This window comes from Euphorbia lathyris, chromosome 3 (genome assembly GCF_963576675.1).
Source record: "Euphorbia lathyris chromosome 3, ddEupLath1.1, whole genome shotgun sequence".
Taxonomy (NCBI): domain Eukaryota; kingdom Viridiplantae; phylum Streptophyta; class Magnoliopsida; order Malpighiales; family Euphorbiaceae; genus Euphorbia; species Euphorbia lathyris.
Genome location: NC_088912.1, coordinates 48,811,253 through 48,883,341, shown reverse-complemented (window position 1 = coordinate 48,883,341; position 72,089 = coordinate 48,811,253). Strand labels below are relative to the sequence as shown.

The following is a 72,089-nucleotide window of genomic DNA, read 5'->3' as shown; positions in this document are numbered from 1 at the left end:
CAAGGGATCGGTGTTCATTTTCCCATTCGTGGGTGGCGACTCTTCCATATCTCCGAGCTCCGGTCCTGCCGAGCAGCTTGATTCCACGATTGGTTGCTTTCGGCGCCAATCACCGCTTACATCGCCATGAGGTGTCCACCCCCTGGTCCGCCCGGGAGATTAGGCCGCGGCACCTCGTCTAACAAGTGGCGACTCTACTGGGGAAGCGAGAAATTTGATTCCGGAAGGCGTGTATTAAGCCCTTAATGGGGACGGATCGTATTATTTCTTTTCGTATGCATTCATGTGCATTATTGCAAACCTTTTGGGTAATTTCCGCGAAACCTCTAGCGAGAGTCCATTCGTCGCTCGAAAGAGGCTAGTGTAAGTTCCCCCTTACAGTAAGGCGCCAAAGGGTCCCCATCCATTCGTTAGGGGCGAATTTGTGCGGTCCTGTGAGGTCCCGCGATCAGCCGTATCAGCATATAGTAGCCTTAGAAGTTGCCATACGATTACCCGTTACTATTTTTGGCGTGATAAATGAATCAGTTCGTGTTTTTAAATCGCCATGATACGTGTCTAAATCCTAAAGTATGTAAAGAAAATGAAATGATGCGTTAATATATACTCTTGAGTCGACATACTAATTACCCTAAAACATCGAAACGATTTAAACTAAAGACGACTTAGTCATCTCGTATGAATGAACATGTGCGGCCAGCCTTGTCCCTTTCTGTGTCTCGACGAAGGCACATGTTCGGGAAATGCGTTACGACGTAAGCACGTATTAGTATGCATCGGTTTGGTGTTAAGGATAGTTACATTTCGATACAAAAGACTATATTAACAGTAGCCGTTATTCACATTCTTTAAATAAATTGGGATAAAACGAGATCATAACGAAACGAAAACGAAGAACATTTCTATTTTGAACGACCCTGTCGTAACGTGAAAAGTTTCGCACAAGTAGCTCGTCCCCTCCGAATAAAAGACGAGCTTTTACGTTATGCCCCGTGTCGTTCTTAAGAGAAATGGACGTGTCCACAGAAGCGACTAAGAAAAGAAAAGCGAAAAATGAACTAAACGACCAAAATCATTCCGAATTTACGATATATGTCAATCCCGAGCGTAGTTAAAGAAAATAAACCAATGCCGTTGAATACGTGCCTCGAACGAGTGTATACCCCGTTTAAAATCTCGAAGCCGAATTAAGCCAAACCATATAATTGCGCCATATGAACGAGACTACGGGTTTTGACTAACGACTCGATCATTTCGACCATTACCAAAACTGCAAGAAATATGGCCCGATGTACGTGTTTGCTTAAGTCGTGCCTAAAGGAAAGAGAACGGTGATATCCTCGCTTTGAATAAGCATGTGATTCAACGAAACGTTGATTTTCTATAACCACACTAAGATGATATATCTCGTGGATTGGGAAGAACAACGAACTGTTGCTAGTCGAAAGGTTACCGTGCGCTCAAAATAAGACTCGCCGTCTTTTCACATAGCTAAAATGAGCAAACGGATCCTCGACGCTAAGAACAAACGCGTTACACGATGAGTCCGTTCCCTAAAATAAAATCCAAAAGTGATTTCATCACTAAATAAACACGTGGCTGCGTCTCTCGATAGATCCAAAAGATCCCGTTGTAATCCAAAAATCGAGACACGAACTCACGCAAATAAAAGGGAACGGGTCATCGTCAATAACGAACGATTGGACTAGAAGAATAACTCGTACCACGTCTAAAAACCGAGATGCGCTCAAAGGGAGTCAAAACCCGAACTAATGCGTCTCGTGAAAGGATAAAAAACGAGTTATTCCGAAAAGACAATCCAACTTGGTCGAGTTCTTAGTCACTGAACGCTGATGCGTCAAAACGAACTGTGTTGTATGATGAATGTTCTACTTTTCCGCAATAATCGACGGCATCACGCGTCCCCTGGACTGCAATGTGAGCCCCAAACCAAAATCCTAGGAAAAAGACTTGGACCATCGAGTGCGTGGAGGAATAAGGGTGGAAGAGAAATGTTGTGATACGTGTAACTAGACTGACGTTTGTTCTTCTTATCTTATATATCCATAAATAAATGAACACACACACCACAAATCATGCATATAAAATCATGCATACATACTAATGGACACCGTTCACGCAGACTTCATCATTAAGCGGTTGTGGTTCCGCAAGAGTAATCGGCTAGTCGGGCAGTTGGATCAGTTACGGATCGTCAGTTCCAAATCAGCAGTTGTGACGTCCGAATCATCGTTGTCCAAATCAGCTCAGTATTCGGTCAGTATGTCTATGCCAGATGAGAGAATATCAAGGTTAGAAAGAGTGGTAAACAACCTCAACGATCAGTTAACCGCAATTTTAGTCCAGCTGGACGAGCTTGCAATTAAGAGTAACAAGAGTAGCAGTAAACCAGCTGAGAACATTGTGAGCACGGGTCCCCGTTTTAGAGATAACTATCAGGATTGCGTAACAAGCAGTTTGGGGAAGAGAAAGCAAAGGGAAGAGGAATGAAAGCAGCACATCACTCAGGAAGTGCACGATCTACGTGGGGTAAGCTCTGGAGGTCAAGAATTTTATAATCTGAAAAACTATTCGTCGGCAACGGCTTTGCCTTTGAAGTTCCGGCTTCCTGACATGAAGAAGTTTGATGGAACTGGGGATCCTACCGCCCATGTGAACTAATATGTGGCAGCAATGAAGCACACAATTCTGACTGAGGAACAGATCTTGGGGCTGTTCAGTGCTTATCTGGAGGGGGGTGCCCTCGTGTGGTTTCATGCGTTGCCGCTGGTGACAAAGAGGGATTGGAAGGAGTTAGTGAAGTCATTCATCGCCCAATATAGCTTCAACACTATGTTTGAGGTCACTTTGAGGGAGCTAGAGAGCACCAAGCAGTAGGCTGGGGAGTCTTTGTCCGACTTTGTGAGTAGGTGGAGAGCTAAGGCGACAATTATGGAACAGAAGTCGTCGGAGCAGGACCAGATCCGAGCGGTAATCGGTAATACTTTGTCGTATATTAGGAATGAGCTGCGGTGTATGCCTTTCACCGATTTTAATCAGATGTATGGCTATGCTTTGACAGTTGAAGGGGATGGAGAGCCGAAAAGAGCCTATGCTAAACGGACGAAGTCGGGGTATAGTGCTGGAGGGCCAAGTTCTAATGTAGAACCTGCCGCGGTAAAGGTGATTGAACTCAACGCTATCGGGAAAAGGCAGTTCGCCCAATTTGATCTGACCTACGTAAAAGTTTTCGAACGGTTGCAGAAAAAGAGGTTGTTGAAAGCCCTCACTCATTATAACAAGGCACCGCCCGCTCCGCAGATACAAGCTAGGGGATACTGCGAGTTCCACAGTATTTATGGGCATACTATTGAGAACTGCGAGAGACTGAAACTCGAGATTCAGGATTTGATTGAGGAAAAGAAGATAGCTGATCATTCGTCAGCGAACCCTTCCACTAGGCGTAATCCATTGCCTAACCATAGGGTGAGCATGATCGGGTCTGGGCTCGGAGCAAGTTTAGTCATGGAATCCTTCAAGGAAAATAAGGAGGAGTTGTTGGACTCCGATGAGAAAAGGAATGTGGGAAATGGTTTATACGTGTCTGTTTTGGAGGAAGGGCCAACGGAAGAAGTGATGGACGATAGAACTAAAACTGAGGAAACCGAGGAAGCATCATCTCGGAGGATCATGCCTATGTTGAAATTGTTTAGTGGGGTAGAAGACCCCGAAGCTCATTTACATGGATACGTGTGTGCTATGTTTGGGGAGCCATACAAAGTGGAAAAAGTCGCTCCATGGTTCTATCTTTCGCTGGTGGGCGAACCTTTGAAGTGGTTTCAATCATTACCTGACTCGACTAAGCATGATTGGTCACTGATGTCGAGCTTGTTTTTGATGAAGTATCGAAGAGACAAAACACAGGTAGGGGAACATAGCGCGATGCAAATCAGGCCTATCAAACGTCCGTTTCCCACTGTCAGCAAGTATAATGAAGGGAAGGACCCCATCGAGCACCTGCACTTTTATCTGTCGGCTATGGGTCCTCTAGGTTTCAAAGAGGAGGAGATTACGAGCTTGTTTTGCAACTCATTGGCAGGAGAGTCACTGGTGTGGTACATGTCTCTTCCAATGCACGTTAAAGCAGATTGGGCAAAAATGGCTAAGAGATTCATCAAGAAATACGTCGCATGGGAATGTCCAGAGGAAATGCCTGCATTACCCGAAGAGGAGACACCCGAGGCAGTAACAGCCATGTCTAAGTATAAGGGAGATGAGAACCCCATTGATCACATAAACCGTTTCCGTGCCCACATGCTTGACGCGGGACTCTACCGAAGTGAGTTAGTCCAGCATTTTCCAAAGACACTCATAGGAGGAGCTTTGATGTGGCACCGAATGCTCTCGGCAAAGACAAAAGGGGACTGGGGATCCCTCATGGAGGCCTTTGTGCAGAGGTATGAGATGTACATTCCGTGGACAGGGTCGTTGGAAGATTTAGAAAGGATCAAGCAATTCCCCGAAGAAGCATTCGTGGACTATGCTAGAAGATGGAGGTTCAAGTATGCCTCATGTCGGATCACCTTGAGCGATCAGGAGTAACTCATGTGCATCCGGAAGGGTGCCATTCCACTCGTGGCTAGAAGAATGAACGGAGTGTTCCTCAAGGACTATGAAGAACTGATAGGCTGGGCTCGGTATGGATCGTCGGACCCTTCCTACGTAAATCTGAATGTCCCTCACATAATGGATCTGATGGTCGTGGACATTTGGGGAAGTTCTTCCGACGAGGAAGGTATCAATCAGAGGGTTCCGATCAACATCTAGGATGAGCCTAATGATGTGTCGGAAATGGCTGTTAGCATCGAAGGAAAGATTCTGTCGGGCTTTGAGATCTTCAATGACGTCGCTAGCTGGGGCAAAGGAGAGGCAAGCTGCTTCGTCGAGGATCATGATGTTAGACCTGAATGCCGAGGAGCAGGTCATCACCATTGAGGCAACTGTGGGAGCGGTGGACGAGCCCAACACCTCCAAGGCTTATGAGAAACCCGAGAACCCCGATGATGAAAATTGTATTACTGCTTTATTTGAATCCGATGATGTACTCGCCAACACTATCAATGAAATGAATTCTGATTTTTCTTACTTGCTTGATGTTGATTCTGATCATTCCATGCATTCTCATTCATATAACATGTCTACATTTGAAATCAATACAATAGAAATGTCAACTTTCAATCTTGGCATGGATGAAAATCCTAAACTTATACAAATTGCTCAAGAATTAACTATTGAAGAGAGGAAAGAATTTGAGAGAATAATTAAAAAAAATACGAAATAGTGTTTGCTTGGACATACGAAGACATGCCCGGAATCGATCAATCAATCGTGACTCACCGTATTCCAACATACCCCGATACTAAGCCCGTGAAACAGAAACTCCGACGCATGAGGCCGGAATGGGCGGATAAGATCAGAGAGGAAGTGAAGAAATAGTTAGAAGCAGGGTTCATCGAAGTAATTGACTATCCCCCTTGGGTCGCAAATGTAGTGCCAATCGTGAAGAAGGACGGTAAAGTAAGAATGTGCGTCGATTATAGGGATCTCAACAAGGCGTGCCCCAAAGATGAATTCACGTTGCCTCATATTGACGTGTTGATCGACAGTGCAGCATCAAGTGTCTTACACACGAATGTAGACGGTTTCATGGGCTACATGCAAGTTCAGATGGCCGAGAAGCACAAAGCAAAAACCTCATTCACAACTGAGGGGGGAACCTACTGCTATAGGATAATGCCGTTTGGTTTAAAGAATGCCGGGGCAACTTATCAACGAATGGTCAAGGCACTGTTCCAGGATATGATACGCAAGGAGGTGGAAGTTTAGACGGACGACATGATGGTCAAGTCGGAGAAGAGAGAGGGGCATTTCGCTACACTTGAGAAGTTTTTGGCCCGAATTGCAGAGTTCAAGCTAAGGTTGAACCGAAAGAACTGAAGGCCATACGAGAAATGCCAGCACCGAAGAATGAGAAAGAAGTGAGAGGATTTCTGGGGCAGGTTCAGTATATCAGTCGGTTCATAGCGAGACTCACCGCAATCTACGAGCCAATCTTTAAGTTGTTAAGGAAAGACCAACCCACAATCTGGAATGATAAGTGTCAGCAAGCTTTGGAGAGCGTCCGAAACTACTTGTCTAATCCGCTAGTGCTGAGACCGCCTAAACTGGGAAAACCGCTTCTCCTCTATGTGGCGATCGAAGAGCGATCTATTGGGGCAATGTTGGCCCAAGAAGGAGACACCGGTGTGGAGCACGCGGTGTGTTACCTGAGTAAGAAGTTCCTGGAGTATGAGCTTAAGTATAACATGATCGAAAAGACGTGCGTAGCAGTAGTATGGCTAACAAAGAAACTACGGCACTATTTTCAATCTTACAAAGTGATCATTATTTCCCGGATGGACCCCGTGAAGTATCTGTACCGAACTCCGTCTCTAACAGGGAAGCTAGCCCAATGGTTGTTGCTTTTGTCCGAGTTTGATATCGAATATGTAACAAAGAAGGTTAGTAAGGGGAGAGCCGTAGCAGAATTTCTGGCCAATCAGCCTCTGAACGCAGAAGAAGAGGAGACGAACTATGATTTCCCCGACGAGCATTTGAGCGCCATAGAAGTTATACGGTGGAAAGTGTTCTTTGATGGAGTGGTTACCTCGAATGGAACCGGGGTAGGAGCGCTACTTATCTCACCGAAAGGGGAAAGGATCCCAATGGCAAAGAAGTTATCCTTCCTTCTCATCAATAATATGGCCGAATAGGAAGCGTGCATCTATGGGTTGGAGTCATTAGCAGCGCTGGGAGCATCATGTGTTGAAATTTGGGGCGACTCAAAACTGATTATCGAACAAGCGCAGGGAAGCTGGGAAGTAAGGGAAGAAAGGTGGCGTCCGTACCTAGAACAGTTGGAGGGATTGGCACAGAGATTCAGCGAGTGTCGTTTTTATCACTTTCCTCGAGCACAGAACCAAGCAGCGGATGCTTTGGCCACTTTGGTGTCAGTATGGGATAATCCTCGGAACCTTGCCTCGAAGCCTTTGGTGCTGAGAAGGTCCCACAAACCGTGCTATGAAGACGTAATGCTGTTGGGAGCAGATGAAAAGCCTTGGTATTTCGATATCGTAAACTTCATGAAAAGTGAGACGTACCCGGCAGAATCAGAACTTAGGGATCAGGCTGTGATCAGAAGGTTAGCTCAGCAATTTGTCATCCATAATGACTTGCTTTACAAAAGGCACGCCAATGGTTTACAACTGAAGTGCTTGGATGAGGGAGAAGCCCGGGAGGCAATGGAGTCAGTACACTCGGGAATTTGTGGAGCCCATATGGAAGGAGCAGTGTTAGCAAAGAAAATCGTAAGACAAGGCTTCTATTGGCTCACCATGGAAAGAGATTGTAACGAATATGCGAAGAAATGCCATGATTGTCAAATCCACGGAGATTATAATCACTCGCCAGCTATGGAACTGCACGTGTTGGCACCAGTTTGGCCATCCGCAGCTTGGGGCATTGATATCATCGGAGAAGTGAGGCCTAATGCATCCAATGGGCACAAATTCATCGCGGTCGCCATTGATTACTTCACCAAGTGGGTGGAGGCAGAATCGTTTAGCAAGTTGGGATCTAAGCAGATGAGGAAGTTCATGGAAAAGCACCTAATCACCAGGTTCGGAGTGCCTCACCACGTGATTACGGATAATGGGGTCCAGTTTCAGGGGGAAGTGAGAAGTCTCCTCCAAGAATACGGGATCGAGCATCATAGGCCTTCTCCATATCGCCCGCAAGCTAACAGTGCGGTGGAGACCTCCAATAAGAACCTTAAGAGGATTCTCGTAAAGATAGTAGCATCGAATCGGAATTGGCACAAGCAGCTTCCGCTCGCCTTATGGGCTTATCGCACGACGATTAGAACGTCAACTGGGGCAACGCCATTCTCCTTAGTGTATGGGGAAGAAGCAGTCCTGCCGATTGAGATCGAAAAGCGATCGTTGAGAATCGCAGTGGAAGCAGAAATCCCCGAGACGGAATGGGTGAAGAGGCGATGTGAGCAGTTGGCTTTAGTTGACGAGAAAAGGATGGAAGCCCTTTACCATGTACAGTTATATCAAAGAAGGATGGCTCGAGCTTTCAATAAAAAGGTCAAGACCAGTCCTATCAAAGAAGGAGATTTGGTGCTGAAACAGATCCGTGTGACGCACACTGACCCGAGGGGCAAGTTTAGGCCAAACTGGGAAGGGTCGTTCTTCGTGAAGAAGATACTAAGCAAAGGAGCGGTGAATTTAACTACTATGGACGGCATGGAGTTCACCGAACCTACCAATCTGGATAGGCTTAAGAAATACTTTTCGTAAAAAAAAAAAAAAAAAAAAAAAGAAAGAAAAATTCCCGATAGGTTGAAAACCCGCAAAGGGCGACCTATGCAACAATAAGGGACATCCCAATGGGTGAAAACCCGAAAGGGCGCTCATTTGAAAATTCCGGGATAATAAAAGGAGAGTTGAAAAATCGCTGGGATCTGAAAACCGAAAAAAGGCGGGTCCTGGTAACAGTAGTTGTATCTTGAGCAATTATAAAAATAATGTATAAGCGGCTAAGTATTTCTGTTGTTTGTAAATAAATAAAGGCATGAATATATTTGAAGAGAATGATTGGAATTATTATGATCGACTGAATGCATGGTATTGTAAGTCATGAGTTATACATTTCTTTTCCCCACCACCAAATAAAAAGCCTGCCCAAATATCTTTGTCACATATACCCGCCGTACATCACGGTAGTACTAATAAAGTTGTAAACCGAAATAATGACGGGACTATCAATAAGAAGGAATCCCAAAGTCCCAAAAGCCCTCAAACGAATCAAAGCCTCCGGAGTAAGGTTCCTGCTCCCCGGCAACTCGGCGGCTCTCCACCGCAATCCGCAAACTCCCCTCAGCAGCTCGCTGGGCTTCTATATCCACACGGCTCCTCTCCTCGGCTGCTCGGCCTCGCTCCTCCCAGTTGGAGCGCTCATCCTCCCTATCCCGACAACGACGTCCGATCTGAGCATCAGCATCCAGTAGCCACTCCCCTTGCCCAACTGCCACGTTCTCCTGTAATCTTCGGTCAATAGAATGGAGGTCTCCCTGTAAAGAAAATAGGAGGGAAGCAATGTATTAAAAAAAAAAAAAAAAAGAAAAAGAGAGAAAAATATTCATTCATAATCATGTGCATACACATCACTACACTAGGGCATACCATAAAAATATTCACCAGGTGAGGGGCGTGACTCAAGTCAAGCCGTATGTAGGAATACGCGGATAGCTCCAAGAAATCCGTGCGAGTTTAGGCAGGCTCCGATAGGTAAATTAAAATTCGATCAAGGGGCACAGGCCCCGCTACGGACTACGGTCTACGGCATCATCAATGGGCACAGGCCCCGCTACGGACTGCGGTCCACGACATCATCAATAGGCACATGCCTTGCTACGGACTTCGGTCTAGGCATCATCGACTCCGGTCAAACGCAGACGATTCTGGTAAAAAGAAACGACTGCGGTGACAAACTCTCGGACGAGTGATAAAGCCCAAATATCAAAGCGACTGCGGTCAAAAACTCTCGGACGAGTGATAAAGCCCGAATATCAAAGCGACTGCGGTCAAAAACTCTCGGACCAGTGATAAAGCCCAGCTATCATCAACAAAGGACGCCTGCAATCGATGTAGAGATTAGGGTCGAACGGTTGGTTTGGAGATGTGCAAACGAAAGGACGCCTGCGATCGATGTATAGATTAGGGTCGAATGTTCGATTTGGAGATCTACGATACAGGAAAACGCCCGCGATCGATGTAGAGATTAGGGTAGAACGATGGATTTTGAGGTATGCAAAACGAGAGGACGCCCGTGATCGATGTATAGATTAGGGTTGAACGGTTGATTTAAAGATACGCTAAACGAAAGGACACCCGCGATCGATGTATAGATTAGGGTTGAACGGTTGATTTAAAGATACGCTAAACGAAAGGACACTCGCGATCGATGTATAGGTTAGGGTTGAACGGTTGATTTAGAGATATGCAAAACGAGAGGACGCCCACAATCGATGTATAGATTAAGGTCGAACAGTTGATTTGGAGATATACAAACGAGAGGACGCCCGCAATCGATGTATAGATTAGGGTCGAACAGTTGTTTGGAGATATACAAACGAAAGGACACCTACGATCGATGTATAGATTAGTGTCGAATGTTCGGTTTGGAGATCTACAATACAAGAAAACGCCTGCGATCGATGTAGAGATTAGGGTAGAATGATTGATCTTGAGATATGCAAAACGAAAGAGTACATGCGGTTGAGATAAAGACTAGGGTCGCTAGAAAGAGCAATTTTACCTGCGGTTGATTTAGAAACTAGGGTAGCTAGAAAGAGCCATTTTACCTGCGGTTGATTTAGAAACTAGGGTAGCTGGAAAGAGCAATTTTACCCACAGTCCTAGACTAGGGTTGCTTTTGAGCCATTTTCACCCGCGGTCGTGGACCAGGGTTGCTTTTGAGCCATTTGACCCACGGTAGTAGACCGGGGTCGCTTTTGAGCCATTTTACCCATAGTCGTAGACTAGGGTAGCTTTTGAGCCACTTTCACCCGCAGTCGTGGACCAGGGTTGCTTTTGAGCCATTTGACCCACGGTAGTAGACCGGGGGTCGCTTTTGAGCCATTTTACCCACAGTCGTAGACTAGGGTAGCTTTTGAGCCACTTTTACCCGCAGTCCACTTAGGCTAGGGTCCGTAAGAAGAACATCCGCCGGCAGCCGATTCAAGGAAAGAATCGAGAATGACGCCGGAACGCGCAGCGCAAAGGTCAGGTATTCTTCCTCCTACTCTTTACGTGTCTCTTACTTTTATATGTTTTACATTGCATGTGTTGCTTTAGCAAAAAAAGTTTTCAAAACACACACATCACTGTCAAAATAGGAAAGTAGGGGCAACTGTAGACACCGAGTCGGAGGACCTGTGACGAAAACCTGAAAACAAGACGGTTGAAGCGATTGATTCCGGAAGTTTTGAAAAACAAAAAAATATATAAAGAATGATAAGTACATAATAAGGAAGAAAGAGTTATGGCGGGTCGCTGTTGCCAATGGGGTGGCTCGCGAATGCTTAGCGGCATGGTGCGAGCGCTTAGCGGCATCCGACGCGCGGTCGACGACAGTCGGACGCCCGCTCGACGGCGCGGGGCGCGCGCTCGACGTCCGTCGGATGCACGCATCCAACCACAAGTGGCGCGCGCTCGACATCCGAGCGATGCACGGGCCCGGTGGCGCGGAGCGCGCTCTCGTCGGCCACGGGGCGTGTGCGCCCGGCAGCGCGGAACGCGCGTTCGACGGCCGCGACGCGTGGGCGCCCGACGGCACGGAACGCACGCTCGACGGCCGCAGGGCGTGCGCGCCCGACGGCGCGAGACGCGCCCCGATGGCCGTTGGGCGCTCGCCCAACGCTGCTGGGCGATCGCCCGACAATTGTTGGGTGATCGCCCGACAATTGTTGGGCGGCCGCCCGACAAATGTTGGGCGATCGCCCAACAATGTTGGGCGATAGCCCAACGTGAGGTTGGGCGGCCGCCCAACCCCCTTGGGCGACGCCCGATTCTTTTCGGGCGTCGCCCATTCCGCCGGGGATCCGTTTGCCTATAAAAGGCACGGATCCCCATGCATTAAAAAAAAAAGAGGGATTTCTTTGGAGCTTTCTCACTCTAAACATTTTTAGAGAGAGAAAGTCAATTTTTTGGAGAAAATATTTTTTTTCCCAAAAAAATCTAAATTTTTCCAAAGTTAAATTTTTACTAAAAAACACAAAAAACCGGAAAATCACGACTCGTGGAATCAATCGGCTTCGACTGTCAGATACCGAACTTGAGGTATTATCCGAGGACTAGACTCGTTTTATTTTTATTTCTTTTCCTTTATTTATTTTTATGTTATAATTTTATTTATTTTGTCATTTATTTATTTATCACGTTTTATTTAATTTTTCCTATTTATTTAATTCCCGTCTCTTGTTAGATAAACGTTCGGTTTTGTTTTGAAGTAAAAAACCTCGTTTTGATATCCCAATACGAACCGTGATCCGATTAAAAGGTAGTTCGGGTATCGAAAACGTTGTAATTATAAGTTTTAACTAAAAAAAAATTTCCAAATAATGTTTTAAAATAAAAACGTCGTTTTAGAAACTTGCGTTATTGACTATGATCCATTTTTGGTAGTTCGGAAATCCAAAACGATTGAATTAGACTTAATTTAAAGCTTTTGAATAAATCTGGAAATAATTGGAGTGCTGCTGTAATTTTCCGTTTTCTGTCACCTAAAGGCTGTTTACCGACGGAATTTCCATCGGTAAATCTGCTGGAATGTAAAAAATGCTGTTTTGGTCCCTGTTTCTTAACTTTTAAGCTTTTGGTCCTTTGTATATATGTGTGTATTTATGTAATATATATTTTCAAATTATTTTTAGACATTTGATACCTATAGTTATTTAGAACGTCTATATATTATTTTTCATTAATTTGATCTATTATAAGTATATGTATATATATATTTTCTTTTTCATTCATTTGAGTTATATTGGATTTTATTTTAAATGTTATTTACTTGAGCATTTTGGAGATAATTAGTAAATATTAGTGGATAAATATATATTATTTTTGACATTTAAAATTACATTAGTTATGTATATATATAGTTTTGGGATATTTGGGCTATATTAGTTATTATTAAATAAAACTATTTTGGTGACAAATGTTATTTTCTTATCTAGGAGTTTTATTTACTATTTTCACATGTTTAAAGTATAAATGTATTATATTTAGTATTTTCATATATGTATTATATAGTCTCTTTTCATTAACTTTTATTTCATGTTTCCTTTTTGGATTAAAATGTATATATATATGCTTATATTATTTTCTTTATTCTTTTGGGCCATTTAGGGGTCCATGTTTCAAATGGGCTTTATTTGGGAGTGAATTTTGGTTTAAATATGTTTATTATTGTAATTATAACAAGTAGAGAATCCACTAAGGAAAAAGGGGAAAATAAATCACAAAAGCAGTTTTCAATTTAATTATTTAAACTAATGGATTTTTAGAGGTTCCTAATGTAAATAAATAGTATTTTCTTGACATTTCAAATCGTTTCTTAAAACACCACGTTTTAAAACCTTAGTCCGTTCCAACGATGGATTAAGCGAACCTTGTAATTAAAATCGTTTTCATTGTGAATAATAGAGTTTTTGAATCGTTTTCTTAATTGATTTATATAAAATAAATTGACTTGTATGCTTAACCACGTTTTCTTATTAAAGGTTTTTACCTTAACGTTTTCAAACACTCGAGTCGTTCCAACGGCGATTCGGGTGAACTTCATCAAACGGGGTTTTAAAAACGCACCTAAATCATTCCAACGGCGATTAAGGTGCGAATCATGTAAATAAACTCGTTTTGAGGAAATGAATTAGTATAGAATTAACATGTAACACAAAATGTAAATCACGTGGTAAATAAATCACTTCTTCCTTCCTCCCCTCTCTTTTATATGTATATTGAACTGATGTAAATGGGTGATTCTTTACTAAAGTGGCTTTTCAATAATATATGCTCAAAACGGTTTCCAAAATGAGAAAGAAAAGGTTTCAAATGAATTTTAAACTTAAAGAAGTATACGATTAGTCCGTTATCGCCTAACATGCTGAGTAGGAGGCCGGTGGTTCATAACCGGGCGATGTCGGGGTGCCTAGTAGCCTTTCTCCGGAAAGGAGCTAGCCTTCTCGGCTCGTACCTAAGTTTCCCGAACCCACACCGGTCTCCCGCAAGGGATCGGTGTTCATTTCCCATTCGTGGGTGGCGACTCTTCCATATCTCTGAGCTCCGGTCCTGCCGAGCAGCTTGATTCCACGATTGGTTGCTTTCGGCGCCAATCAACCCTTACGTCGCCATGAGGTGTCCACCCCCCGGTCCGCCTGGGAGATTAGGCCGCGACACCTCGTCTAACACCAGCCAATCAAAACTTCCCCCCTTACAGGGTTATGAGCACATGTAGTGTTTGCACCTGAAAGGGAAAGATTGCTACTCACAATGCTAGTAACTTGTACCTGTATAGTTTGCACCATTTCCTTTATCGATCTCTTAGTCTGTTGGAAAATGATGAGATTCCTGTTCTTCCAAAGGATCCAACAAGCAACAGCAAACCAAATGTACCAGTCTTCCTGCATAAACCTACTGGTAGGGTTGAGATTCTCAAGGAGCCACTTCTCCTCATTCCAACTGATAAACTTCAAGAACTCAATTTGGGGCAGGAGATGAAGCCAAACAGAACGGGCCATAGGGCAGTCACGCAGGACATGGGTAATAGACTCCACATGTAACATGCAAATTGGACAAACTTCCTCAAAAGTAAGGTGTCTTCTCTTCCTTTCCAGGTTTGTTAGGAGTCTACCTTTCACTGCTAGCCAAAGAAAACAACGAATTCTCTATGGACCCGGCCACTTCCACACTCGATCCCAGTAGTTGTTGAGGTTCGAGAGATCAAATTCTTCAATCATACCATAAGCGGACTTAACAGAAAAGCGCCCATTACTTGAGCCAATCCAATAGCACTGATCAGGCCCTTGCATTGAGCTACAAGGAAGAGCGGCCGCTAAGAGATTAATGCAGTCAGTAGGGAGGAGGTGGAGAAATAAACTCCAACGACACTGTCCAAAATCATCCACCATATCACAGACTCTCAACTGTCTTAAGTTATCACAAATGGGACCCGTTGCAAGGAGGTGCAAAGGGCCAAGGTCTCCAAGCCAATGATCAGACCAAAAGAGGGTGTTAAAACCATCCCCAATTGACCATTTGATGCCCAAAAAGAGATATCTCAGAGTATTGATGGTTTCTTATATATCAAATACTATTTTATACTAATTTATGGATTATACGGATAGTGAATTGAGTTATTTTTTGTAGGACAGAGTATTGATGGTAAAGCATTATCTATAAGGGAATATTAAAGACTAAAAAGAAAGTATTATCTATCATTAGAATCAATTACCTCAACTCTAGAACAATTTGATAACAAAAGTAATATCTCAGACATGTGACAGCTTATGATAGGTCAGTGGACCTTATTTTTGCGTGCCAGTGCGTTTATGAGAATAAAAAGCGTGTATTTAGAATCCATCGCTCTGATTGGTCCACGTGTCTTCTAAGATACCTTTTAATGAATTGCCTTCGGTAATACTGAAATGACCGAATGATTGCTTCGGTTCGTGCCTGTATTATACCTAAAGATCCTTCATTCCTGTTTATGCTGGGTTGAAGTTCACATGAACTTCATAAATCATAGTGTGCCCATTTGTTATGAGCTCAAATGAATTAATACTATAACAACTATTAAAATGGTGACATGATATATAGGTATTTTTCTCAGATATAATTTTTTCTTCAAATTTGGGATTTTCAGAATCTGAAAATTCCAAATTTTAGAATGGATGACAAATTGGGCTGATAGTTTTGTGAAATAAGGATAAGTAGAGATATTGATTTGAATTCAAGTGGTGAGATGAAAATCTTCTTTTCTGGTAAGGGACTTGAAACATATAAATTGATTGGATCAGCTAAAACTGCACATTGCTATGGCAATGAAACTGGAATGGATGCTAGCAAGGTGCTGGATTAACCGAAAAGATTTTATATATCGAGAGCATTAATAGATTTCTAGAAGTTATAGAATTTTAGAATTCAAGAGCTCAAAGTATTATTACTCCCTCCATTCCATTATATAGGTCATTCTAGCAAATTGGTTTTTTCCTTAAATATAAGTCATTTTAGGATTCCAATGCTTATTGCCCAATAGTGACATGAGAGAGAATTATTTTTTGTATTGATACATGTGTTTTTTAATATTCCAATGCTTAATTGTCCAATAGTGACATGAGAAAGAATTTTTTTTTTAGTTAACCAATATATTTCTTAATTTATGTGAAATACCCTAAAATGACTTATATAATGGAATGAAGGGAGTATTATTATATTATTATTATAAGAAAAATACAATTGCCCCTTGATTTTAATAGTGTAAGGTAGCATTTTTCGATTTTGGTAACGACCACAAACCGAGACCCCGTTTTTTTATGTAAAAAACGGTGCAAACCATTTTTAGAAAATGATAAACCACTTTTTTTACTTTACCATTAATTTTATTTATAATATTCAACTTAATTTAGAGATTGAATGATATTTATTTTAAAATAAAAATAATAATTATATATCTATTACCAAATGCCAATGAGGGTTGGTCCGAGTGGTAAGGTGTTGAACCTCTGCTTGAAAGGTTTAAGGTTCGATTCCCCACTCCGTCAAAATTTAACCCTCATTGGTAGGTGATCTGTAAATTCCACTATAAACCCTCATCGAGATCTGTGGTTTGCCGTGACCTTGGGAGTGGGTAGACCTACCCTTACCTAAACTTTATTCCTACCAAAAAAAATATATCTATTACCAAATAAAGTGGATATAAATTTTTTTTTAATTGAAGTGGATATAAATTTTTTAAATAATTAATACTTAATATTAATTAATTATAATTAAACTTTTATTATTAAGTATTAATTACACACGTAAATCCATATCATATATATTTATTTGCTTTATTTATATTATTAAAATTTAATAAACTGAAAGTGAGATCCAATATTTTTTTTTTTTTTTTGAACCTAAGATCCAATATTTTATTATTAGTAATTGTGTATTTCCCTTTCATATTCTATTACCACTAAACAATGCATAAAAAATATCGCAGAGGTATACACAATTTCTTTCCATTTCAATTAAAAAGAGGACAGAAATATTTTTATCGGACTCAACCACAGAAGTAAATAATGAATGATACGATATCACTACACGTGAAGAGTTAGAAATGATCCCTAATATGGAGGGTAAATTTCACCTATGGTATACAACATTTGCTCTATTTCACACTTTGGTGTACAACTTTCAATTTGTCTCACTAATATGTACAAATTTAGAGGTGACCTTCCACTGTGGTGTACAGCCGGTGAAAATGACCGGTCAACACGAAAGTCAACACGCCACGTCAGCTATTTGACCGGTCAAAAAGTCAATATTTGACCACTTAACATAAAATTACATATATACCCTTTCTTCCTCTTTTCCATTTCAATTGTTCTCTCTCTACCTCCCTTTCTCCATTGTCATCTTTCCACTGCTCTCTCCCTCTAACTCTCGTTTAATGTCTGGTAATTATATGTGTCATCGCTATATGAAATAATTTTATTCTCCAGTTCTTTCTTTTCCTCAAGATAGAAAAAGCTTTCGAGGGAGATAGAGAAGGCCTGTTTTATTTCACTTACCCGCTCGCTTAAAGAAGACCTAAGAACTGCTTGGCTAAATCGAATTAAAGGAACTCGCTTGGTAAAGAGAAAAAAAAGCAACCAGAAAGAACCCTTTTCACTAAGCAGAGATTCCGGATTTTTCCACTAAGTTCCACCCCTAGACCTCCATTCTTCTTTCTTTGTTTTCCAGTAATTCCACAACCCCAAATCCACATACTCCCTCAATTCAAATACATTGATTTTATTCAATGGCTTCCTTCTCTCTCTCCATTCCAAAAATGCGTTCTCGTAGCCTTCTTCGATATGGAATCGCAAATCTCTGTGGCAGTGGCAAATATGGACTTTCATGTTGGGTACATTGGGGGAGTGGATTTAATGGAAGGCGGGAGTGACTGTGTTACTGTTTGGGGAAGATGGGAGAGTGAATTTAGTGAAGGTTTTTGGTTCTTATGGTAAGGAGAGAGAGTTTTTTTTATATATAAAGGGTATTTTGGTAATTTCATATGAAGGGTGTTTAATTAAAGTTGAAAAATGGTGAGGTGGCGCGTTGACTGGCGTTGACCGGTCATTTTCACCGGCTATACAGCACAGTGGGAGGTCACCCCTAACTTCGTACATATTAGTGTGACAAATTGAAGGTTGTACACCAAAGTGTGAAATAGAGTAAAGGTTGTATACCATAGGTGAAATTTACCCCTAATATGGATATTGATAGGTTGTTAATATTGGTCCGGTGTAACGTGAAGGTTAGTTCCAAGGGGGGATATGAACTATTTAAAATTTTGTCCGTTAAGGCTGACTTCTTTCCTTTGAGAAAAGGTTTACACAGCGGCGCTAAGTAGATTTAAGACACAAGCTTAGTCAACTGGTGACTAAGTCTGCTTCTTTCCTTGAGTCAGGAGATAACACTTCAGTCTATTCCTGAACTCAGCTTCTTAGTGCACTCAACTCAGCGTGAGTTCGTTACTTAGTCAGTTTTATAGCAAGTAATATATAAAGGAGTTTAAAGGTTAGAAATATGTTATTCAGCAGACATATCCTGGTTTGGCCTCTCCGCCTACGTCCAGTCTCCGGAACTCGTTCCGAGCTTTTTGAATCCTCTACTGAGCTCTTTAAAGGTAGAGCACGAAACCTTTTACAATAGAAGCTGAGTATACAAGAGTACCTTCCTCTATTCCTCTACTCACTCCTATACCTACCGCTGAGTACTATAACCGAGTACTCAGCTTCTCATTTCTATTCTTCTAGAAATGATAAGTGTTTGTCCTAAACAACAGTTGCTAAGACACTTTAGATGAATGAAATCACTCTAGACTTTTACACAAAGATTGGAATTGGTGTAAGGTTTGCTTTGCTTTTCTCACAGAACTTCAAGTATGAATTTGGTCAGCGTTTCGACTTGATTGAAGATCTGCATCGAATGAAGCATTTGAAAGGCCTATTTATAGTGACACTTCGAACACCGGTGATTTCATATTTCGAAATAACCGTTGGAGGCTAACGGCTTCCTGTCGCTTTCATTCTGGACGTGCTCAGTGTCGTTGGCCAATGAGATTCTTGTATCTTCTGTCTACGGTAGTGCTCAGCAGCTTTTCATCAGATGAACAAAATGTTTCGCCATTTATAGTAAAGACTTCCAGACAGCTTACTGTGTCTTCTGAGCTTTACCCAAAGTAGAAATACTTTGTCTCTAAGTTGGTTCTGTTCTCCCGCTGACTTGAACTTCTTGTCGTTCAACTCAGCAGCTTCATCTTGAAGCAATTGATAGAAGGCTTCTCGATCCTTCTTCATGCTGAGCTAGTGCTTTGCTTAGAACGACTGCGTTTTGTCTTCCTGGACCGTGCGGTCTTGATCTGATGACTTGGGCTTGACTTTCCCTTATGGGCCTTTAGGCTTTTTATCTTGATGTCTTATAAATCAAATTAACTTAACATTGAACAAACACATTAGTGTGAATAAATCAAAGCATTTAAATTTAATGTGTTAGAATATTTTTATCATTCACATAAACAATTTTGTCAAATCAAAATCATGTGGAAAGGTGTTTCAACAAACTCCCCCATTTTGATGTTGGCAAAAATATTTAGTAAGGAACTCAGTGTTGAGCTCCCCCATGATAGTTGACCTTGTTTTTCTCAAGATACTCCCTCGTAAGGGTTGAGCTACTGACTTAGTTTTACTTTAAACATTTCAAGGTTTAATCAAGTAAGTCTAAGGTCAGTTTTCAGAAATAGGTCAGCTCATGGAACATATTCTATTTAACTCAGTTAAGATGAGCGGAAGATTTAGATAACAAAGTACGCTGAGTATATCTTTGTTCAATGAGTTTTAGTTAAGAAGACATACAAAAGAGGTCAACTTATATATCAACACAGCAGACAATCATGAAGCAATGTAAGCACATAACACAGTTGATTTAATGAAGATACGTTAACTATTCAGCACAAAACATAAGTAAGCATCACATAAGATTAGTCAACTTTGAAAAAAGGTAGATGCATGCATAGTTTTGTATTAATGGTCAGCACATCAAAATACATAAGGAAAAGACTATAAGTTTAACAAAACTAAATCTAGCAATCCTAGTCAAGCTATTTTTTCTTGTAGTTGATTTGGACATCATGCACTTTAGCTTTTCCTTTGGATTTCTGCTGACTTACTAATGCTTCCCATGTATGTTGAGTTCTTCCAGCTTGTTCTTTCTCCCCCATTTTGCCAGCAACGGGTGGAGGAGGAATGAAGGTATCATTGAGGGCAGCACGAGTTAACCGTACAGAGAATGCCTTAAGCTTGCGCGTGCTTTCATTTATACCATCAAAAACAGGAATACCGTCATCCAAGATTTCACGAGGAACCCTGACCGAGGCATACTTAGAATGTATTCTTGAGACTTCCCAACCCAGGTGATACTGTCAGTCAGCATGGCAAAGGCTTGATGAAACATTTTAAGCAGTGCCGAGTCATAGTAATGACGTTGAGCATTTGAATAACGCACGTGTTTGAAGATGGATTGGGAGTGTTGCAGAAGCTCATTTGTCTTAAGTTGGTCAGTTTCCATCTCTTCCTTACTCAAGTTGAGTAGACGGACAACCTCACTAATTTGCTCAATTGAGCATTGGGAGGAGGAAGAGATTTGAGTATTGGTTCTGGCTTGCTCAGAGTGAAGCTGGGTGAAGAGTTGATGAACTTCAGCAGAAGTTGCATACATAGTGTTCACAGCTGACAGAGTATGAAATTGACCCTGGAGAGAGTTCAAGTGATTGACCATAGTCAGCTGGAGTTCGGCCAGCTTTGTTATTGATTCCTGCTTGGGCTGTTGAGACTGAAGTGAAGTCATGACACTCAGAAGATCCTTAAGACCTTTGATTTCTGTGAGAAGTTGAGTGACAGACGAAAGTTGAGTTGGCTCAACAGGAACTGACCCAGCGGCTTCGGTATTGGTTTGATGAAGGTCCTGGAGCAAAGCTTGAGCTGAGTCAATGATTCTTTGACCAGACTCAGTTGCATGTAAGTAGTTGTAGGATCCATCAATATGTGGCCCAAATGCCGGAGTATGAGTGGAACCGGGTGGAGGAGGTGTTTGGTTCAGTTCATTATTTGAAGTGGCAGCATGATCAGCGGCTGGACTTGAGTTTAGATTGCCAGCAGGAGCTGACTGGTTGATATTCTGCACTTGTGGTTGTGGAAGAAGATGATCGGCATAATTATCTACTTACTCAGAGTCAGGCTAAAGCTGACTGGTTTGAGGAGGTTGAGGTGTTTCAGCACTAACCTGAGCAGGTGTTTCCTTAACTATCTCAACATGTTGAGGAGAAGGAACTTCAAGCACTTGCTCGGTATCACCTTGGCTTAGAGGAGCAATTGAGTCGACATGTTCCTTAGGCTGAGAAACAGAGGCTTGATTTTCCTGTTGCTCTGGTGGAGACTCAGTGGGATTTGAGAAGAATTTGAACTGCATATCTGAGAGGTCAGTGATCGGATCCCGCAGTGGTGAGTCATCCATAAGATCAATGACAGGGGATTTATGTGCCTTCTTCTTAAGTCTCCTTAATCCCTTAGTCTTTTGAGGAGAGGGTTCAGCAGGAATGGACTCAATTGAGTCAGTAGGTGAAGGTGCCCCTTGATCAGCATGATCATTTGAAGTTGGCTCAGCTTCTTCTTCAACAAGCTCAATGTTGATTGGTTCATGTTGCTCAACATTTGCTGTCTCCTCAGCATCAAACTGGCCACCCAATTCTTCTTCATCTTGGTCAGTGGGGTTTTTCTCAAGATCAGTTATCTGACTTTGCACAAAATGAGAGTCTTCAGAGATAACGACTCCAAGTGGGGGTACGTCGATAGGACTTAACCCAGAAGAGATCTTCTTCTTCTTACTCAGTGGTTGCTCAGGAGTGTCCTCTTTTTCTTCTTCCTCAGACTCAGCTTGCCTTTTGAGGTTTTCTGCTGACTTAGGCTCAGCATGACTTTGTGCAACTTGAGGCTTAGTTCCCTTAGACACAAACCGAACCTTCTTCGGTGGAGCATCATCGTCTTTGGAAGATCTTTGAATAGCTTTCCTTTTTCTATCCTGCTTGTCAGCTTGAGCTTTCCTCTTTTTCTTTCCTTCTCTGGTCTGCATCCCCTCGGTTTCTTGAACAGCGGCCCCTTTTCCTTTCTTGGGCACAATTGGTTGATCATAGAATAAGCCAAACAATGCAGCTGCAGTAATTTCTGTACCCCAGGTGTGGATTTCCTCCACCAAACTCACTCGGTGATCTTTGAGGATTCTTGTAATAATGGAGCCTAACCTAAGGGTTCCAGTACTTCTTTGAAAACCACCGATTATAAAGACTGGCATGTTGATCAGCTTATAGGTCAGCATGTGCCAGATGAAGCACTGCTCGAAGTTTGACACTGAGTTGGTGGAGTTGACCTTTGGAAAGAGGAAATTGGTCAGTATGTAGTGGGGCATCTTTTGATGTTGACCCATGGAGGTACTCGAGATTATTGAAACACTTTTCCACATGATTTTGATTTGACAAAAATTATTTAAGTAATTGATAAAAAATATTCTAAACACATTAAATTTAAATGCTTTGATTTATTTATATTAATGTGTTTGTTCAATGTGTTGGGGTTTAGTGTCCTATAGACAATTGTTCTAGGATACAAACTTAATGTAAATGAATTGTTCTTTATATTATTTGTTTTAATGAGATATATGTTTTATAACTATATAAAGGCAATCCCTTTTAAGCACTAAATAAAGTCTAATAAAAGGAAATCCGTAAGTTTGTTTTAAAGTGATTATAAAGTGTTCATACAAGCATGAAGTGAGACAAAACTTTATAATAAACTAATAAACTTAAAACCACCCCAAGTCAAGTGATATGTTTAGGATTGATATATCACTGTTAAGACTTGCATGTAACAATGTCTTCTGTCCGACAGAAAGCTGATCTCACAAGCTTCATATATACAGATATCTGGATAGTTACATGGATCCGATGAAAAGTAGTTCATTAGGATTGGGGACCCGGCTTGAGATAACAGGATGGGTTGATTCATCCTTGTCACCTGTTCATCTCATTGGTATTAATAGGTGTAAATAATCCTCAAACTCAAAGGAATATTAATTGGTATTCTGGATTACGGAATGTGACGCTTTGACTCTGGTGTAACACGATCCTTAACAGAGATGACTCTGAGGTGTGAACAACAGACGTCGGGTATCACAGGAAGTGATTGCGGGATCATTATATATTGGATTGAGCATTTATCACTCCCGATAAATGGGAGATATATCCATGGATCGCTTGTGGAAGACTCGACTCTAAATCCTTGCAAGGTGATAACTTAAGACTTGAAATACAGATTTCACTTAACCTATCTATTTTGAGTTGACTCGGCCTGTATAAGTAAAACGAACGTCTCGCTATATGTGACTTGACATTACCCATAGTCATAAGATTCAGTTCAAGGACGTAGTTGATAAAGGATCGAATTATACCGTAACTAATACTGAAAAGTCAACGACAGAATCAACATGTCTTCTTATAGCTCTAGGGGAATGATTACAAACTTGCTAATCACATACTCTGTACATCATTCCGTTATGCAAAGATTAAATATAATTCTTTGAAAGTTAATTTTAATAGTTGCATACGGCTAGAAGCAATAAGAACCTAATGGGTCACACATAAGACTTGGAACCCAAAAGAGAGACAGATGTTAATTAATTGATGGAAGCCCAACTGAGCCCAGTAAGGCCCAGTAATAGAGGGGGTCGAAATTTATGTATGTAAATACATAAATAATTAATTTGATTTTATCTATTCTAATTAGATTAGGATTATGAATTAAATTAATTAAAGGATAAATGAGTTAGGAGTTTTAATTAGATTAAATTACTCCTATTATTATCCAATAAGGTTATTATTGTTATCCTTTATATATTAGATATATTAATGGATAATGATTATGAATCCTATTCCGAATAGAATTCTTATTTCAATAACCTAATTCTATCTAACTAGGGATTAGATACAAGAGAGAGTATAAATACCCCTATAGGGATTTTTGAAATCCTCCCCCTAAGATAAGCTAGAGAATTTCGAATTCCACCCTAGCAACAAGATAGAGAATTTCGACCCCTAGCTCGAGGATGAGATTTTCCACCGCTTCCTACCGATTCAATTGATTTCATCTTTCCTTCTTTATCCTTGATCTTGTGTTGATTAATTAGAGGCAATCTACTTTGGTTGCTATTCAACGGTTGATTCTAACTTGATCTTATATTTGTTTTGTTCTGTGCTCGGGAACTCGAAGTAAGAGTTGTGGGCACTTCGTTTACAACGGTAGATAGAACGTCAAAAGGTATTTCTTCTTATCCCTCTTTATATGAAATAACAGTTAACGGATCTTATGGTTTATGGAAATAGGTTAAAATTTTTATATTTCCGCTGCTATACGTTAGTCTATTTTTCCAACATTGGTATCAGAGACATCGTTAAATCCGTTATTTCATATATGAAAATTTAGAAGTTTTTCAATAGGATTGAATAAATATTTATGGTTAGGTTAATTAACAAATAGTTTTTGATTAATTAATCCTAAAGATAAATAAGTTTTAATTACTTGTTAATTAAAACAGATTATGCGTATGTTCCTAATTATTTTGGCTGATAATCATTATAACAAAATCTATTGGTTTTATAGTTAGATTGATAAAATCAGTTTTATTAATTCTAAAGATAAAACGAAAATCTATAGTAGGTTTTCCTATTTTCTGAAAATCGTTTTAAAACCGTTTTAGAACTGATATATATATATATATATATATAATTATTATTAAAAAAAAAATTAAATACGACAGCAGCTCGGGTCGCGCCTAACGGCGCGACCGGCCGCTGCCGTAAGGCAGCGGCGGTTCAGCCGCCCTAGGGCTGCTGCCAATCGGCAGCAGCCCAACCTCGGGCCCGGCCCGAGACCCACTTGAATTTTAAATTGTTTAAAATCAGTTTTCTATATAATTAAATATATATGTTTCAGAAATTGATAGTTTTCTATTTTGGTTATCGAATGAAAATTTATTTAAAAGTTTGTTTTACCCTTTTGTAAATCAAAAGTATTAAATGAATTAAAATCAAAATAATTGAGACGTGCATAATTAAAGTTTTGTATAGTTGTATTAATCTAAAAGATTAATATAGAAGATACGAAACTATTAGAAGTAAAATTGGATGAAAGTTAATTTGATAAGTTAATGTGATTAACATAAATATTACATAAAATAATTATGTAATCAACCAATTAAATTTATTTAATTGAGTCTATGCATGTTTGGAGTTATGGACATATTTGGACCCTCTTTTAGTCTTTTGGTATTTTTGAAATAGGACCTGCGCGTCCTGCCTTTTTACTATCTATTGTAATTTCTCCTCTCATCTAATTCCCTTCAATTCAATTGAAGTTTTCTTTAGTAGTATAAAAATTAATATGTAATTTCAAGGCGTCATGGAGAAGACGGAGGACCTAAAGAGAAATATGTAATAGTTAGTATTTCCTTAGGTTTGGCCTTTTATTCCGTCTCTGGCTCGACGGAATAATTTAGATGATATGTGCATAACGCCAATGTATGTGTCTGATGTATGCTAAAGCAAATCAAGACTAAGTTAGATTATGAGACCTAAAATAAAATCCCTCATTAAAAAGTTAAGTAAATAAACAAGTTATTAAAATCGGTTGCCCCTCCCTAATATTATAATTCAGCCGGCAGTACTAGGGGCCTTTGGGTTGTTGAGCAAACTCAAGCTCGGGGTCTTACGGTAACACCTGAATTATCGAAAATTACTTTTCATGAATATGGGGTAAGACTTAAATTAGATTATGATAATTGGATGAGCAAACTCATGTTGTCATAAACTAATGGGCAATATGGTTGGGATTAATGTGAATAGCATATTAGTTACTAATGTGGTTAGTAACCCAATAACCTAGGAATCACATTAAAGATGTGATTGATTACATGAATCTACCTAACGAATGAGACTAGCTTGTTGAGCAAACTCAAGACGAAATCTTAGGAGTTAGGATCCTAGCTCACTAAAGGATTTGTGAAATTCTTCGAATTAATATGGAGGGCTATTAATTTGGCAAAATAGTGGGAGCAATCTAAAATAAACAAAAGGCCTATAATTTTAGATTGATACACTTTAAAGCAAATGAATAACATACGTTTACTCTTTCTCACTCTCAGGTTTATATAATCACTCTTAAAATCATGACTAAAACCAATCTGCAAAACATTCTTACCGATAACAAATTGAATGGTTCAAACTTCACCGACTGGTTTCGCAACCTCAAAATTGTTTTGAAGTTGGAGAGGAAAGGGTATGTACTTGATACGCCGATACCCCCTTACCCAAAGGATGATGCTCCCTACCAAGAATTTTATGCTTACTTGAAGCATAAGGCTGATGACGATCAAGCTGGAGACATCATACTTGCATCCTTGACACCGGAAGTAAAAAGGCAACTGCATGTAGATATGGATGCCTATTCCATGGTCAAGCACCTGAAAGAGTTATTTGTGAATGAAACTCGGTGCGAACGCTTCGAAATAAAAAAGCAGTTATATAGATGCAAGATGCAGGTGGGCACATCTGTAATGGCACATTGTGCCAAGATGATCAGCCTTATCACGAAGTTTTCTAGTATTGGAGATGCGATGGACCGTGAACTAAGTGAGAACTTACTTCTTCAGTCCCTCCCCGAGAGTTACTCATAGTTCATCATGAACTACCAAATGAGTGGCTTGCAAACCTCTCTTGAAGAGCTTGCTAATATGCTCGAGACAGTCGAGCCCAATATAAAAGAAAACAAGGAGATATCAGACCTTGCTATTGAAGGATCAAAGAAGAGGAAAGGGATCTCTCCCGATCCAAACCATCCTGATAAAGGCAAGGAGGCTGTGCTCACCGAAATAATGGGAAATGAATTGAAGAAGCCCAAAGGAAGGTGCCACTATTGTGGTGATGTGGGGCATTGGAAGAGAAATTGTTCTTTATACCTAGCTACCCTCAAGAAGGGAGAAGCCGGGACTTCAACATCTGGTATGTTTTATATTGAAATAAATACAATTTCACAGTCTGAATCTTGGGTACTTGATACCGGATGCGGATCTCATATTTGTACAAATATGCAAGAACTAAATCAGACTAAGGAATTAAAGAAAGGAAGCATAAACTTGCGAGTAGGAAATGGAGCAAGAGTTGTCGCCCTCGCAATTGGAGATTATGTTTTAAATTTGCCCTTTGGGCTTGTAATAGAATTAAGGAACTGTTTGTACGTTCCGCAAATGGATGTGAAAACAGCTTTCCTAAACGGAAACCTGCTTGAGGATGTATATATGATGCAACCTGAAGGTTTCATATCAAAGGATGCAAACAAAGTTTGCAAACTTCAGAGATCCATTTATGGACTCAAGCAAGCATCTAGAAGCTGGAACAAGCATTTTGACGAAACCATAAAACAATTTGGTTTCGAACAAAATTGCGAAGAAGCTTGCATTTACAAGAAAGCAAGTGGGAGCTCTGTAGCATTTCTAATATTATATGTGGATGATATATTACTAATGGGAAATGACATATCTCTGCTATAGTCGGTAAAAGTATGGTTATCTGGTAACTTCTCAATGAAAGACCTTGGTGAAGCAGCTTATATACTTGGTATAAAGATCTACAGAGATAGATCAAGAAGACTGCTTGGTCTTTCACATGCTACATACATCGAAAAGGTGCTAAAGCGGTTTAGCATGCTTGAATCGAAACGAGGTAACTTACGCATGCTACATGGAGTAAAGTTAAACAATCATCAATGTCCTAAAACCGATGATGATAAGAAGCGCATGGCTGTAGTCCCGTACGCCAGCGCAATCGGTTCGATTATGTATGCTATGCTATGCACTAGACCTGACGTAGCGTTCGTGTTATCTGTAACGAGTCGTTACTAAGGAAATCCGGGAGACGAGCACTGGATTGCCGTCAAGAACATTCTTAAGTACTTGAGAAGAACTAAAGATATGTTCCTAGTGTACGGAGATATCCTTAATTCAAAGGAATATTAATTGGTATTTCATATGCAAGTCATCTCACAGATGAGAACGATTTTAAATCCCAATCAGGATACCTGTTTATCTTGAATGGGGGCACGGTCAGTTGGAAGAGTTCCAAGCAGGGAAGCGTAGCTTTCTCTACGACCGAGTCAGAGTATATCGCAGCTGCGGAAGCAGCAAAGGAAGCGGTTTGGATTAGAAAGTTCATTATAGAACTTGGTGTGGTGCCTGACATTGTAAATCCCATTACACTATATTGTGATAACAATGGAGCCATTGCGCAAGCAAAGGAACCACGGTCTCATAATGTATCCAAGCATTACCTTAAACGATACCACATTATAAGAGAAATTGTGGCAAGAGGAGATGTGAGAATAGAAAGAGTACCTACAGAGGACAATGTTGCAGATCCGTTGACAAAGCCATTAACCCAGAAAGTACATGATCGTCATCTAACTTCTACTGGGATAAGTTATAGAAACAATTGGCTTTAGTCTAAGTGGGAGTATGTTGGGGTTTAATGTCCTATAGACAATTGTTCTAGGATACAAACTTAATGTAAATGAATTGTTCTTTATATTATTTGTTTTAATGAGATATATGTTTTATAACTATATAAAGGCAATCCCTTTTAAGCACTAAATAAAGTCTAATAAAAGGAAATCCGTAAGTTTGTTTTAAAGTGATTATAAAGTGTTCATACAATCATGAAGTGAGACAAAACTTTATAATAAACTAATAAACTTAAAACCACCCCAAGTCAAGTGATATGTTTAGGATTGATATATCACTGTTGAGACTTGCATGTAACAATGTCTTCTGTCCGACAGAAAGCTGATCTCACAAGCTTCATATATATAGATATCTGGACAGTTACATGGATCCGATGAAAAGTAGTTCATTAGGATTGGGGACCCGGCTTGAGAAAACAGGATGGGTAGATTCATCTTTGTCACCTGTTCATCTCATTGGTATTAATAGGTGTAAATAATCCTCAGACTCAAAGGAATATTAATTGGTATTCTGGATTACGGAATATGACGCTTTGACTCTGGTGTAACACGATCCTTAACAGAGATGACTCTGGGGTGTGAACAGCAGACGTTGGGTATCACAAGATGTGATTGCGGGATCGTTATATATTGGATTGAGCATTTATCACTCCCGATAAATGGGAGATATGTCCATGGATCGGTTGTGGAAGACTCGACTCTAAATCCTTGCAAGGTGATAGCTTAAGACTTGAAATACAGATTTCACTTAACCTATCTATTTTGAGTTGACTCGGCCTGTACAAGTAAAATGAACGTCTCGCTATATGTGACTTGACATTACCCATAGTCATAAGATTCAGTTCAAGGACGCAGTTGATAAAGGATCGAATTATACCGTAACTAATACTGAAAGGTCAAGGACAGAATCAACCTGTCTTCTTATAGCTCTAGGGGAATGATTACGGACTTGCTAATCACATACTCTGTACATCATTCCGTTATGCAAAGATTACGGACTTGCTAATCACATACTTTGTACATCATTCCGTTATACAATGATTACGGACTTGCTAATCACATACTCTGTACATCATTCCGTTATGCAATGATTACGGACTTGCTAATCACATACTTTGCCAAAAATGTCGAAACATTCTGTTTACCGGACGAAAAGCTGCCGAGCACTGCCACGGACAGAAGATACAAGAATCTCATTGGCTAATGACACTGAGCACGTACTGAGTGACAACGACAGGAAGCCGTTTCCCTCCAACGGTTATTTCGAAATTCGAAATGACCAGGTGCCTCAAGTGTCACTATATAAAGTCCTCTCATTTGCTTCATTCGATGCAGATCTTCAACTAGTCAAAATGCTGACCAAATTTCTACACGAAGTTCTGTGAGAAAAGCAAAGCAAAAACCTTACACCAATTTCCATATTATTGTGTAAAAGTCTAGAGTGATTTTCAATCATCTAAAGTGTCTTAGCAATTGTTGTTTAGGACAAACACTTTATCATTTCTAGAAGAATAGAAAGGAGAGGTTGAGTACTCGATTATAGTACTCAGCGGTAGATATAGGAGTGAGTAGAGGTATAGAGGAAGGTACTCTTGTATATTCAGCTTCTATTGTAAAAGGTTTCGTGCTCTACCTTTAAAGAGCTCAGTAGAGAATTCGAAAAGCTCGGAACGAGTTCCGGGGACTGGACGTAGGCGGAGAGGCCGAACCAGGATAAGTCTGCTGAGTAATATCTTTCTAACCCTTAAACTCCTTTACATATTGCTTGCTATAAAACTGACTAAGTAACGAGCCCGCGCTGAGTTAAGTATACTAAGAAGCTGAGTTCAGGAATAGACTCTAAGTGCTATTTCCTGACTCAGGGAAAGAAACAGACTTAGTCACAAGTTGACTAAGCTTGTGTCTTCAAACTGCTTAGTCACGCTGTGTTAGGGATGTAAACGGGGCGGGGCGGGGCGGGGATTTGGTTTCCCATCCTCGTCCCCGTCCCCGCTAGATAAACGGGGGCAAAAATTGTTCCCGTCCCCGCCCCACGGGGAAACCGCGGGTACGGGGAATCCCCGTTTAACCATGTTCAAAAATCTCATGTTCAAAACGTCAATTCTCTATCAAATTAACCAAAATTTCACATCAGAAACATATAAAAATAAGCAGCTAAACATTTACAAGTATACAAACCCTAAATCAAAGAGAGAAGAAAATCACCGGAGGTGAGAAGAAGAAGATGAACAGAGCGAATGAAAATGAACCAGAGAGTACAACCCGCAGAACACAAAGAAACAGCAAAGCATAGTAACTAAAGCTACAGATTCTAATACCATAACAAACAACAGTCCATACCGCATCATCGATTGAGAAATTGAGCCATCTCATGAAACTCTGCAGAGTCCACGCCGTTGTCAAGTAAGAAAAATCGAACTCCGGCCATCGGAAGAAAAGAAAATGTGAATGGAATCGACAAATTCTCATGTTCGAAGAGTCAATTTTCCGATCGAATTAATCCAAATCTCAAATCAGAATGATATAAAATTAAGCAGGTAAACATTTAAAAGTATATAAACGCTAAGATGAACAGAGCGATTGAATGAATGAATCAGAGAGTACAACCGGCTTTACGAGTACGGGGATCCCCGCAGGGCGGGGATACCATTTCCCGGCCCCGCCCCGTACCCACCTACGGGGACCATATTGGTCCCCGTCCCCGCCAAAAAATAGGGCGGGGCCCCGACGGGTACGGGTATTCCCCGCCCAGTTGCAGCCCTACGCTGTGTAAACCTTTTCATAAGAAAAGAAGTCAGCCTTAACGGACAAAATTTTAAATAGTTTCTATCCCCCCACTTGGAACTAACTTGTCACGTTATAAGGGACCAACACGTGGTATCAGAGCTTAATAGCTCACTGTGTAAGATATAACTATTTTGAGCTGATCCCCAGTATGGCTGAGAACAGCACTCGGTTCCTCCCAGGAAATCAGACAACTCAGATTTTACCTGAGGGGTTGTCCATTACTCGGCCTCCTCTATTCTTCAGGTCTAACTATACCTTTTGGAAGAATAGAATGAAAATTTTCATTCAGGCAACAAATATGAGTGTATGGCTATCTATAGTCCAAGGCCCATTTGTTCGTGTTGAAACTATTGACGGCCAAACGGTTGTTAAAGCTGAGACTAGATGGACAGAAGATGATCTCAAGAAGCTACAAAATCATGCTTCGGCTATAAAAATGCTTCACTGTGCATTAGATGCTGCAGAATATAACAAGATTTCAGGTTGTGAGTCAGCGCAAGAGATCTGGAAGAAGCTGGAGGTCACCTATGAAGGAACCAACAAGGTGAAGAAATCCAAGGTCAACCAGCACATGAGGTTGTACGAGCTATTTTAAATGAATGATGATGATGGAATCTCTGACATGAACACAAGGTTCACAAACATAATCAACGAGCTCAAGAGACTTGGAAAGATCTTCACTGAGGAAGAGCAAGTCAAGAAGATTCTTAGGAGTCTTCCTAAAAGCTGGCAAGCAAAGAAACCTGCTGTTGAGGAAGCTCAAGACTTAACCACCTATAAGTATGATGAACTCATTGGCTCGCTGCTAACCCATGAGATATCAATGAAGGAAAAGTCTGAAGACAAGAAGCAAAAGTCTCTTGTCATGAAAGCTGACTCCACTGATGGGAGCTCAACAGACGATGAAGAAATGGCTATATTCACTAGAAAGATGAAAAGGCTGTTCAAAAAGAATGACAAATATTCTAAGAAGCCTTACAAGAAGTTTGATAAGTACAAAGCTGAGTCCAGCGACAACAAGTACAAGAAGGACAGCTCAAAGCCCGTTACATGCTTTGAATGTCATCAAACTGGCCATATCAAGTCAAGCTGTCCCACGCTGAGGAAAGAAAGAAAGAACAGCAAGAAGGCAATGGTGGCAACTTGGAGTGACAGTGATGAGTCTTCATCATCAGAAGCTGATGCCACTGAGTCAACAAAGATTTGTTTCATGGCTGACGAACTTGCTGAGCCATGTGTTTCTGAGCATGCTGACCCTTCCATCGCATCTGACGATGAGATCCACTCAACTGAGGTAATATCACTACCCTTGCTCAGAAATGAAATGGTAAATGCCCTGAGTGACCTCTACACACTTATCAAAAAGTGTAACAAGAAGGTTAGAGCACTCAGCAGGCGATGTGACGAGATTGAGGAGGTCAAACTGAGTGACCTTCGATATCTTCTCTAGGACAACTCAATTTTGCATAGTAATGTAGAAATTATGCAAAAGTTTGTCACTGAGGTCCAATCAGATTCTAAGAAACTGAAAAAGGATGTCACATCTATTCAGAACCAACTTAAGGTTCCGAATAAAAGAAATATTCCTCTGAACACTCAGTACCGAAGTACTAGTCAGCAGAGATGGAGTCCTCAGTGGAATGTCCAGTGTGACTTCTGTGGGAAGAAAGGACACACCACAAAGGTGTGCTGGCACGCTCAACACTGGGGTGCTGACTAGTCAGGGAGACATCCTAAACGGAAGGTCAGCTGTGACTTCTGTGGAAAGAATGGACATACTGTCCAAGTATGTCGTCATAAAATGAAATATGATGCTTTACCTGTTGAACCTAACAAACAAGGACCCAAAAAGAATTGGGTACCTAAAAGCAACTAGCTATATTGCAGGTAAGCCTGAGGTGTGCTGAGAAGTCAAAGATGTGGTACATTGACAGCGCATGCTCGAGGCATATGACTGGTGATGAAACTCAGTTCATCACATTTGTGCGTAAACGAGGAGGAAGTGTAAGTTTTGGAGACAACAAAAAGGGTAAGATAGTAGGGTCAGGAACCGTTGGTGGTAATCCTACTATTGAGTCTGTCTCCCTAGTCAGCGAACTCAAATATAACTTACTCAGCGTAGCTCAGCTATGTGACAATGGGAGAAAAGTTATATTTGATGACACTGGATGTAAAATATTCGAGGGTAAAACAAATGAGTTAATTTTAACTGCCCCTCGTATTGATAATGTCTTTATGCTAAACTTAGAAAAGAAGTTTTCAAAAACTGTATGCTTAGTGTCAAAGGAAGAAAATTCCTGGCTATGGCACAGGAGACTTGGTCATGTAAGCATGGACCTGCTAGCCAAATTAGCAAGAAAGCAATTGGTTGAAGGACTGCCAGAACTTAAGTTTGAAAAAGATCAATTATTCCACGCTTGTCAAGCTGAAAAACAAACCAAACAATCTTTTCATAGTAAAAACATTGTCTCAACTAAGCGTCCATTAGAGTTACTACACTTGGATCTATTCGGTCCAGTCCAGCCGCTGAGCTTGGGTGGAAGAAGATTTTCCTTGGTCATTGTAGATGACTTTTCTAGGTACACTTGGATCATCTTGCTGAGTAGCAAGGATGAAACCTTTGAGACGTTTTCAAATCTAGTAAGAAAACTTGAAAATGATAAAGACCTTAAGTTAGCTCACATCCGTAGTGATAATGGTGGAGAATTCAAGAACCAACAGTTTGTTGAATTCTGTGAAGCCAACAGCATTGACCATAATTTTTCTGCTCCTAGAACGCCTCAACAAAATGGGGTTGTTGAAAGGAAAACAGAACCTTGGTTGAAATAGCCAGGACAATGCTGAGTGAGCATAGGCTTCCAAAGTACTTTTGGGGAGAAGCTGTTAACACAGCGTGGTACATTCTTAATAGGGCTATAGTTAGACATATATTAAAGAATACCCCCTATGAACTTTGGAAAGGACAAAAACCCAACATTGGATACTTTCGTGCTTTTGGTTGTAAATGTTTTATCTTAAATACCAAAGACAGCCTAGCTAAATTTGACTCAAAAGCTGATGAAGCTATATTTTTAGGCTACTCAACAAACAACAAAGCATACAGAGTTTTCAATAAACAAACTCAGGTGTTAGAAGAGTCAGTACACGTTGAGTTCGATGAAACTAACCCTGCAGAAAGAGAAATGCAGCTGACCGAGGATGATCCACAGTTAGTGCCCACTGACCAAGAAACAGCCGCTGAGTCATTGCCTCAAGGGCTGACCAAAGGTAAAAGTGAAACTCAAATTATTTTCACTGACCAATCTACACCTGCAGAGATTATTAAAACACAACCAACACAAGACATCAATCTACCAAAAGAGATCAGAATACCAAGAGGACACTCAGAGAGTGCCATTCTTGATGCCGCTGAGAACACCCTGATGACGAGAAATCAACTCAGGAGATACCTCAGCAACGTAGCGTTCGTCTCAATCCAGGAACCAAAGAATTTCGCTGAAGCTGAGTATGATGAATTCTGGATGAATGCAATGCAAGAAGAACTTGATCAGTTCAGAAGAAATGAAGTATGAGACTTAGTGCCAAAACCAAGAAGCCAGAAGACCATAGGAACAAGATGGGTCTTCCGCAACAAGCTGGATGAACAAGGGAACGTGGTCAGAAACAAAGCAAGACTTGTAGCTCAGGGCTACAGTCAGCAAGAAGGTATTGACTACGGTGAGACCTTTGCCCCAGTGGCAATGCTAGAGGCTATTAGAATTTTATGTGCATATGCAAGCTATATGAACTTTAAATTGTTTCAAATGGATATTAAGAGTGCATTTCTTAATGGAGTTATAAACGAGGAAGTTTATGTTAATCAGCCTCCAGGGTTTGAGGATCCTAAACTCCCAAACCACGTTTATAAGCTCAAAAAGGCTCTGTATGGTCTCAAGCAAGCACCACGTGCTTGGTATGAGAGGCTGACCAGTTTCCTGCTGGGTAGAAATTATGTCAGAGGTAAAGCTGATACAACCTTATTCATTAAGAGGAAGGGTAAAGATTCCCTGCTGGCTCAAATATATGTTGATGACATTATTTTTGGTGCCACTAATGAGTCAATGTGCAAGGAATTTAGTAAGCAGATGCAGACTGAGTTTGAAATGTCAATAATGGGAGAACTCAACTTCTTCCTTGGACTTCAAATCAAACAAGGGAAAAATGGCATCTTCATCAGTCAAACCAATTATGCTAAGGAGATATTAAAGAAGTATGAACTTGAGAATTGTAAGTCAATATCTATCCCAATGGGCACTAACACTGTCCTCTGCGCTGATGAGGATGGTAAGTGAGTAGACAGCAGATTGTACCGAGGTATGATTGGTTCTCTACTTTACTTAACTGCTAGTAGGCCGGACATTCAGTTCTCGGTATGTTATTGTGCTAGATATCAATCTAACCCTAAGGAATCTCATTACATAGCTGTAAAAAGAATCCTTAGATATTTGCAAGGCTCAGTGAATGCAGGTTTGTGGTATCCTAATACTAATGATTTCACACGCATTGGATACACTGACGCTGACTACGGACGAGACAAGATTGAACGAAAAAGCACCTCAGGAGGATGCCACTTCCTTGGGAGCTGTCTTGTGTCCTGGTTCAGCAAGAAGCAGGCATCAGTAGCCCTGTCAACCACTGAAGCTGAGTACGTTGCTGCTGGAAGCTGTGTTGCTCAAGTCCTATGGATTAAGCAACAGCTTGAAGATTATGGCGTTCAGAATAAAACAATTGAAGTCAAATGTGACAACAAGAGTACCATTGACTTATCAAAGAACCCAATCCAGCATAGCAGGATGAAGCATGTCAGCATAAGACATCACTTCATTAGAGATCATGTACTCAAGGGAGAGATCAAGCTGACCTATGTCCCAACGGATGAGCAGCTTGCTGATATCTTCACAAAGCCACTGGCTCGTGAGCAATTCAACATACTTAGAGAAGCCATTGGTATGCATGCTGAATGATTTATGCTAAATTAATAACTTTCACATGCTGAGTGTTTATCTTAAGTTGAGCAACTAAGCATGAGAATTATTCCTTTGCGTAGCACTGACTACTCAGAACTTTAAACGTTTGAAATTCTTAAACACTGAGTAAAGATCCGTTGCAAATTTAATGCATAACACGCGAATTAATAGCCACCTAGGATGACGTAAGCGCGATGATTATAAAACCAATGCGCCGAATGTGTCATAAATGCCATAATATTTGTCGATTGAGTATCTCGAGGTCGAACGGCCACCTCAACGCTTAGGATCAATTCGACACCTCTATAAATAGTGGATGATTTCCCACTTTTATCTCTTTACGCTTAGAAATTTCTGGTATTCTCATATTCTCTCTAAAATCTCCCAAACTTCTCGAACTTCTCTTAGAATCATGACGAAAGATTCTCAGAATGTCTCCGATGCCGTTAATCGCTCTGATGAAAATCCTTCATCTACTGCCCAGCGTGACCACTCTAAGGTCACTATGCCGAGCAAGCAAACCAAAGCTGACCAAGCTGGCTCCTCAAAGGGAAAACAGTAGAAGGATAAGGCAAAGAAGCCTGTGGAACGCACCTACACTCAAGTCTATGAGAGTTTGAGGGGGTATAAGGTAGACCATTCCAGATGGTTCTCAAAGGGTTTTGTGGAAGCTGAGCAACCCTTTTGCAACTGGATCAAGAACAACGGCTGGACCGAGCTATTCTCAGTTCGCGAAGATACCTACCCAGAGCTAGTTAAGGAATTTTACGCTAACCTAAAGGTCGCGGATGATGACTGGGACTATATGGTTACCAAGGTTAAAGGGAAGGACATCTTCATCAACCCTATTTATCTTGCCTCACTACTCCAACTGAAAAACGAAGGAGCAATTCTTCGTAAATCTGGTGACCAAGACAAAACCAAATACAAAGTTGAGTTCTGCAAACCTGTTGGCCATGTAGGGGAAATTCCAAGTACCTCCATGGGTCGAAATCAGAAGATGGCCCACTACATACTGACCAATTTCCTCTTCCCCAAAATCAACTACACCAACTCAGCGACAAACTTTGAGCAGTGTTTCATATGGAATATGCTGACCTATACGCCGATAAACATGCCTGTATTCATAATCGGTGCATTTCAAAGGAGTACTAGAACTCTAAGGCTGGGGTCCATCATCACCAAAATCCTTAAGGATCACATGGTGAGCTTAGTTGAGGAAATCCATACAATAGGAACTGAGATCACTACAGCGGCACTGTTTGGTCTATTCTACGATCAACCAATAGTGCCCAAGAAAGGGAAAGCAGCCGCTGACCAGGAAACTGAGGGGACGGTGACTCGGAAGGGAAGGACGCAAAGAAAGAGGAAAGCTGTTCGAAGCACCTCTAAAGAAGTTGTTTCTCCAGCAAAGAAGCTTAAGTTTGTATGCAGAGGAACTAAGCCTCAGATTCAACAAGGTCAGGGTGGACCTAGGTCAGCTGAGAAAAGACCAAGGCAAGCTGAGCATGCGGTAGAAGAGAGAGAGGACAATGATGAGCAACCTCTGAGGAAGAAAAAGAAACTCTCTTTTGAGTTAAGACCCATCGATGCCCTTCCAACTGACGTCGTTGTTCCTCCTAACTCACATTATGTACAAAGTCAAGACATTGACACTGAACAACAGTCAGAAGAAGAGGAAGAACAAGACCAATTGGGTGGTCAGTTTGAAGAAGAGGAAGAACAAGACCAATTGGGTGGTCAGTTTGAAGAAGAAGAAGAACTGGGTGGCCAGTTCAATGATGAGGAAACAGTGGAGGATAAGGATGATGAGCCATCAGACGTTGACCAACATGGCACAATCTACACTGAGGAGATTGAGGAAGAAGACGCTGAGCCAACGACAAATCATCCCGCTGTTCAAAGGGAAGCTTCACCTACTGACTCTATTGAGTCCATTCCTACTGACCCTACTCCTCCAAAGCTAAAGAGACTGAGAAAGAAGAAGGCATATCGAGCACTCGTCATTGACCTCATGGGTGATTCACCTCTAAGGGATGATATCACTGACCTAACAGAGGTACACCTTAAGTTCTTCTCTAATCCTCTTGAGTCTCAACCAGAGCACCAAAAAAATCAAGCCTCTGTTTCTCAGCCGAAGGAACATGACGACTTAACTGCTTCAGCCAGCCAAAATGATGCCGAGCAAGTGCTCGAAGATTCCGCTCCTCAACACGTTGAGCAAGCTAAGGAATTACCTGCTCAGGTGAACACTGGACTTCCTCAACTTTCAACACCTAGTCAGCTTCTACCTGACCCTGAGCAAGTAACACATTCTGCCGATCCTCCTCTTCCACAACTCTAAGTGCAGAATCCAATCCAGCCAGTTTCTACTGGAAACCCTAATTCAAGACCAGCCGCTGATCAAGCTGGCACTTCTAATGTTGAGCAGAACCAAACACCGCCTCTATTCGGTTCTACTCCTCCTCCGGCATCTGGGCCAACAAATGATGGATCCTTTAGCTATCTAAATGCCTCTGAGTCTGGTCGAAGAATCGTTGACTCAGCTCAAGCTCTTATCCAGGACCTTCATCAAACAAACACCGATGCTGCTTTACTAATGTTGAGCCTACTCAGCTTTCGTTTGTCACTCAGCTTGTTACTGAGATCAAAGGTCTGAAGGATCTTCTGAGTGTCATGACTTCATTACAATCTCAACAGCCCAGGAAGGAATCTATAACGAAGCTGGCCGAACTCCAGCTGACCATGGTAAACCACATAAACTCTCTACAGGGTGAAATTCATCAATTGTCAGCTGCGAACTTAATGTATGCAACTTCTGCCGAAGTTCATCATCTATTCAACCAACTTCATACTGAGCAAGAGAAAACTAATCACCAACTCTCTTCCTCCTCCCAATGCTCCATTGAGCAAATTAGCGAGGCTGTACGTCTGCTAAACTTAAGCAAAGAAGAGATGGAAACTGACCAGCTCAAAACAAACGAGATCCTGAAGTACTCTCGCGTTACTTTCAACCACGTGCGACACACCAACGCTCAGCGTCAGTATTTTGATTCATCTTTGCTAAAGATGTTTCATCAAGCTTTTGCAATGCTCACTGATAGCATACACTGGGTTGGAAAGTCTCAAGCATATGTTCTGAGTATGCTGAGTGCTGCAGATGTCAGGATTCCACAGGATATTTTGGATGATGTTGTTCCCATTTTTGACGGCATAAATACCAGCACATGAAAGTTAAAGGCATTCTCAAAACGCCTAACTCAATCTTCCATTGAAGACACTTTCATTCCTCCTCCTGCTGATGGTGGCAAAACGGGGGAGAAAGTACAAACTCAAAGAACCCAACATTCAGAAGAAGAAGCTTCAGGTAGTCAGCAAAGACAAAAGGGAAAGGGTAAAGCTAAAGAGCATGAAGCCCAACTCAACTATAAGAAGAAATAGCTTAGCTTTACCAGGATCGACTAGATTAGATTTTGTTAAAACTTGTAGTCTTTCCCGTATGTACTTTTGTTGTGCTGACCCTGAATACAAAACTTTGCATGCATCTATCCTTTTAAATTAACCAATCTTATGTGATGCTTACTTATGTTTTGTATTGAATAGTTAAACGCATCTTCACTAAATCAACTGTGCTATTTGTCAATATTGCTTTATGATTGTATGCTGTGTTGATCAATATGTTGACCGCTTTTACATGTCTTCTTAAACACATTGAACAAAGTAATACTCAGCGCTCTCTGATATCTAAATCTTCCGCATAAACTGAGTTAAATAGAATATGTTCCATGAGCTGACCTAATTCTGAAAACTGACCTTAGACTTACTTGATTAAACCTTGAAATGTTTAAAGTAAATCTAAGTCAGCCGCTCAACCCTTACGGGGGAGTATACTGAGTAAAAGGTCAACTATCATGGGGGAGCTCAACACTGAGTTCTTGACTGAATATTTTTGCCAACATCAAAATGGGGGAGTTTGTTGAAACACCTTTCCACATGATTTTGATTTGACAAAATTATTTAAGTAATTGATAAAAAATATTCTAAACACATTAAATTTAAATGCTTTGATTTATTTATACTAATGTGTTTGTTCAATGTTGAGTTTATTTATCTATAAGACATTAAGATTTAAAGTCTAAAAGCCCATGAGTGGAAGTCAAGCCCAAGTCAACATAATCAAGACCTCACGGCCCAAGAAGATGAAACGAAGTCGTTTCAAGCAAAACGATGACTCAGCATGAAGAAAGATCGAGAAGCCTTCTAGCAAAAGCTTCAAGAGGAAGCTGCTGAGTCAAGCGACAAGCAGTCAGGACAACGGCAGACAAGAATCAACTTCTAGACAAAGTATTTCTACTTTGGGTAAAGTTCAGAAGACGCAAGAAGCCGTCTGGAAGACTTTGCCAAAAATGTCGAAACATTCTGTTTACCGGACGGAAAGCTGCCGAGCACTGCCGCAGACAGAAGATGCAAGAATCTCATTGGCCAACGACACTGAGCGCGTATTGAGTGACAACGACAGGAAGCCGTTTCCCTCCAACGGTTATTTCGAAATTCGAAATGACCAGGTGCCTCAAGTGTCACTATATAAAGGCCTCTCATTTGCTTCATTCGATGCAGATCTTCAACTAGTCAAAACGCTGACCAAATTTCTACACGAAGTTCTGTGAGAAAAGCAAAGCAAAAACCTTACACCAATTTCCATATTATTGTGTAAAAGTCTAGAGTGATTTTCAATCATCTAAAGTGTCTTAGCAATTGTTGTTTAGGACAAACACTTTATCATTTCTAGAAGAATAGAAAGGAGAGGCTGAGTACTCGGTTATAGTACTCAGCGGTAGATATAGGAGTGATTAGAGGTATAGAGGAAGGTACTCTTGTATACTCAGCTTCTATTGTAAAAGGTTTCGTGCTCTACCTTTAAAGAGCTCAGTAGAGAATTCGAAAAGCTCGGAACGAGTTCCGGGGACTAGACGTAGGCGGAGAGGCCGAACCAGGATAAGTCTACTGAGTAATATCTTTCTAACCCTTAAACTCCTTTACATATTGCTTGCTATAAAACTGACTAAGTAACGAGCCCACGCTGAGTTAAGTATACTAAGAAGCTGAGTTCAGGAATAAACTCTAAGTGCTATTTCCTGACTCAAGGAAAGAAACAGACTTAGTCACAAGTTGACTAAGCTTGTGTCTTCAAACTGCTTAGTCACGCTGTGTTAGGGATGTAAACGGGGCGGGGCAAGGATTTGGTTTCCCATCCCCGTCCCCGCCTAAACGGGGATTCCCCGTCCCCGTCCCCGCCAGATAAACGGGGGCAAAAATTGTTCCCGTCCCCGCCCCACGTGGAAACCGCGGGTACGGGGAATCCCCGTTTACCCATGTTCAAAAATCTCATGTTCAAAACGTCAATTCTCTATCAAATTAACCAAAATTTCACATCAGAAACATATAAAAATAAGCAGCTAAACATTTACAAGTATACAAACCCTAAATCAAAGAGAGAAGAAAATCACCGGAGGTGAGAAGAAGAAGATGAACAGAGCGAATGAAAATGAACCAGAGAGTACAACCCGCAGAACATAAAGAAACAGCAAAGCATAGTAACTAAAGCTACAGATTCTAATACCATAACAAACAACAGTCCATACCGCATCATCGATTGAGAAATTGAGCCATCTCGTGAAACTCTGCAGAGTCCACGCCGTTGTCAAGTAAGAAAAATCGAACTCCGGCCATTGAAAGAAAAGAAAATGCGAATGGAATCGACAAATTCTCATGTTCGAAGAGTCAATTTTCCGATCGAATTAATCCAAATCTCAAATCAGAATGATATAAAATTAAGCAGGTAAACATTTAAAAGTATATAAACGCTAAGATGAACAGAGCGATTGAATGAATGAATCAGAGAGTACAATCGGCTTTACGGGTACGGGGATCCCCGCGGGGCGGGGATACCATTTCCCGGCCCCACCCCGTACCCACCTACGGGGACCATATTGGTCCCCGTCCCCGCCAAAAAATGGGGCGGGGCCCCGACGGGTACGAGTATTCCCCGGCCCAATTGCAGCCCTACGTTGTGTAAACCTTTTCATAAGAAAAGAAGTCAGCCTTAACGGACAAAATTTTAAATAGTTCCTATCCCCCCCTTGGAACTAACTTGTCACGTTATAAGGGACCAACAGAGATTTCCCCGACATGACCGGCAGGTTTACAAAACTCAGCGGGATACTCAATTTTATCTTGGTCACCTGATTTTCTAAGTTTAGCTCCTTCGGTTTTCAGCTTTAGCAGTGAGGCAAGGTAAGGAGGGTTGATGAAGATATCTTTCCCTTGAACCTTGGTGACCATGTAGTCATGGTCATCATCAGCGGCTCTTAAGTTAGCGTAGAACTCCTTTACTAACTCAGCGTAGGTGGCTTCTCGAGTTGAGAACAGCTCGGTCCAGCCGTTCTTTGAGATCCACTCACAGAAGGGTTTCTCAGCTTCCACAAATCCCTTCGAGAACCAGCGTGAGTGGTCAACCTTATAACCCCTTACGCTGTTATAAACTAGAGAGTAGGTACGTGGTGTCTTTCCCTTATCCTGCTTCTGTTTTCCTTTCGAAGAGGTAGCTTGGTCACGCTGACTGGTTTCTTGAGACTTGGTGGGAGTCTCGCTATATTCCTGCTGAGCAGGAGATGGAGGATTTTCATCGGAGCGGTTGTCGTCATAACCGGCACCGGAGACATTCTGAGAATCGTTAGACATGATTCTTAGAGAAGTTTGAGAAGTTTGAGAATTTTTAGAGAAGAGAGTATTTGAATACCAGAAATTTCTAAGCGTAAAGAGGTAAAAGTGGGAATTCGTCCACTATTTATAGAGGTGTCGAGTTGATCTGAAGCGTTGAGGTGGCCGTTTGACCTCGAGATACTCAATCGACAAAATTTTTGGCATTTATGACACATTCGGCGCATGTATTTTCTAATTATTGCGCTTACGTCATCCTAGGTGGTTATTTAATTCGCGTGTTTCGCATTAAATTTTGCAACGGATCTTTACTCAGTGTTAAGGATTCCAAACGTTTAATGTTCTGAGTAGTCAGTTTTACGCAAAGGAATTATTTTTGTGCTTAGTAGCTCAACTTAAGATAACCACTCAGCGTGTATATCTACTCAGCATGTAATAATTATTGATTTAGCACAAATCATTTAGCATGGTAATTCACTCAGCATGCATATATCACATATTATACTTGGAATTTATTGAAGAGGATTAAACATACCAATGGCTTCTCTAAGTATGTTGAATTACTCACGAGCCAATGGCTTTGTGAAGATATCAGCAAGCTGCTCATCCGTTGGGACATAGGTCAGCTTGATCTCTCCCTTGAGTACATGATCTCTGATGAAGTGATGTCTTATGCTGACGTGCTTCATCCTGCTGTGTTGGATTGGGTTCTTTGATAGGTCAATGGCACTCTTGTTGTCACATTTGACTTCAATTGTTTTAGTCTGAACGCCATAATATTCTAGCTGTTGCTTAATTCATAGGACTTGAGCAACACAGCTTCCAGCAGCAATGTACTCAGCTTTAGTGGTTGACAGGGCTACTGACGCCTGCTTCTTACTGAACCAGGACACAAGACAGCTTCCAAGGAAGTGTAATCCTCCTAAGGTGCTTTTTCATTCAAGCTTGTCTCATCCGTAGTCAGCGTCAGTGTATCCAATGAGTGTGAAATCATGAGTATTGGGATACCATAAACCTGCATTCACTGAGCCTTGCAAATATCTAAGGATTCTTTTTACAACTATGTAATGGGATTCCTTAGGGTTAGATTGATATCTAGCACAATAACATACTGAGAACTGAATGTCCGGCCTACTAGCAGTTAAGTAGAGTAGAGAACCAATCATACCTCGGTACAATTTGTTGTCTACTGACTTACAATTTTTGTCAGCGCAGAGGACAGTGTCAGTGCCCATAGGGGTAGATATTGACTTGCAATTCTCAAGTCCATACTTCTTCAATATCTCCTTAGCATACTTAGTTTGACTGATGAAGATGCCATTTTTCCCTTGTTTGATTTGAAGTCCAAGGAAGAAGTTGAGTTCTCCCATCATTGACATTTCAAACTCAGTCTGCATCTGCTTACTAAATTCCTTGCACATGGACTCATTAGTGGCACCAAAAATAATGTCATCAACATATATCTGAGCCAGTAGGGTATCTTTACCCTTCCTCTTAATGAATAAGGTTGTATCAGCTTTACCTCTGACATAATTTCTAGTCAGCAGGAAACTGGTCAGCCTCTCATACCAAGCACGTGGTGCTTGCTTGAGACCATACAGAGCCTTTTTGAGCTTATAAACGTGGTTTGGGAACTTGGGATCCTCAAACCCTGGAGGCTGATTAACATAGACTTCTTTGTTTATAACTCCATTAAGGAATGCACTCCTAACATCCATTTGAAACAATTTAAAGTTCATATAACTTGCATATGCACATAAAATTCTTATAGCCTCTAGCCTTGCCACTGGAGCGAAGGTCTCACCATAGTCAATACCTTCTTACTGACGGTAGCCATGAGCTACAAGTCTTGCTTTGTTTCTAACCATGTTCCCTTGTTCATCTAGCTTGTTGCGGAAGACCCATCTTGTTCCTATGGTCTTCTGGCTTCTTGGATTTGGCACTAAGTCCCATACTTCATTTCTTCTGAACTGATCAAGTTCTTCTTGCATTGCACTCATCCAGAACTCATCGTGCTCAGCTTCAGAGAAGTTCTTTGGTTCCTGAACTGAGGCGAATGCTACGTTGCTGAGGTATCTCCTGAGTTGATTTCTTGTCATCGGGGTGTTTTCAGCAGCATCAAGAATGGCACTCTCTGAGTGACCTCTTGGTATTCTGATCTCTTTTGGTAGAGTGATGTCTTGAGCTGGTTGTGTTTCAACAATCTCTACAGGTATAGATTGGTCAGTGAAAACAATTTTAGTTTCGCTTTTACCTTTGGTCAGCCCTTGAGGTAGTGACTCAGCGGCTGTTTCTTGGTCAGCGGGTGCTGAGTATGGATCATCCTCAGTCAGCTGCTTGTCTTTTCCTGTAGGGTTAGTTTCATCGAACTCAACATGTACTGACTCTTCTAAGACATGAGTTTGTTTATTGAAAACTCTATATGCTTTGCTGTTTGTTGAGTAACCTAAAAAGATAGCTTCATCAGCTTTTGAGTCAAATTTAGCAAGGCTGTCTTTAGTATTTAGAATAAAACATTTACAGCCGAAGGCACGAAAGTATCCAATGTTGGGTTTTCGTCCTTTCCAAAGTTCGTAGGGAGTCTTCTTTAATATGGGTCTAACTAGAGCCCTATTAAGTACGTAGCAAGCTGTGTTGACAGCTTCTCCCCAAAAGTACTTTGGAAGCCTATGCTCACTCAACATTGTCCTGGCTATTTCAACCAATGTTCTGTTTTTCCTTTCAACTACCCCATTCTGTTGAGGTGTTCTAGGAGCAGAGAAATTATGGTCAATGCCGCTGGCTTCACAGAATTCTACAAACTGTTGGTTTTTGAATTCTGCACCATTATCACTTCAGATGTGAGCTAACTTTAGGTCTTTATCATTTTCAAGTTTTCTTACTAAAGTTGAAAATGTCTCAAAGGTTTCATCCTTGCTACTCAGCAAGATGATCCAAGTGTACCGAGAAAAGTCATCTACAATGACCAAGGAAAATCTTCTACCACCCAAGCTCAGCGGCTGGACTGGTCCGAAGAGATCCAAGTGTAGCAACTCTAGTGGACGCTTGGTTGAGACAATGTTTTTACTATGAAAAGACGTTTTAGTTTGTTTTCCAGCCTGACAAGCATTGCATAATTGATCTTTTTCGAACTTAAGTTCTGGCAGTCCCTCAACTAATTGCTTTCTTGCTAATTTGGCCAGGAGGTCCATGCTTACATGACCAAGTCTCCTGTGCCATAGCCAGGAATTTTCTTCCTTTGACACTAAGCATACATTTTTCGAAAATTTCTTTTCCAAATTCAGCATAAAGACATTATCAATACGAGGGGCAGTTAAAATCAATTCATTTGTTTTTCCCTCGAGTATTTTACATCCAGTGTTATCGAATATAACTTTTCTCCCGTTATCACATAGCTGAGCTACACTAAGTAAGTTATATTTAAGTCCACTGACTAGGGAGACTGACTCAATAGTAGGATTACCACCAACGGTTCCTGACCCTACTATCTTACCTTTTTTGTTGTCTCCGAAACTTACGCTTCCACCTCGTTTACGCACAAGTGTGATGAACTGAGTTTCATCACCCGTCATATGCCTCGAGCATGCGCTGTCAATGTACCACATTTTTTACTTCTCAGCACACCTCAAACTTACCTGCAATATAGCTAGTTATCTTTAGGTACCCAAGTCTTTTTGGGTCCTTGTTTGTTAGGCTCAGCAGGTAAAGTATCATACTTAATCTTATGACGACACACTTGGACAGTGTGTCCATTTTTCCCACAGAAGTCACAGTTGACCTTCTTAGGATATCTCACTGACTGGTCAGCACCCCAGTGCTGAGCATGCCAGCACACCTTTGTGGTGTGTCCTTTCTTCCCACAGAAGTCACACTGGAATTCCACTGAGGATTCCATCTCTGCTGACTAGTACTTCGGTACCGAGTGTTCAGAGGAATATTTCTTTTATTCGGAACTTTGAATTGGTTCTGAATAGATGTGATGTCCTTTCTCAGTTTTTTAGAATCTGATTGGACCTCTGAGACAAACTTGTGCATAGTTTCTACATTGCTATGCAAAGTTGAGTTGTCTTGGAGAAGATATCGAAGGTCACTCAGTTTGACCTCCTCAATCTCGTCACATCGCCTGCTGAGTGATCTAACCTTCTTGTTACACTTTTTGATAAGTGTGTAGAGGTCACTCAGGGCATTTATCATTTCATTTCTGAGCATGGGTAGTGAGCATGGGTAGTGGCATGCTCAGAAACACAAGGCTCAGCAAGCTCATCTGCCATGAAGCAGATCTTTGCTGACTCAGTGGCATCAGCTCCTGATGATGATGACTCATCACTATCACTCCAGGTTGCCACCATTGCCTTCTTACTGTTCTTACTTTCCTTCCTCAAGGTAGGACAGCTTGATTTGATATGGCCAATTTGATGGCATTCAAAGCATGTGATGGGCTTTGAGCTGTCCTTCTTGTACTTGCTGTCGCTAGACTCAGCTTTGTACTTGTCAAACTTCTTGTAAGGCTTTTTGGAATATTTATCATTTTTTCTGAACAGCCTCTTCATCTTTCTGGTGAACATGGCCATCTCTTCATCGTCTGTTGAGCTCCCATCAGTGGAGTCAGCTTTCATGACAAGAGACTTTTGCTTCTTGTCCTCAGACTTCTCCTTCACCTCAAAATTCTTCATTGAGATGTCATGGGTCAGCAGAGATCCAATGAGTTCATCATACTTATAGGTGGTCAAGTCTTGAGCTTCTTCAACAACAGTTTTCTTGGCTTGCCAGCTTTTGGGAAGACTCCTCAGTATCTTCTTAACTTGATCTTCCTCAGTAAAGATCTTGCCAAGTCTTTTGAGCTTGTTGATAATGTTTGTGAATCTTGAGTTCATTTCAGAGTCCTTCATCATCATTCATTTCAAACAGCTCGTACAACCTCATGTGCTGGTTCACCTTGGACTCCTTAACTTTGTTGGTTCCTTCATAGGTGACCTCCAGTTTCTTCCAGATCTTCTGCGCTGACTCACAACCTGAAATCTTGTTGTACTCTGCAGCATCTAACGCACAGTGAAGCATGTTTATAGCCGAAGCATGATTTTGTAGCTTCTTGAGGTCATCCTCTGTCCACTTAGTCTCAGCTTTAACAACCGTTTGGCCGTCAATAGTTTCAACAGGAACAAATGGGCCTTGGACTATAGAAAGCCATGCACTCATATTTGTTGCCTGAATGAAATTTTTCATTCTGTTCTTCCAAAAGGTGTAGTTAGACCCGAAGAACAGAGGAGGCCGAGTAATGGACAGTCCTTCAGGAAGAATCTGAGTTGTCTGATTTCCTGGGAGGAAACGAGTGCTGTTCCCAGCCATTGTGGGGATCAGCTCAAGATAGTTATATCTTGCTCAGTGAGCTTTTAAGCTCTGATACCACTTATTGGTCCCGTATAATGTGACAAGGTTAGTTCCAAGGGGGGGGATAGGAACTATTTAAAATTTTGTCCGTTAAGACTGACTTCTTTTCTTTGAGAAAAGGTTTACACAACGGCGCTAAGTAGCTTTAAGACACAAGCTTAGTCAACTGGTGACCAAGTCTGCTTCTTTCCTTGAGTCAGGAGCTATCACTTAAGTCTATTCCTGAACTCAGCTTCTTAATGCACTCAACTCAGCGTGAGTTCGTTACTTAGTCAGTTTTATAGCAAGCAATATATAAAGGAGTTTAAAGGTTAGAAATATGTTACTCAGTAGATATATCCTGGTTCGGCCTCTCTGCCTACGTCCAGTCCCCGAAACTCGTTCCGAGCTTTTTGAATCCTCTACTGAGCTCTTTAAAGGTAGAGCACGAAACCTTTTACAATAGAAGCTGAGTATACAAGAGTACCTTCCTCTATTCCTCTACTCACTCCTATACCTACCGCTGAGTACTATAACCGAGTACTCAGCTTCTCCTTTCTATTCTTCTAGAAATGATAAGTGTTTGTCCTAAATAACAATTGCTAAGACACTTTAGATGAATGAAATCACTCTAGACTTTTACACAAAGATTGGAGTTGGTGTAAGGTTTGCTTTGCTTTTCTCACAGAACTTCAAGTATGAATTTGGTCAGCGTTTCGACTTGATTGAAGATCTGCATCGAATGAAGCATTTGAAAGGCCTATTTATAGTGACACTTCGAACACCGGTGATTTTGAATTTCGAAATAACCGTTGGAGGCTAACGGCTTCCTGTCGCTTTTCATTCTGGACGTGCTCAGTGTCGTTGGCCAATGAGATTCTTGTATCTTCTTTCTACGACAGTGCTCAGCAGCTTTTCATCAGATGAACAGAATGTTTCGCCATTTATAGTAAAGACTTCCAGACAGCTTACTGCGTCTTCTGAGCTTTACCCAAAGTAGAAATACTTTGTCTCTAAGTTGGTTCTGTTCTCCCGCTGACTTGAACTTCTTGTCGTTCAACTCAGCAGCTTCTCGATCCTTCTTTATGCTGAGCTAGTGCTTTGCTTAGAACGACTGCGTTTTGTCTTCATGGGCCGTGCGGTCTTGATCTGTTGACTTGGGCTTGACTTTCCCTTATGGGCCTTTAGGCTTTTTATCTTGATGTCTTATAAATCAAATGAACTCAACATTGAACAAACACATTAATGTGAATAAATCAAAGCATTTAAATTTAATGTGTTAGAATATTTTTATCATTCATATAAATAATTTTATCAAATCAAAATCACGTGGAAAAGTGTTTCGACAGTTAATACTTGTTATATGTTTCACAAGAGATTTGAGGTATATTAAGATTGACAAACTATACCACAAAAGCTAGGAGGGAATTTTGTTCTTTAAGAAATTGTGAGTAATTTTTTTTTTAGTTGAACTTGAGTTATGGCTTTAAGGAAGGATGACCTTGTATGGAAATGGAGGGAACAACTAAATCCATCCAATTGGGTTCTTGGGTCGGATAGTATTTTCGGGGTACCAATTTAGTTGGGATGTCCGTTTGCTCTCTCCCGGGTAGCCCTTCTTTACTATAAAAAAAAAAAAAAAAAAAACTAAATCCATCCAATGAAAAGAGATAGATAGAATAGAACTCATCACAATGAAAAGCCACGTCATCATTATCTTATTCCAAATGTAAGGCCCATAACCTCTAATCCTTACTCCTATTATCAAACACAGCCGCATACTCCTACTCTATCTATACCAAATTTTATCCGCTGCATAACCAATCCACCATACTAACCTACACCTTTTATCCCAAACCAACCAGTAGTAGTCAAAGTCAATATTTATGCTATGAACCAATTTGATTGGTAAAGCACTCCTGCTTGCACTCACACAGTATAACTACTTTAACCTATAACCAAAATTACCGGAATTTTAAAAAGGACACTCCCTTTCCTTGCTAGTAGTGTAGAGTTGCTTAAGCATCAATGGCAAAACCAGTATCAATTGAAGTTTATAATCCAAATGGAAAATACAGAGTGGTTAGCACCAAATCCATGCCTGGAACTCGCTGGATCAATCTCTTGATCGAGCAAGATTGCAGACTAGAGGTACCTCTTCTTCTTCTTCATGATTTTTTGTTTTCCTTTATGTTTCTTGCATTGATCACTTGAATATGATGATTCTTCTCTTGGTTCATCTTGATGCTTAGATATGCACACAGAAGAAAACTATTCTGTCTGTTGAGGATATTATTGCTCTAATTGGAGACAAGTGTGATGGAGTGATTGGACAGGTATTTTAATTAATTTCCAATATGTTTGTGAAATTTGGGGATTATTATGATTATTAGGTCTTAAAGTAAGATTGTTGAATTGAATTATGGGTTCAGTTGACAGAAGATTGGGGGGAGACATTGTTTGCAGCTTTAAGCAAGGCAGGAGGGAAGGCTTTTAGTAACATGGCTGTTGGCTACAACAATGTCGATGTTAATGCTGCTACTAAGTATGGTGTTGCTGTTGGTAATACCCCTGTAAGTTTCGCTTCTTTCTAATTTTCACCTCCTTTATTGCTTGCTACTTTTACTCACGGAAACTCCTCTTTAATTGCTTTTTGGCATTTCGTTTCCAAAAGGACACGGAAACTCTGGAAAACCATTACAGTACAAAAGTTTCCTGGAGCATTTTCATAAATATTGAAAATAGTAAAAACGTTTTTGGTTTAGAAGGCAGTTTTTACCGTTAAACAAATCCAATTCGGACTATGATTCTAGCTAATTGAAACTTAATTTTTAGCTAGAACTAAGCTAAAGAACTTCTTAATTGATGATAATTTTTATTCCACAGTTCTAATTTTTCTATTTTCTATGCATTGTTGTAATCATTTGTAGAGTATAAGATACCTTTTTTTATTATTATAATTTTAATATTTATAAATATCTCCCTATATTTTTAATATTTACACATTTCCCGCGTTTCCATTTAGTATATTGTTTAGAAATAACGTTCCTGTGTCTGTTTCAGTGCAACATTTGTTATAATCATTCATTACTTTTAGGGATCTAGCTACTTGTATCAACCAACAAGTTTGAGTTTGTATGTTGTCTCTTATCAGATATGAAATCGAAAATGAAAAATGAAAGAGATGTTGATATTTCTGCAGGGAGTTCTTACAGAAACAACTGCAGAATTAGCAGCTTCTCTGTCTTTAGCAGCAGCTAGAAGGATTGTTGAAGCTGATGAGTTTATGAGGGCAGGCTTATATGATGGATGGCTTCCTCATCTGTATGTCCGATATTGATTCATGTCGAAACATGTTCTAATACTTTCCATTCATATAATTTCATTGACGACGTGGTAGGTTTGTGGGGAACTTGTTGAAAGGACAGACTGTTGGTGTCATTGGAGCTGGTCGTATTGGATCGGCTTATGCCAGAATGATGGTAATTATTTTCATCTCCAAATTTCACATAATTTTCATGAACATATGATTAAACTTCCTTTTTTGCTTTGTTTCTATTATGGATAGGTTGAAGGGTTCAAAATGAATCTCATTTACTATGATCTTTACCAATCCACGCGCCTTGAGAAGTTTGTGACAGGCATGCTGCATAAATCTAATCTTTGAAACGGATTGCTTCCTCACTCTAATTTGCAGTTTATAATGATTTTTACATTAATAATTACAGCTTATGGTGCATTCTTAAAAGCCAATGGCGAGCAGCCGGTTACTTGGAGAAGAGCATCCAGCATGGACGAGGTGCTCCGAGAGGCTGATGTGGTGAGACTCTTTCACTAGGAAGTTAATAATATAAATGTCCTTCTACAAGTCTTGTTAAGAAACTGCATATTTGCAATTGATGTTGCTTGTAGATAAGTCTTCACCCAGTCTTGGATAAGACCACTTATCATTTGATCAACAAAGAAAGCCTTGCAACTATGAAGAAGGTAACTTTGAACCAATTTCGTTTCTTTTGCTACGGACTTATGGACAAGGCAAAAGTTCACTGATAGGGTTGTTTCAATCTTTACTTGTAGGAAGCGATCCTTATAAACTGTAGTAGGGGTCCAGTAGTTGATGAAGTAGCTCTCGTAGAACATTTGAGACAGAATCCTATGTTCCGAGTTGGTCTTGACGTCTTCGAGGTACAACAGAACTAGCTCGCTTGAAATTTATGATAATGGCTTAGGCTAATTTATAACATTTTTTTTTTATCTCTTTGCATCAGGATGAACCATATATGAAGCCTGGGCTTGCTGAAATGAAGAATGCAATTGTTGTACCTCACATTGCTTCTGCTTCCAAGGTAATCTAGATGTGATCACTGAAGAAAATAGTTGAAAAATCTTCCACTTTTATGGCTAATCAGCTCTATGCTATATGCAGTGGACTCGTGAAGGAATGGCTACATTAGCAGCTCTTAACGTCCTGGTATGATTTTAGGTTCATATAGAATTGAAAATGTACTAGTTACTTTACATGACAAGCGTTCAATTCCAGTCATCTTAAATCTCATTTCTAATGTAATTGTATTGCAGGGAAAAATTAAAGGGTACCCCGTATGGGGCAATCCGAACCAAGTTGAGCCATTCTTGAACGAAAATGCTCCTCCTCCAGCTGCAAGTCCGAGTCTTGTGAATGCAAAAGCCTTAGGTAATATTAACCTTTCAAATACTTTCACTGGTTTCTTTTCATTATTGAGGCATCTCTTAATCTTATTATCTTGTTTTTATGGAAGGTCTACCTGTTTCAAAACTATGAAAGACCGAAGAAGACCTGCAGTTCAGTTATATCAGAGTATTGGGGGTTGTTCTGAAATAAGATTTCCCTTATCAGAAGCATTAACAACCATGTAGATGAACTATGAAGAGCAATGTTAGCAAACATTTGCGTTTACGATGTTGCAATATAACTAGCTCTAAAAATTTCATGAATATATGAGCTCTATGCTATTCTGGTCAATGTTTTCACACAATGGCATGATTGTATTATATGTGCAAGTTTCATTCTAATCTATCCCTCTTGTATACATTTCCTCACCTTGTTGCTTGCACAATGAAGACTACAGAGAAGTGCAGAGAAGTTGATTGAAGAAATATACATGCTTAAAACTTCGGTTCTTCTGACCTCACACTTCACCAAAATAAAAGGGAAACTGGAACGAAAACAGACTAGAAAAAAAAAATACATATGCTACTGAACATAAAATATTAACATAACAGATAGGATTTTGGGGTAGATAGAATTCAAGATCTGCAGAAAAGAAATACCGTAAACAGAAAGAACTAGCAATGTGATCAAATCGTTCAAAGCATTGAATTGATGTGGATACATTTCATAGTTCAAATTTGAGCAAAACTACATTATTTCCTTGAGGACCCTAAAATCTTGTCAAGCACAAGCCTTCAGAGCATCATCAAAGACAAATACTGAACATATAGAATTAGTCCTTCATAGCCTTGTACTTGGCTGATCTGAACTGTGCAATGGCCTTGAGGAAGTTATATTCCAATATGAACTCATGCTCATGAGTCGTGTGATAGCTCATTCTTCCACCTTTAGCTGTGGCACTTGAAACTGCAAAATTGAAGATCACTAACTTACAATGATACTTTTGTGGAAAAAACAAGGAATTATTTCTTAGATAGGGCGAAGCTTCTACATACCCATCCAAAGCAACCACGGAGGATTATCATCTGTTCAGGAAGCATGCAACGATCAAGTGTATCTGTCAAACAAGAAAAAATATGATCTTGAGTGTCTTTGAATTTCATTATAGTAGCAAGTTCAGACACATGTACGGGTATATTATACACTCACTAAATTGTTTTCTGGTTTCTTCCAGTAGAATCCTTGAATTGCAATAATAGCTATGTTAGAAGCTATCAGAACAAAAATGCTCAAAGAGTGCTTTCCCATCCACTCCAATGGTGATGTTAGCCATCTATAGCCGTGTATATCTACCTATAACAGAGCAGAACAAGAAGTTGAGAATTTTGAAGTTGTATTTCAGAGGTAAGAAAAATTTGAGCTCTTTCGCTTTGATTTTCAAGAGAGAAATTCACAGAATTTTCACTGTTTCAAGTCTTGTTTGTTTCCAGTGACTTCATTGAAAGAGCAACCAAATTAAATTAGTTGTTTAACCAAGTGTGTTCATTTTGCACCTTTAGTCTCTCACTTTGGGGAAATCTAAGAAGCCATTATTATAGTACAAACTGACACTTAAAACTCACCAATAAGTACGTAGCACAAAATGTGATTCCTGCTGCTGCAGAAGTAATCAGCATATAACTAATTGTGTAGAGAGATTTATTTACAGGTATTTCTGCACAACAAAGACATGGGAGTTAGCAATCAGGAGACATCATATACATATTAAACAGATAAATCTTCGATGGGCAGAAGACTTCTGGATGAAGAACAAATGTTTATTAGCTAATTTGTCCTGAATGATGCCGCTCTTTTGTATTATTTGGAAATCATACCTATAATGGCAAGGAACGACCCAAGGAGAAGAAGTGAAGCTGAGAATGAAAACCAATTTCTTAGACGCCCCTTATGGTCCTGAAAATAATTTGTGTAACATAAATATGATTGACCGCCTATGACAAACTATTTACCATTCTAGAACATATAATGTGCATATATGCTACCTGTATGTGAGCAAGAACATGGCCGCACTGAAGTCCAATTATACAGGTTATTGCAGCTGTTAAAGAACTGGGAATGTGCAGCAAAATATAGTCAATAACCAAATTGCTAGACATCAGGTCAAAGAATAGTATAAAACGTAAAGTATTTTCCATAAAAGAAGTTTGATATCAGAAAAAAGCATTCTAAAAATTCTACAATGTCCATATAATGGCATATGATGTACTTCTGAAACATTGCATCCCAAAATCTTCAATGTACTTTTTTAGCAATTTAAAAGTGATAATTGAAATAAACTGGAACAGGCTATTCCATTACTATGTTCAATCTTTGGTAATGTAGAAACTGTTAATCTGCGCAGGACATAGTAAAGAACTTGAACATATTTAATCCAATATGCCTCAAGAAGGATATACGATAGCATGCAATAGAAAACGGTGACTATTGTCCCTGTTAGCAGACACCATTTGAGAGAGAAACTTAAAACTACGTTGGCTTACTATGTGTCATGCATGGAACAAGATTGGCTCATGCCAAGAACCAAGAAGTCATTACTTCAGGTGAAAACGCTCAACTGAATATTGTAGCTTAATCAGGAATTGAATGTGTGCCCAATAGCATAGAGAAGAACTATTAACAAGAAAATAAAGCAAAATACAAGGTTTGACTGGCCACCTTAAAAGACCTTCTGGATCGTAAGGAGCATGGCACCATGAAGGCGAATCCTCAGAAACTCGACCATTTGTCATATTACATTCCTACGAATTGAAATCTTTATCAGGGTTCAATACAATGCTTATTGATGGAGAGATACCAAAAAAATGATCAGCTCAAAATACCTTCAGATTTCTGAAGACAGGTTTTGCATATAGGTGATTTATACCAAGAAAATAGCGATCAATCATTGCAGCTGCATTACAAGCAGGTCCAAGATCACCTCTTACAGAACAGTTTACCTGTAAAAACATACCACACAACACATGAAATTTCACAACATCGATAATTGAGCAAATAATATGATGATAGCTTCATGCATGAACAATGCTGATAAAAAAATTTACTAGAAGATGATTTAATAAAATTTTATCAACTTCAATATGTAAAAAAAAAAATACATCAATTGTTATTATCATTCTGAGGACAATCTGATGTAGCTATGATTTTCTGTCAATTGTTAATAAGATTCTAGGATATAATATACAAATACCTTTCCAAACCTTCCCAGCATTGCTCTAATTTGAATACAATTCAACAATGGAGGAGCAAACTGATAATAATAAAATAAGCCCTTGAAAGCACATCGGATCTAAGGATTAAAGAATTGATCAAGAAATTTATTATAAGTTCAGGGTTTTACAGCCTTAAAAAGCTTTATGGCTCTGGTCATAAAATGTTTACCTATGTATAAAACAAATTTAGACAAGGAACAAAACCTTCCCAAGTTGTTATCAAAATGCATAAACCACACATCCTAGCAAGTCCCACATACAAAGGCATATAATTCCTACGTGTTTCACTCTAAACTCTGAGCATGGTCTTACCGTGTAAACATTGCTGCTGTTGGTTAATAGTACAGCAGAAGTTGAACTGGATACTTCAAATTGCCAATCCGGAACGTATAAACCATATGATAATCCCATATATATGGCAGCTAGTGAAAATGCAGCAACCCTGGATAGACACGGATTCTTCATTAATCAAAGGAGTAAGGAACAATAAATGTTGACTATAACGATACAACCTATGAATCTATTCCTTATTCTTTAGTTTCATCATTCAAGTCTAACAAAGAAAATCAAGCTTTTAGGAAAAAGACTATCATTACAAGAGAGAACAAACATCAGATCCATGTGACAATTATTTGAACAAGATTATTCAATTACAAATAGAGTTTTCGTCATTTCTCTTGGTGTTCCTTAAATTTTTACTTGAACTGGTGGTTTCTAAATTTGCAAAAGTATTAGTTGAAACCTGCATAGCTTATTCACAAGTGAAAGACGGAGAAGAAATAAAGTTGGCAGATAAATAGATAACTTATAGCCTTATAAGTGATTTTGAAAGACGATATGCTATCCTTTTAAGTTCTGTGGGGGTGCACAGCAAAGTCGATAAAAGCTTACCAATGCAAATAATAATTCTTGAAGAAACCTGCTTCCCTTCGTGGTCGACAAGAAAGCCAGATCTCACATAGAGCCGCGACAATGTATCCAATAGATATTCTCTGGCTTGAATGACAATGAAAACAAGTTTAATAGTGTATATATGTCTATGTATGAGCAAAACATGTGATGCATATGCAAATACTAATACCTGTTTGCTCTAATTTAACCGGGAATCATGCATTGTTCTTAATTACATATATTATCTGTCTTATGAAAATCCAAAACATGCATCCAAATGCGATGTAGGAAATGGTAAAGAAGAAACTCTTTTTCAATCCCCAAGTAATATTGACACAAGAATGATCAACAAACAGAGAAAAGCTATGGACTTGATTTCGTTGGAAGTTATTTGTACCTGTAGAATGCCGAGCAAGCGTATCCTTTCAATGTCAACACCATAGGCCAATGAATTTATGCCATGGAAATAACCACCTGAAATAAAAACTAACATTCTTTCTTGAGACATACAAATACATGCATATCCCATATTTTAGAAGACATCAACAGAGATTGGACCATGAGCTATCAACAAAAATACTATTTGTGAAGAACAGAAGTGCAACAAATAGCCTGAACTTTTCTCTGAAGAATGTTGAAAATAGATACTATTTTACACATACTAACATGCAACAATGAAATAGTCCTCCAGTTATCAGTTACATATCAATGACAATAGGCATACCATTTTTTTCCCTTCAAGAATAATAATTAAAAACAAATTTGAGTCCATAATACAAGATGATAAGGTGCAAATTGAAAATGTTACCTTGAAGAAAAACACCCAAGAGAAACAGTTTTACTGCCCTAACCACAGCCTTCCAAGTAGCGTCTACTTTGTTTGATACTTTCTGAATTCAAAATTCTACTAGTCAAAGAACTAGTACTTCAATTGATATAATTCAAAACCAATTGCTTCTCGAAAGCATGATTAATCAGAGCAAAGCAAAGAATAATCATCCATCAGATGGATATTAAAATCTAAATTATTAAAGAATTTTATGAAGAAATCTTAGTTGTACCTTGTAGACAAGTGCAAGAGAAACTCCAGCAATAAAAAGAAAGAAAGGCATGACAAAATCTGCCAAGCGAAGGCCGTTCCATGGAGAATGAGCAATAATTGGAAAAATGGAACCCACGTAATCAACCAGCATCATAAGCTGAAATTAGCAAAGCAGTAAACAAATTAGAAAGCTGCTAAATCGATACATTCTGATTTCCTGTTAAGCTTGAGGTGAATCAGTAGAAACTAAACACATTCTGGATCACATATTGATTCCATTTAAACAAGTAGAGATTTTCATGAGATGGATCTTAGTAAGGTCTTTGGATTAGTTGTAAGTAGGTTGTGGCAAACAATATTAAAAAAGAATTATGGTGAAAAAGGAGCTGAGAAAGCTAAAGAATGAAGATAAAAAGAAGAAGAAAAGAGAGCTGACAAAGATGCAGAAGCCGCGAAAGACATCGAGAGAAGCAACACGCGTGGAAAGAGGAAGTTGTTGAAGAGCAAGTAAGGGCTCGGAATCAGCCATTTGAAGAGCAGAAACGAAAGAGAAGAAAGGGAGAAGCATTTGATGCTTTTTCCGTTTGCATTTGCAGAGATATAAAACTTTGACTACAAGATTCGGAGTAGACGCCGAGGAGGGAGAAGGGTTGGCAGTTACTAGACAGCGTCAGACAGTTAGGTAGAAAAAAGTTTGAAACTCCGTTGAAATTCCAACCCATCGTTTCGTCCATGGGTTAAACCACTATTTGCCCACAATTTTGTTATCATTTGACACAACTTAAACTTATAAATCTAAGTTTAGAAATTTATTTTTTAATTTTTTAATTTAATTAATTAGTGTGTCAAACAAATTTAATTTAAGACATGACAGACTATCTCCAACCTATTTCGTTATTTTTTATTATATTAAATTATAGGTGCCCGCTATCCTCACTTCCTTTAAAAACAAAGTAAATTTACTTTGTTTCAATAACGAATAGTATTACGACATGTGTCAAATTAATTTAAAATAAATTAAATTATATTAAAAGTTGACATGCTATTACAGGTTACCACTAAATAGGAAAAATTAAAGTTACACAAGGTAGAATATAATTCTATCCACCAAACTACTTTACGGAAATTGACACTACTTTACGGAAAATCTAAAAAACCTTTACAAATTTCCGTAACATTTCTATAATTTTCCGTAAATTAATTATTTTTTGTTAAATTATTAATAAAAAATAATTTTAATTATATCCACCAAACCACTTTACGAAAATTAACACTACTTTACGGAAAATCTGAAAAACCTTTATAAATTTCCGTAACATTTCTATAATTTTCCGTAAATTAATTATTTTTTTGTTAAATTATTAATAAAAAAATAATTTTAATTATATCCACCAAACCACTTTACGAAAATTAACACTACTTTACGGAAAATCTATAAAACCTTTACAAATTTCCGTAACATTTGTATAATTCTACGGAAATTAATTATTTTTGGTAAATTATTAATAAAAAATAATTTTAATTATATCCATCAAATCACTTTACGAAAATTAACACTACTTTACGGAAAATCTAAAAAACCTTTAAAAATTTCCGTAACATTTCTATAATTTTTCGTAAATTAATTATTTTTTATTAAATTATTAATAAAAAAACAATTTTAATTCTATCAACCAAACCACTTTACGAAAATTAACACTACTTTACGAAAAATCTATAAAACCTTTACAAATTTTCGTAACATTTGTATAATTTTTCGTAAATTAATTATTTTTTGTTAAATTATTAAAAAAATAATTTTAATTCTATCCACCAAACAACTTTACGTAAATTGACACTACTTTACGAAAAATCTATAAAACATTTATAAATTTCTGTAACATTTTTATAATTTTACGTAAATTAATTATTTTTTGTTAAATTATTAATAAAAAAATAATTTTAATTCTATCCACCAAACCACTTTACGAAAATTGACACTACTTTACGGAAAATCTATAAAACCTTTACCAATTTCTGTAACATTAGTACAATTTTACGTAAAGCAATTATTTTTTCGTAAAATATTAATAAAAATAATTTTAATTCTATCCACTAAACTATTTTAAGTAATTGCAATACTTGACGTAAAATCCATTAAATCTTTACAAATTTCCATAACATTTGAACGATTTTACGTAAATTAATTTTTGGGAGTTTTTTTTGCGCTTTAGTTAATGTATCAGTAGATTAGTTAGATGTAGCAACCGATATTTTGAAACCTTGTATTTCTGATGTAATATTATGTTGAATGTTTTTTAGGGTTTAAGAGTTATTTGTTCTAAATAAGCAACTGGAGGAGTTATTTATTCCACTTGAGCAATTTGATGAGTTATTTGTTTAAAATAGGATTAAGGTGCAAAAATACCCCTAACGTTTTGGGCCAGGATCAATTTTACCCCTAACGTCTAAAATGGTGCAATTTTACCCTTAACGTTGGAAGCCAGGAGCAATTTTACCCCTAACGTTGATAAATTGGTTCAATTTGAGAAATAATTGATCAAACTGTCTTCTCGGTCATGAATTTTGTCATTTACATTTCACATGTGCATCATTTTATCAGTAACAGATCGCAAGCATATGTTGGGATGTGAAAAAAATAAAAAATATACTGTCTTTTTGTACGAACTAGACAAAAAAAATCAAAAAAATCACCGAATTTATAAATATTAATCTTCAATTCTATTATTAAATTATAAAAAATATGAAATCTCTTTTTTAAAAACGAATTGTTATACAATTGGTGTAGAATAAGAAACAAAAATATATGTGTTTTATAATAGTGTCTGAAATTAATCCAATTTATTAACGTTAGGGGTAAAATTGCTCTTGGCTTCTAACGTTAGGGGTAAAATTGCACTATTTTAGACGTTAGGGGTAAAATTGCTCCTAATCTAAAAAGTTAGGAGTATTTTTGCACCTTAACCCTTTAAAATAAGCAAGGTGGGGGATAAATTATCACAAATCTAAATTCGGGGGTTAGTTACGTAAAATTATAAAAATGTTACGGAAATTTGTAAATGTTTTATAGATTTTCCGTAAAGCAATGTCAATTTACGTAAAGTTGTTTGGTGGATAGAATTAAAATTATTTTTTATTAATAATTTACCAAAAAATAATTAATTTACGTAAAATTATAGAAATGTTACGGAAATTTGTAAAGGTTTTATAGATTTTCCGTAAAGTAGTGTCAATTTACGTAAATGGTTTGGTGGATAGAATTAAAATTATTTTTTATTAATAATTTACCAAAAATAATTATTTTACGTAAAATTATACAAATATTACGGAAATTTATAAAGGTTTTATAGATTTTCGGTAAAGTAGTGTCAATTTACGTAAAGTGGTTTGGTAGATATAATTAAAATTATTTTTTTAATAATTTAACAGAAAATAATTAATTTACGTAAAATTATACAAATGTTACGGAAATTTGTAAAGGTTTTATAGATTTTTCGTAAAGTAGTGTTAATTTTCGTAAAGTGGTTTGGTGGATAGAATTAAAATTATTTTTTATTAATAATTTAACAAAAAATAATTAATTTACGTAAGATTATAGAAATGTTACGGAAATTTGTAAAGGTTTTATAGATTTTCCGTAAAGTAGTGTCAATTTTCGTAAAGTGGTTTGGTGGATAGAATTAAATTTTTTTTTATTAATAATTTAACAAAAAAATAATTAATTTACATAAAATTATAGAAATGTTACGGAAATTTGTAAATGTTTTATAGATTTTCCGTAAAGTAGTGTCAATTTACGTAAATTTGTTTGGTGAATAGAATTAAAATTATTTTTTATTAATAATTTATCAAAAATAATTAATTTCCGTAGAATTATACAAATGTTACGGAAATTTATAAATGTTTTATAGATTTTCCGTAAAGTAGTGTCAATTTTCGTAAAGTGGTTTGGTGGATAAAATTAAAATTATTTTTTATTAATAATTTACCAAAAATAATTAATTTCCGTAGAATTATACAAATGTTACGGAAATTTGTAAAGGTTTTATAGATTTTCCGTAAAGTAGTGTTAATTTTCGTAAAGTGGTTTGATGGATAGAATTAAAATTATTTTTTTATTAATAATTTAATAAAAAATAATTAATTTACGGAAAATTATAGAAATGTTACGGAAATTTGTAAAGGTTTTTTAGATTTTCCGTAAAGTAGTGTTAATTTTCGTAAAGTGATTTGATGGATATAATTAAAATTATTTTTTATTAATAATTTAACAAAAAAATAATTAATTTACGGAAAATTATAGAAATATTACGGAAATTTGTAAAGGTTTTTGAGATTTTCTGTAAAGTAGTGTTAATTTTCGTAAAGTGGTTTGGTGGATATAATTAAAATTATTTTTTATTAATAATTTAACAAAAAATAATTAATTTACGGAAAATTATAGAAATGTTACGGAAAATTGTAAAGGTTTTTTAGATTTTCCGTAAAGTAGTGTCAATTTCCGTAAAGTAGTTTGGTGGATAGAATTATATTCTACCTTGTGTAACTTTAATTTTCCCTATTTAGTGGTAACCTGTAATAGCAGGTCAACTTTTAATATAATTTAATTTATTTTAAATTAATTTGACACATGTGGCAATACTATTCGTTATTGAAACAAAGTAAATTTACTTTGTTTTTAAAGAAAGTGAGGATAGCGGACACCTTAAATTGTATTTTTTTTCTCGTTTTTCTGTTTTAATATTGTTATAATGTTTTTTTCAAATCTATTTCCTCATTTCATCTTTCTTTTTTGGTAGGGATCATTTCATCTTTCTAAATATAAAATTCCTTTCGAATAATAATATTATATAATAAAATATTCAATAACTACATTTATATATAAAAATATATGCTAAAAAAATAATAATAATATATTATTTAGTGTTGCATCAAATTTGTTTTGATGCAACATCAATTTTAATAAAAAAAAACTGTGTATTCATCAAAATAAGGTTAGTGATGATGGTTGGAGAGCCAACCAAATCCCCTCTTCAATATTAATTTGATGTTGAATAGGAGATATTGTAAAGTGTGAAGTTCATTTTTTTTCAAAATATAGCTGTTTTATCATATTTCTATCAAATTAAGTGAAATTTCATGATTATTAAAAAAAAAAGTGAAATTTTATCAAAAATTAAATGTGACTAAAAAAATAACAAATTTTTGAATAGCTGCATCCTTTGCTAAATAAATTGTTAGCTTGTAAAATTTTTAGATAAATATTTTATTACTCTTTCATATTTTACTTGATATACTGCTATTTATTATTTTTAATGACATATCATAAAAAATTTAAATTTAGTTTCATTTAGTGATTTAACTAGTTTTTGTCCCGTGCGATGCACGGATTCGTCTTAACATATAAATATTAACAAAGATATTATCTAATAATTACAATTAATGATATGTATATAAATTAAATATTATTATTGCATTTTCACATTTACTTTAAATAATTATTTATAGATAAATATAATAATATAATTAAAATTAATATATAAAATATATATTTTTATATTTTTTATCAGTAAAAAAGGTGGAAATGACATCTCAGCTCCATTGTTACTGTTTTATATTATATATATAGATATACAGAGAATTAGAGAGATTTTAGAGATTAATTTAAATTCTGTAGAACTCTTAGATATAGTACGGATAAAATAATCTTTTTATAGATAAATATGATAATATAATTAAAATTAATATATTATATTTTTTATCAGTAAAAAAAGAGGAAGTGACCCCCCGGCTCTATCGTTACTGTTTTATATTATATATAGATATGTAGAGAATTAGAGAGATTAATTTAAATTCTGTAGAACCCTTAGATATAGTACGGATAAAATAATCTATTTGTAAATAAATTTAATAATATGATTAAAATTAATATATTATATATTATATTTTTTATCAGTAAAAAAGGAGGAAGTGACATCTCAGCTCCATCGTTACTGTTTTATATTATATATAGATTAATACGTTTTTTTAAAATATTAATTTATCCTTACTTATTAATAAAAATTATATTTATAATAACTAGACTTTATCATATGTTACATTTAAAAAAAACTTCATATTTTACCCTTTAATATTTAAATTTTTATACTAAAAAAATCATTACTTAAAATATCAGAATACATTTTTATATTTTATTTTTATCATCTCTTTATCTCGACTATCTCAATGTCAATCTCATCCTTCTCTCTCCTATGTTTTAAAATTATAGTTATTTTTTTATATATTGAATTGGAGAGTGAGAATAATTCACATCTTTTTTTTTTTGTTTTTTTTTTAAAGAAAAAGAAATCAAATTGAGCGTTGATTTTGATATTCCCTAATAACAAAATATTTTAAGATGAATTGTTGAAAAAGAGATAAAAAAAAACATATAACTGCATGTACTTTCATTTTCATTTGCTAATGACATTAGCTAAGAAGTATGCAATTATATTTATATAATTTATTAAATAATTAATTTAAGATATTTTTATATTAGTTAGTTTTACCTAATAATAATAATCAATTATAATAAATAACAGAACATCAATAGTAATTTGTGGTTTAAAATACTAATTAATTTACAATATTTTTCATTACAAACGCAATCTGTGATTTGCAAAATTATACAACTATATTGTTTTTTCCTTTATTTTTATTGTGAAAGTCTCTAATTAATCTCTGTTGATTTATAATACGAGAGTGACATCCCTATTATAATAAACATATTTTGAGGTATTTAAATTTAGGAATTCTATATATTAAGTTTTTATATACATTTAATTTTTAATTTTTTAATTTTTGTAATATGACTACAAACTATAAACTACATGCTATATATGAGATTTGTTGTGTTTTTATTTTAGTTGTATTTTTTAGTCTTTTTTGCTCTTTGTAGTCTATTTATTCCCTTTGTGGTTTTTATATTAGACTTTAGCCCTGTACTTGGGTAATGTTTTATTTCTTGCTATTGTTGTTTTGTACTTGAACTTGTTCATCTAATGTATTTTCTATAAAAAAAAAAAAAAAAAAACTATAAACTACATGCACAATTAAACTCATATTACTGATCTAATATGACTATTTTTATATATCATTCTCTCTATTTAAAAAGTGATATACTAGCAGGGGTGTAACTAGTGAACTTTGGTCAAGGACCTCAATTAAATTTAGACTTATTTAAAATATTGTGGTGAATATTAGGGTACAATGATTGATCATATGAATACCACAGATATGCTAGATTCTAACGTGGCTAATTTTCTCCCCAAATAAGGAAGATGGCATATCAAATTAATTCCTCAAAAGAAATGTTTCTTTTTATGAAAGAAGAAATTATATTTCTACCAAAAAAAAAAAAAAAAAAAAAGAAATTATATAATGTTGAAAACAGAAAAACGGTGACAAACAATTATGAATCCTTTTATTCGTAATAAAGGAAACATGATTTATATTTTGGTTTCTTTAAGTTGAAGTTTAGATTGGAATGATTGAATTGTATGAATATACAGAATAGGTAGTAATTGGATGAAGCATCTTTATTCTTTAACAAACTTTATTGTTGGTTGAGTAAGAAATCATCTAATTTCTGAAAAAGGTAAGTCTTTTCCTGATAAAAAAACGAAATTCCAAACTTGCACTACAAAAAAATATAATTCTATTTGTACACGATAACTTACTAATAATACCTAATCACCCACCTTATTGAAATTTATAATTAATATTCTGGTATTTTAAGAATACATATAATCAAAATTGAGCAGTTTATACAGAAAAGAAAAGAAGAAATATAATTTATGTTTGAAGATAAAAGCATGAATGAGCATGGAGATATAATTGAGGTAGAAATGAAATGAAATGTGGGTTAAATTAAAATGCATTATTGTAAGAGAAGAGATGAAAACTCACAAAGATACAGAGGCCACGGAAGACATCAAGAGAAGCAATTCTTCTGTTGCTCTTTGAATTAGAATGCTGCTGTTCAATTTGCAGTATCAAACCGTAGCCTGATCCCATTTTTGAAGATAATATTCAAAGAGACAAGACAATATCCTTCCACATGCTCTCAAATAACTTCTTGTCTTTTATTTATACCACAACCTATCCTCTATATATATATAACAATATCATCATGTGGGATCCATATATTACTACGTGTCACTACAAGATTTGCTTACACCACTTATATATTTTCATTGCCCTTTCCTACCTACATAATTAACTCCTCTAATTGCATGCTTTTTATGTTAATTTAAATAAAAAAAAAACATTTGATAATGAGTCATTTTAGTGATATGTGGAGAAGGTAATAAAAAATAATAACAAGTCGTTTAGAACGGTAGACTTGTGATTGAATGAGGTCAACCAGCCATATAATATAATTGAGGATGCCCTTCTTTTTAGATTTTATCCGTGTCTTAACTTAGTGAAGCAGATACATACCAATTTATCCTACCTTTTTACCTAATTTTCTTTTTAACTTTTTTTTTTATTATTTTATTTATAACCACAATTTTAATTTCTGTAACTACTGTTTCAATTAGCTTCTCAACTTATTATTCCAACAATATATATATATATATATATGAAAGTTTAATTAGGAGATTAGGTTTCCGCTTCTGCATTAATTAAGATTAGGGACGGCAATGGATACAAATTTCACAAATACTCAGTACTACTCCAATGTAATTATTCGAACCATGTATAAAAGGATATCAACATTTGGATCTAGCTAATCTTAAACATAGAAGACGAAATCGAACAATATTCTCCTTCTATGAAGGAGTAAGAAATTGTTCAATGTTTTCGAGAAGACCAAGAAAGAAATCATTGGCCAAGAAACACTATTACCTGAAGTAGATATTATATTGTCCTAACAACCTCCCGATCCAGATTAAGAAAATAATGGAGCTCACTAACTGACCCCTTCGTAAGAAATAAGCCACATGGTTGGGTGCCTTTGAGATGTCGAAGGATGCACTTAATAGAACCCCAATTCACATTCTTCAAAGTATGTGCATATGCATATAAGTTTATAATCACTATAAACGATATATGCTTATGAACCCAAATGAATACTCGAGATCAAGAGTCTCCTCACAACATGTATGGCCTGCCCCCCTTCATACTCTCCCTCGTATTCATCATCAATGGGATCACAACAAACATCCCTTCATCATCATACCCATCATCCTCGTCGTATCGCTCAACCATGTTGGCACTTCTCCTTTTGGGATACTCATTTGAGCGGTGACCCGGCTCATTGCATCGGAAGCATTTGAATGGAGCCGGCCTCGCATAGGGGTTGTTGCCCCTAGGGGGTTGTGTCGCCTTAAAAGGCCTCACATCTCCACTAGGTGTCTTTCCTGCACTTGGCGCCTTGGAATCTCTTGAACTTGCAACTCCTTTACCCTTATCAGTTCCCTTGGGAGCTCATCTCCCTCCATAAGTGCCCTCAGCCCCGGCTCTCCTATAGCCTTCACGTCCCCTCAAACTCAACTGGGCCTCGGCCTTCAATGCTAAATTACGGGCGTCTTGCACCCAAATCACCATCTGTGTTCCAATCCGATCTTGGATGTTGTACCTCAATCCTTCAAGATACCTTGAAGTCTTTTGGCTTTAGGTTTCCGACAAGTTAGCCCTTGTCGAAAGCCGCAAGAACTCCGAGGTGTATTCGTGCACACTCCTAGCACCTTGAGAACGATTCCGATAGGAACTGTAAATGTACTGCTCATAGTCGGGTGGTAGAAACCTCTCCCGCAACATCGACTTCATTCTAAGCCAAGATCTAATCGGCTCCCTTCCTCCTCTTCTTCTCCCTTCCTTCATATTATCCCACCAAACTGAAGCTCCTCCTTTCAACCGGTAAGCTACCAAACGGACTTTCCGATCCTCCGGTATTCCCGCATAATCAAAGAACCGTTTCACCTCTAACAACCAATCGAGAAAACCCTCTATGTCGAGTTCTCCCCGAAATGACGGTAAGTCTACTTTCAATTTAAAGGCGTCGTCCCTCTCAAAATTGCCTCCAAACCCCATTCTCACATTCGGCTCGCCTCTATATCCACCTCTTTAATTACCCCGACCCCCATATGGGTCATTCAAACCAACATTCTCCCTCTCATAACCACCTACAACATCATTATGCACAATATCCATATTCCCAGCACGCACATGCGCGGGACCAACATCATCATTCACAGGCACATCATGTCTAGGTCTATCATGCATAGCATTATCATCAATCCTAATCCCCATGTTCCTAGCAATCCTAGGCATATCGTAATCATCAAACAATTCCCCATCACTATCATTATCCGCATTTCTAATGATTACAGGATTAGTCCGCCTTACCTCTTGAACCAGAGGGTCCATGGCTTGGGGTGCATAAGTTCTCCTTGGTGGTGGTGTCGGTTGTCGGTCAAGTAGAGGATGGGCTTGTTCTTCTTGCCGCTGGTGAGGCTCTCCGGTTAGGAGAGCTTGAGTATTGCGGGTTGTTATTGTGAGTTCTTCAAGGATGAGACGAATATCTCGGGTACTCGTGTCGTGCTTCTCCTCTAACGCTCTTAGAGACTCCGTGATATGCTTCACATTGCCTTCTAGTGTCTCAACTCGTTGTTCCATGGATCCGGTGGCTTTGTTTGTGATACGTGGTTGAACCATTTCCGAGAAGAAGTCTCCGGGAAGGAAAACGACTCGGCTCGGATACCAACTGATGTAGATTGAAATCGATTGAAGGTTTTAATCGTAAACCAATAAAGAATACAAACTTCTCTAGCTAAACTAGAAGGTTGAGTAAATCCAAGGATTGATAATCCAAGCTCCAATGGAGGCTTTTAGTTTTAATTCATTCAAAGTTAAGGATCATTACAAAGAGGAGGGTTTAAATACTCTCCAAAATAACAAGAATAAAGACCAAAAACCCATGAATAGGGTTTTGGGCAAAGTAAGTGTATAAGGGTAGAGTAGGCAAGGAAAGAGTTAATGGCAGTTTAGTAATAAGGATTGGATGGAAAACAGTAATTAAACATCACAGCAATGGTCCCCCCCTTGGTAAGAACTTGGGGATGAAGTATTCTTCCAGTCGAGTACGCTCCGCGCCTAGGCGTCACGCCCCGCGTGTTGGCGTCTTTGGGCTTGGAAATGCGCGATGAGGCTCCCTACGCGTGGTGCCTTCGGGACTGCGCCCCGCGTGGTTTAACTCCTGAACTTGGTGGCTCTGCGGCTCGGCCTCTACGCGTGGCGTCCTAGGCATGCGCCCCGCGTGCTTGACTTCCTGATCTGGTTCCTTCTCGAAGCTGCCCTCTACGCCCCGCGTGCTAGTGGTAATGCCCCACGTCCCCGAGTGTCTTGGCCCTCCTTCTAGAACAGAGCTCCCCACGCCTTGCGTCTTGTTAGGCACGCCCCGCATGCTCTCTGGTTTATCTTGGCTTCCGTCCTCCTTGGAGGGATTCTCTCGTGTTCCGCCTCGTAGTTCCAGGCTCAGGCTTAGGGAAAGGATGCCCTCATCACATAGTCATATGCAAGTCAAACGATGTTGGATCAACACGAGCAGAAGTGTACACTCTCTCTTGAAGCATTTCCAAGTTGATTTCCGTTGACATCCGAAGCAATTTCCTTTCACCCCCCTCATATGTCATGGCTTTTCCAATGGTTTTCCACCGGCCATTCCACATAATCACACACAATAAATGGTCGGCTGATATGCTTCTACCAATAATAAACAACAAGGAAACCAAAAAATAGTGTGTCAAACAATGAAATATCATACACTTCGCAGAATTCGCATTTATTCCATCTGCAAATTTGTAGCATTCACACATACATAATATCTGCGAATTCCGCGAAGTGTGTGAATTCGTGTTATACCCAAATGTATACATATCCTTCCATACTTCGCAGGTTAACGATTTTGCGAAGCAAAATTGTAATCTGCGAAATACGAGTGCTCTCGAAAATAACTTGGAGTGCAGATTTTACAAATTTCTAACTTAAAAAACATAGCATCAACAAGTTAAAGGGGATTTAAATATGTGAAACTAACATAATACTTACATGACAAGGCTTGGGTGTGGATTGAGGTGTTCAAATGAAGAATCTCAATGAAAATAAGAGAGAGAGCTGTAGAGAATGGAGAGAGCGAGCAGAGGAGATAGAAGGTATGATGGATAGTTTGTTATATTATATGAAGGGTATCATAGGTATTTCAAAATAAATTAGTCTATGTACGTAAGTTGGTTGTTAATGGGTCTAAAAATGTAAATGGATCTCCCATTTGACCCAATTTTATAATTTTCTCCCATTTTAAGGGTAAATTTCATCAATGGTGTACAACATTTGCCTCATTTCACACTTTTGTGTACAACCTTCAATTTGTCTCACTAATATGTACGAACTTATAGGTGACCTCCCACTTTGGTGTATGGTCGGTTAAAATGACCAGTCAATGCCAGTCAATGCACCACATCATCCCTTTTTCATCTGTCCCATTTAAAAATGTGAGACCCCTAAAATTGAAATACCTAAAATACCCTTATTGATTTATCCATATTCCTCCATCTCTTCCTCCTAATAAAGTCTCTTCCTTTTCTCCCCTCATTTTATTTCTCTCTCTACTGTATATTTTTTCTATCTCTCTCTAAATTTCCTAACACAAGGCTGGACAAAATACTCTGCGGTGGGATGAGATCTGGATTCTCCATAGGTCAACCGAAAATTGAGTCTTTCACATATTATCCTATCCACATAATAAGATTATTTAGTCCTAGGTGAGGCTGAGGTTGAACCAAAACAATTAAAGATATACAATTACTCTTCTTCTTCATACTGCTACTATTGTATAATACACACTCAAACTCCTCCTGCAATGCCATCACTAAATAAACATCATGTGAGGAATCAGATCCATGTGATCCCTCTTTTTAGACGCTGGCACTGCCATTTCTTATGGAGCTGTTGGGAAGCAGCCATTTTGCGATTAAAAAATATTTTTTCTCTCTTTAATTTTGATGGTAGTAGGGTGAGATCTGGATTCTCCATGGTCGAGATCTGAATTCTCCATTTTTTGTCTCTCTAATTTTGATGGTAGTAGTTTTGTTTCCATATAAAGTTTTGCCTCTTTGTTGGACCGCCTGCGCGAACGTAGTGGTCTCTGACCAGGACCAGGAACCAATTCGAATTTGGATCTGTGCGGCTTTCCAATATGATGAGAAGGAAGTCTCACTGGTACTAAAATGAAAAATTGTAAATTCAGGGGAGAGATGAGTAGTGCTAATTAGGGTAGGAGTCCAGAGATTATGGAATTTACAAAGCATATAGATTAAAAAAAATATTCAGTAGAGAGAGAAAGAAAATCAGGGAAGAAGATGAAGAGATTTTATTAAATACATATTTGAATCCTTTAGAGAGAGAGGGGTTATGGAGAAAGAAATGGATGGATATGAGTAAATTAATAAGGGTATTTTAGTAATTTTAATTTTAGGGTCCCACATTTTTAAATAGGACAGATGAAAAAGGGATGATGTGGCGCGTTGACTGGCGTTGACCTGTCATTTTTAACCGGCTATACATCAAAGTGAGAGGTCACTTATAAGTTCATATATATTAGTGAGACAAATTGAAGGTTGTACACCAAAATGTGAAATAGGGCAAAAGGTTGTACATCATTGATGAAATTTACCCCATTTTAATGGTAAGCTAGTTTCTTATCTCAACCAACTGCAATATTCTAGTTCTTCTTTTTGAAAAAAGTTTTTTATAAATTAGTTTTTTCTTTTTTGATAATATAAATGAG

At 38.3% G+C, this 72,089-nt stretch overlaps 2 protein-coding genes across 3 annotated transcripts; one reads left to right on the top strand and one right to left on the bottom strand.

The window, feature by feature from the left end:
- Nucleotides 1–50,387: 50,387 nt before the first annotated feature.
- LOC136222916 (glycerate dehydrogenase) lies at nt 50,388–53,459 on the top strand. The gene is made up of 13 exons (XM_066010603.1): nt 50,388–50,556; nt 50,658–50,741; nt 50,838–50,978; nt 51,608–51,729; nt 51,806–51,887; nt 51,974–52,046; nt 52,134–52,225; nt 52,318–52,392; nt 52,483–52,590; nt 52,674–52,751; nt 52,832–52,876; nt 52,984–53,098; nt 53,184–53,459. The coding sequence occupies exons 1-13, from the start codon at nt 50,434–50,436 to the stop codon at nt 53,204–53,206; spliced, it is 1,161 nt and encodes a 386-aa protein (XP_065866675.1). The 5' UTR covers nt 50,388–50,433; the 3' UTR covers nt 53,207–53,459.
- Nucleotides 53,460–53,617: 158 nt separating this feature from the next.
- On the bottom strand, nt 53,618–66,393 carry LOC136222915 (uncharacterized). 2 transcript variants are annotated; one of them, XM_066010602.1, is made up of 14 exons: nt 66,206–66,393; nt 58,278–58,415; nt 58,025–58,106; nt 57,614–57,690; nt 57,217–57,317; nt 56,638–56,767; nt 55,936–56,052; nt 55,772–55,854; nt 55,099–55,165; nt 54,931–55,009; nt 54,679–54,770; nt 54,266–54,409; nt 54,112–54,173; nt 53,618–54,022 (listed from the first exon to the last, which is right to left on the bottom strand). In XM_066010602.1, exons 1-13 carry the CDS (start codon nt 66,311–66,313, stop codon nt 54,138–54,140), a joined length of 1,254 nt encoding a protein of 417 aa, XP_065866674.1. In that variant the 5' UTR covers nt 66,314–66,393; the 3' UTR covers nt 53,618–54,022; nt 54,112–54,137. The 2 variants fall into 2 exon arrangements, with proteins under 2 accessions (XP_065866674.1, XP_065866673.1); XM_066010601.1 differs by lacking the exon at nt 66,206–66,393 and adding an exon at nt 58,695–58,948.
- Nucleotides 66,394–72,089: the final 5,696 nt, after the last annotated feature.

Coding starts and splice junctions, on each gene's coding strand:
- LOC136222915 (XM_066010601.1), bottom strand. CDS start 58,826: ATGCTTCTCCCTTTCTTCTCTTTCGTTTCTGCTCTTCAAATGGCTGAT. Junction 57,318..57,613: donor GCTTGCTCGGCATTCTACAG/GTACAAATAACT, acceptor CATTCAAGCCAG/AGAATATCTATTGGATACAT. Junction 54,174..54,265: donor AGAAACCAGAAAACAATTTA/GTGAGTGTATAA, acceptor CTTGTTTGACAG/ATACACTTGATCGTTGCATG.
- LOC136222916 (XM_066010603.1), top strand. CDS start 50,434: ATGGCAAAACCAGTATCAATTGAAGTTTATAATCCAAATGGAAAATAC. Junction 50,742..50,837: donor GTGATGGAGTGATTGGACAG/GTATTTTAATTA, acceptor TTATGGGTTCAG/TTGACAGAAGATTGGGGGGA. Junction 51,730..51,805: donor GATGGATGGCTTCCTCATCT/GTATGTCCGATA, acceptor ACGACGTGGTAG/GTTTGTGGGGAACTTGTTGA.